Below are 72,089 nucleotides of genomic sequence, written 5' to 3'. Positions count from 1 at the left end.
TGTGACTCTTCCATTCTCTTCAGCACACAGTTACAACCACCAGCACGGTTGCAAGTCCAGGGATCTGCAAAAAGACAACAACAAAAACAAAAGGCAAAATAAAACTCCAGTTACAGTAAGGTGATTACACTGCTTGCGAAACATGGCACGTGTAATAGCTCCAGCAGTAAGGAAGGAAAAAGGTTAATAGACTCTGGTAATCAAAGACAATAATTGATAACAGAATATCCTTGAGCCTAGTTGGCAAAATCAAAGAAGTAATTTGAGGCAAAGTCTTAACCTTTCTCAAAACATTAGACATTTCACAGCGAGTACAAATCTTTGAAGGGCTTTCTTTGAATACTTATTGGAACAACGTGCAGAGATAACACTGCGATGATTGTTTCATAAGATACAACTTGGTATGTTTGGGGAAGGGAAAGTGTTAGTTGTTAATTCAATTGATGTATATTACTGGTAGATCTCATCCCTAGATTGGAGAACTAAGAACACAGCTGGAGAACCTGGAAAGTGACCACATTCATCATATCAGAATAGGGCATCTGTTATGGTATGGTGCACCTGTATGTGTAAAATGAACCTGAAGCAGTAAGATGAGGTACAGACACGCGTGGGGGTCTTACCAGATACAACTGCTTGATTAATAAGTTCCCTGGACTATTCTATTGAGTTTGGTTTGGGACGGCAAACACCTAGAAGACCTGCCATGGAAATCTAGGTGTATGAGAACTCCTAGCGAAGTAATTTGAAGAGTGGAGGATCAGAGAGAGAGGGTGAAAGTGAGAAAGAAAAGGAGAGGAGAAATAAAATAGAACAATTCAATAAGTGGAGTGGACTAAAATGTATAGTCGTTACCGGGTGGGTTGAACAGTCTCCATGTGAACCAAATAGTTGTTTTTTGCATAAAAGTTTCATTTGTTTATGAGACCTACTACCAGGGAATTTGAATGAGGAGAGTCTTTCTAGGATGCCATCCACTGGCGATGAAATCCCACCCTGCAATGATGCCTATGTTCTCCGGAATTTCTGAGATACGTATGTCTAATTCTTTCCAAAAGTCGACAGAATTATCAAGCATAGATATAATGGCAAGTTCTCCTTTTTTCCATGAGATCTAGAAAATTAGCCAATGTCCCTGGTGGTCCTGTGTGTGTGATAGGGCGTTCATTTTGGTGTTTCTGGAGAACAAAGTAATAACTGTTTTTTATCTACATCTGGGGAGAGTAAGGCATCAGCGACCAAAGGGCAATAGAATCTGGCATCTTTGGTGGACTCTATATCAGTCTCTTGAAGTAGTTTTATGCCCCCTTCAGTATATTACAGAAATCAGCAATTGTTTTTACATTTTACTGTGTCTGACAGTCCCTTAGTATTTAGTGAGATAGTTCTGAGGTCAGCCATCTGTTAGCAGTGTCGAGGCATGGTTATAGATGGCATGAGGTCTTCCCCATGAACATTCTCTGTACCCCCTTGATTCCGGGCAATTCTGACTTGAAATGGCAACCTGATGTACTGAATTACCTTGGCATCTGGTTCGTGAAAGGTCTACAATCCTCTCTCACGATTCACACATAGAGATTATATTGATGCCAATCGTCACGTCAGTCTCTTGATGGGCGCAGGTAAATTATGTGGGGGCCCGAAACACTAACAGCACAATTATATGTGAATTATCTACTGTATCCTGGCTTAATGAAGATGCCGATAGTTATCTAACTTTTTTGCATGTTATTTGCTTGGGGAAAATAGTGATCTTTTTCTAGCTCTGTTTATATTGGTGCTACTCTTATGTCTTTGAATACAAAAGTAAGACTGTTCTGCAGTACCGTTGTGTTCTATTGACATGTTCCCACATTGTCCACTTAGTTTTCTTAGAAGATTGGTACTTTTCTCACAATTAATTAGGTAGACAAAAATAATAAAACGTTTTGTAAAAAATTCTCATAAAAATCTGAGGTCCCCGAAAATATTGTGTAACTCTATTTGTTTTGTTCTAGCTTGTAGAGCTTAATGAGGCTCTTTGTCGTTCAGTGATCTATGTTTATGAGGTATGTAAATGTGTTCTCATTTTCAGATCCCCTCAGAACACTGAGTTGGTTTTGGGTGTCATCAGCATACACCTGGGTCTGAAAGTGGTGTGACTCAATAAGTTAGATGTTTAATGACAGTGGTGATAAGGATGAACCCTGCAGAACCTTCCATCCGCCAATGTGCTTCAACAGGGGCAGGCTATTTTAAAGTATAGATCTAGTTCAAAGGGACGATTCGATTGTTTTAAATGTTGTTCCAGTAATCCTTGCCCATACACACAAAGATATGAGAAGTGTGTGGTGATTTGCTGCATCATCTGCAAAAGTCAGATAAAGATAGTTTAGGGCTTATGTCTGGTCTTCCAGTATGGGAATAAAAAGGCCGTCGCATATATATGTTAGAATAGACACACACTTAATAAAGCCCAAATTAATGTCAAATAGTCTTATTTTAAACCTCCACTTACTCTTGAAGTTGGTTGACCAGCACCCGCTCTAGTGCTTATTTGCTCACTCCTTTAGATAGTGGTTGATTTTCTTCATGAGTGGGATGATAATAATGTCACAGCTGCCACAGTTTCAGTCTGAGTATGTGTGTTTGCCTGTTTTAGTGCACTTATGTGGGCACTTAATCTCCTTATGTGTGTAGCACATAGAATTTAATGTGAAGAAAGGGACCCCCTGTAACTAGTAAGCAGTTCCTAGGTCAGGGCAACAATATTTCAAAAATAACAGAATCCTAGGCAACTTAAGGGTCTTGTAGAATAACAGGTACGGTAAAACAGAAGATAACAAAAGCTACAGTGTACTGGGCTAATGATGACAAAATGAGTTAAAAGTCTCGAGACTACCATTTAACCCACTTTGATGTTTTTACAACCATATTCTGTATTAATTTTCATTGTATATGCATAATATTTGTATGATTATATGTCTTATATTATTTGAAATACTTTGTTATTTACTGCTTATGTGATATTCAACTGTGTTTTTATTTGTATTGTGTATTTATGTTTTTTATAATAAATGAAAAACATATATTTTAACTCATTTTGTCATCATTAGCCTAGTACACTGTAGCTTTTGTTATCTTCTGTTTTACCGTACCTGTTATTCTACAGGACCCTTAAGTTGCCTAGGATTCTGTTATTTTTTAAATATTGTGGCACATAGAATGACACTTTATAGAGGAAGGAACAACAGTTATGTTCATATAATGAGATAAATATAAAACAAATCCTCTTTTTGGGAGGCAGTAGTCTGGAAACTGTTTTAAAAACAGCTGCAGTGTGCATTAAGTGCTTCCGCAAGGTCAGTAACATACCTCTTTCTTAACATGAGCCCTGGCCATTGGCAAATATGCACCTAAATCAGTGCTTAATTTGAGCCGGTGGTTTCCGGTGCTCAGCGCCATCACATAATTATCAGCACAACAACAGTCTTTAATAAGTCGATATACATAAAAATTAATAATACCTAATGCTTACACTATTTTCATAGCTTTGGGTGTCCTGCAATAATCTGAATTGTCACACTCGTCAGAGTGGGATGGTTAATACTAGTTGTGTTGGTACTGTCATTGGAAGCACTGGTGGGAGCAAAGGGTGGTGCTCGCTGCAGTGGCCTCCTGAGAAGAGCCATAGTAATTTTTTACAAATTTAGTACTTACTAAATGTTCTTCCTGCTGTGTGCCTCTGGGTCTGTGTCAATAAATTATTTCAGACCAAGAGCAATGGTAAGTGACCATCTTGACCAGTCGTTTCAGTGATACTTAATTTCCAAACTTTGGAAGGGTAGAAAGCTAAGTCTTCCTTGCTGTCATTTGAGCTCACATGCGCAGCACTGCATTTGTCAGCAGTAAGTGTTCCACTCACTAAGAAATCTTGCTAGCGTTAATCACTGTCATCTATCACTTCAGTCAAATTGATATCATAAAAGTTTTCCATCACTACATTTCTATCAACACAATTTTTTGTTATATTGAATCCCAGGAAACATGATAAGCTATTGACAGAGCCCTCCTGCCACCCTACCTGATTACCTGGTAAAATCTGACTTGGATACCACGAGTGTATTTTCTGGTGTCACCCTGTCTGCAGTTCGCATCACATCTTTTCAAGATCCCATCCAGACACATGCTGGGCCACACCAATGGGCTAAATATATAAACCAAAACCAATCAACCTCTTTGCACTAGTTGTGAGGTGGGACCGCCTTTGGGCAGTGGCATAACAAAACTTGAGGGGGCACCCCTGCAAAGTACTGGTTGGGGCCTCGCATTCTTTGGGCCCAGTAAGGAGCTCTCAGGCCAGGCTCCCTCAGCTGGTGCACAGTGCCCGAGGGGGGTCCCAGGAGCTAGGGCCCTCCTACACTGCAGGGGCTGTGAGGTCTGCGGGGGCTATTGTTAAGCCAGTACCTTTGTGCTTCCAGTGATACGTCTACAGCTTGTGGCAGAGGTGAACTGCAGCAGTCGAAGGATGGTCGGGGACAGTCAAGTCTGCAGCACTAGACTCTCCTGTAACCATTACAGCACCTCCATAACTGCTGGTTTTTGTTGAGTGGGTTGATATCTAGTTCACACCCAGCACGAGGTTCCCCACTAGCACTTGTTTAATATGTAGAGGACCAAGTTAGATAACATTCAAGCAGCGCTACGTGAAATGCAGCAGCACCGCATTCCGTGAAAAGGATTGCGACATTAGATTCAGCAAAAGTCACTCACCAAAGATGATAACATGGCCATTTGAGTACAACTCTAGGCACTGTGCTACAAGTGAATGTGACCCAGTGGAGAGGTGTGGGAGGTCTGTACTCAAGGTACACCCTCCTGTCTAAATTTCGAAATGCAAAAAGTAATTTTGCACTAATCTACACATTATGTGTGGGAATATCACAAGATATACTGCTTGCCACTTTTTTACCTCTGCTTTCGTTTGGCATTTGGATTTCATATAAAGCCTAGTCATGCTATATTGGTAGATCTATCTTTATATGGAAGCCATTGCTCGTGCAAGGTATCACAAGGGCAATGAAATACAAAAATCAGATTTACCAAGCACCTTAAGGCTACTTTGCATGACCCTGCGTTGCTTGCTAATTCCGGATTAGTGCACGGTAGCGCAAGGCTCTGCCTTGTTTTGTTGGGCCCTGGGATGGTGTTCCATTGGTGGAGAGTGGGTGTTCAAACGCATCCAGCCATGGATTTTGGCGCATTAACAGATTTACTATGACTGGCAAACCTTGGAACGCATTAAAGTGTTACGCCTTCCCACGGGAGGTACAACAAAAATAAATATCTTTATTTCTCCTGGTTGTTCCCTCTTACTGTCCCCTCCTGAACAAAGCAAACACAAGGAGATGATGGACGGAGTGCCGAAATGTTTCAGACACTCACCCCCGGTCCCAGTCCCAGATCTCAGTTGAGTCCATCATTGTTCTTTAGCTCACTTTGCCACCTCAGTTAAGACCCAGCTATATGCAAATCAGTCTTGACCCTGTGCCTCTTGGGAACAGACCAGCCCTAACTGCCAAGCCCGGTCTTCCCTGAACCAGAAACAAGCATCCTGGGACCGCTTTCAGGGTTACACCCCTCATCAGCCAAGCTAGCTTGAATCCAGTGGAAAAGTGAGCAAGGGACCCACGTCTGGGCATACCCTGCCAACATAGGGCAAACAAAGCAAACACAAGGAGTTGATGGACAGAGCGCTGAATATTTTCTGACACTCACCCCCGATCACAGATCTGGGTTGAATCCATCATCGTCGTTTAGCTCACTTTGCCACCTCAGTTCGAGCTGGACTGTTCCCATGAGGCTCAGGGTCAAGACTGATTTGCATATGGTCGGGTTGAAACTGGGGTGGCATGATGAGTAACCCTGGGCGTAGTGGGGCTTTGCGGAGCTACGTGAAGTGGGCGAGAAACTACGCCCACCTCCGCACTCCACGTAGCCCCACTACGCACCGCAGGCCTCCCTCCCGCCCTCCCTAAATACTTTAAATTAAAAGTGGAAAAGAATTAAAACGCACTTACCTTGCCCGCCGCTGCCCGCCGCTGCCCGCCGCGTCCCCGGGGCTCGCTATCTTCATGGCTGCCGTCTTGTGTACTAATGCGCATGCGCGGGCGACCGCGCATGCGCATTTCTCGTGAGAAATGCGCGGCCGCTCGCGCATGCGCATTAGATACACAAGACGGAAGCAATGAAGATAGCGAGCCCCGGGGACGCGGCAGGCAGCGGCGGGCAAGGTAAGTGCCTTTTAATTCTTTTACACTATTAATTTAAAGTATTTAGGGAGGGCGGGAGGGAGGCGGGTGGCGGCCAGCTACGCTCCGTCTGCGGAGCGTGCATAGTGCCGGATTCTACGCCTGCTACGCAAAATGCGTAGAAGCCGGCACTACGCACACTCCGTGCACGGAACGTAGCCGCCCGCCCAGGGTTAATGATGAGCAAAAGAATGATGGATTTAACCCAGATCTATTGACTGGGGGTGAATGTTTGATTTGCTCTCCATGCTGTCCATCATATGTGTATATTTTGCTTTCTCGCCCTAAGTGCGCCGGGTATGCCCAGACGTGGGTCCCGGGCTCACTGTGCTACTGGATTCAAGATAGCCTGGCTGATGAGGGGTGATGCCCCATAACCGGTCCCAGGATGGTTGTTTCCAGTCCAGGGAGGACCTGGCTTGGCAGTTCAGGCTGGACTGTTCCATTGAGGCACAGGGTCAAGACTGATTTGCATATGGCTGGGTCCAAACTGGGGTGGCATGGTGAGCAAAAGAACAATGAATTTAGCCCAGATCAATTGACTGGGGGTGGATGTTTGATTTGCTCTACATTCTGTCCATCATCTGTGTGTCTTTTGCCTTCCTGAACAAAAACAATCCTGCCTGCAATGCAGGCACCCTTGCACAATGGCGCCAGGATGCCTGTGTTGTCAATAGACAGCAGATTGCGCACTATCACAGGCAGAGAGCAGGAATGCACCCTTTATTGAGTAAAACGCATTCTTGGCTTCTCCCTTTCACGCAGCACAGCAAGTTGTCTTGCTGCGTTGCGTTGCATATCAGATTGATAAATCCAATGGGAATAGGCCGTGGTATCTATCCTGTTACCACTAAATTACCCTATTTTTGCCAGAAAGTAGGGGTACTGACACTCATGCACAAAGAGATTTTGGCACAGCAGTCGGGTAAACTGTTGGTGCAGAATGTTTTTTGCGTACAAAAGTTGATTGTGACTCCATTGTCGCCATTTTGTACTGCTCAATGCTGTGTTGCTCAATCAAGCACCCTCACTCATATATAATGAATCTGGGCCATATTATTGGTGGACCCAGCAGAGCTCTTCCTAGGATGGCTCAGCGGCTAAAGGGTCAGTGCAAGGTCACTGTATAACAAAGACACTGATGACTATAAGCGAGTTGCTGATCAAGTATATCTGACTTTCACTCTTACGTTTTGGTTAAAAAGGATGTTTCCTGTTCGTGGTTGCTTTCACCTGTGACAACAGTATCAGAATACTGCTAGGAAAGAGAGGAAAGCATGCGTGAGGGAATTATGAATCACTCATTGATGTTGTGGCCATACAGAAATATTTTCCTTGCTGCTGGCACAGAAAATTCATCCCTTCGGGAAAAATGTGACGTTAACATTCTATTCCAAAGACACCACGTCTTGGAGCAGAGCTGTTAGTCACGGTCTGACTCAGCCTCCCAAATGTCAATTGAATAGCTAAATATTCTGTCACCAACAGTTCCTGCAATGTATATATAGAATGAATTCGTGCAACTAAGGCACCAGCGTTCAGTGGTTAGGAACATCTTTTTAGGCACTAAATCCCAAAGGATATGGAATATATGATTGTGCAGTGACGTATGCGTCTCTTAAACCTAATGCCATCTGAATACCATTTCTTTCCATTAATGGCACTGTGACTGCATTCCTCAAGCGCATGGAAGCCTCGACGCCGTCTTCTAAGATGTTTGACACCAGCTGTGATTAGCTATTTCATCCTCTCATGTTACTTGGCCCTTTTAAATCAGCCAACGACAACATGTAACACAGTCACTCCAAGGTCTCAGTGGATCACTCCACTTCCTGTCATGGACGACATTCGGGGGTCGCCAGGGGTCGCAACCCCTAGCACCTCCCTTGTGAGCACTAGCAACGCCCTTGCGACCCATGGCCCCTGAGGGGAAAACAGCACCAGGAACAGCGTCGTTTTACAGAGTAAAACAGGAGTTTCTCGTGGCCGCAGTTCAGTTGAGATTGTGTTGCAAATTGCAACTATTACAATTCAGCCTGAAAAGCAACATAGCCGCACTTGTCCTAAGGGGCATGGGTATTTCCCCGGTAGGCTAGGGGCTGGTTTTGCAGCAGTGGGGGCGGGTTTGTTACTGGGGGCTGGTTTTGCAGTAGTGCTGCAATATCGGCCCCAGTAACAAAAGCAGCAAGCGTTTCCGGACTCCAGTGCCAGGCAGTGGTTCCACAGGGGCTGGTGAGAGAAAATTACCAGGCTGCTTTGGGTTCCCTGTCCGGCCCTGCCTAGCAACACACTCCTAGGACCTCCCAGGTCACAGACTGCCCCAAGCATGGGAATACTTGCCCAGGTGGCTTTTACTATTGGTGTACAACTCCACTGCCCAGCACAAGGAGTTCAGTTTTCAGGTGTTTGGAATGGACCATTGAGGTCCATCAGGGGCGGCTCTGGGTCCAGGCGGGGTGGAGCCCCCCGGACCTCAGGAAGGGGTTTTAATAAAACGTCCAGAAAAGGCGTTAGATGACCAGTACCTGCGGCTGGTCCTACCCTTCCGAATTCGTCTCAGAATGAAAAAATTTAGGAGGAGGTGGGTATATTGTGACACATGACATGAGGGACTGGCACAGACGGCTGCAGTTCATGGGAAAAGTGGGTTACACCGGGCTCAGTGTTATGTAAACGATTGGTTCCTGAAAAACTCTAGATACAAGATTATATCACACACATAGGAGATCAGTCATTTAGAAAAATATTGTTATTTTATTATTCTCTTTATGATTTTTTTGATAGAAAAAGATTTTTTTTAAATATATTAATAAAAAACATAATTTCACATCTATTTACACAATCTATTTTCTCCAGTTCAGATACACATTTGTTGTTTATCATAGACATGCATTGTTCAAAACCACCACTATACTTCATATGGAGGTTATCCTGACTGATGTCAACATATCTGGCATAGGTTCTATACACTAGTTACAGCGGCTATTGCATAGAGACTGTAACACAAATCTTAAATTCATTGCTGTCATCACTGGTAATGATGTTGTTGACTACCACCAACGCGTTTCGGCAAGTTGCCTTCCTCAGGATTTTCTTTACAAGTGATTTATTCCTTTGTAGCTTTATCTCTGTATTAGTTCCTTTATGAGAGCATTTATGAGTTTATTGCTGTCTGGTAGGTGAAATGCGCCTCTTCTCTTTTTAGATGTGCTTGTTCTCAACTGGATAATGTACTGACTGGTTCTGTATATCTAAGGGTGACCAGTTGACCCGAGGTCTATGTTTCTCATAATCTTAACTTAACTAACTGATCTGCTCATGGTGACCGGTTACTGATTTCCTCGAATGGTTAAGGACTCTGTTTGATATGAAGTCTATATTTCCTCCTTTGACGTTGCTGACCCGTGGTCTCTCAACTCGCTCAGGCTCACCGGCAAAAAACGGCTGCAGTGCCAGGGCCATGACAGGAGCCCTGGACCCACAGACCCCCCCACAGAGAAAGAATTGGTGGCCTCTTTGCCCGGAAACATCCCTGCCAGGGGGCGCCACAAGCATCATTCTGCTTCTGGATATCATAATTTTTTTGTTCTTGTTTACGGTCGTCAGCTCCTGTTTTACCTAGTGCATCAACAGTACTCTGGCCGGAGAATTCTCCATCTTTAGGTTTCCCTTGGTTGATAAAGTTCAGTATTGCTTCTTCCTGTGACGCTACGAAGGTGAACAGCCATGACAACGCGGGGATTACCAAGCACTGCCATTACAATGCAGGGATTACAATGAAAGTCGTTACAACGACTTTCGCTGGAGGGCGCTGTTGGATAGGAAATGGTTTAATTTTCTATCCAACACCTTCCCTACTGTCAACGTGGGCTGGAGTTGGAATAGAAAATTAAACTATTCCACTATCCAGCGCCCTCCAGCGAAAGTTGTTGTAATGACTTTCGTTGTAATCACCGCGTTGTAATGGCATGCGAGGTAAAAGCCAGCAATGTAATGCCATACAACCCGCTACGAAAGCCTGCTGAGCCGCCTTTCTCTTTCGTTTCGAATAACCAGATTCGTGTACTCAAATTCTCTTAATTTTGCTCGCAATGTTATATACGCCTGTACCAGCGGGCCAGCAGTGGGTAGGGAAAAAAAGAAGCCAATCCGGAACCATGAGGATCGCAGGCGCGGAGGCCAGTGAAGAGAGGGGGGGGTCAGGGTGTTTGGAAGTGGAACAGAGCCGGAGGCCGCCAAATCCCTGCCCGGGGCCGCCACGCAAATATGTATCCATCCTCAGAGGATTATTATATTAAGGATATATATTGGCATGGTGGCCCCTGGGGTTTGGCAGCCGTGTGCTGGTGCAAAGCTTGCACATGCTTAGGGCCGCCCCTGGGTCCATGTACAAACATTCTGAAATGCCACAATTCCTGTTGACAGCCACAGTCAGCCTTAATTTGAGTAAGTGTTTCCAGGTGGGCCCACAGGCATTCATTTTGAGGATCAGAACTAATAGAGACTAATAGAGAGTACCAGAATAATAGAGAGTAGGGCAGAAAAGAGGGAAACGAAAGAAAAGACGGCTTAAATACAGTGAGGATTGGAGAAAGCAGGAAAAATACTGCGAGAGTTTGATAATGTGGCTGGGAGTGTCTCGTGGTGGATGAAAGAGGCACAGGTGAAATCAAGACTACACAGCCTTGGTATTCCGCAAAGCCAGGCATTTTGCAGTATTGACTGCATGCTACTGAGAAATACTGTGGGCACCAGCATTTATTATTTTATACATTAAGCACTGGCCACAGTCAGTGGTGCTTTCATTTTCTTTGTTTCTTGTTTTGATCAGTGCATGTTTAGTTTGCCCCCCGCTGTAGCATTACATTTTTTAAAACACTATAGTTCAGCAGTGGTGCAGCAATTGTGCAAAGGACCCTAGTGTAGGCAAGTAAAATGGGCCCTCGAACTGCTGGATGAGTGCTAAAGTACAGCGGTAATCAGGCTCATGAGGCCTTGTGCCACTGTCCCTGCTGCCCCATAGATGGGTATGCCCCTTTTCCATTCCCTTCTTTCCTCTCTCTCAGTCTTAGAGAATGGTTCAACAGACTCACACTATCACAGAGTTGTGATGCATTTTTAAAATGCAGATTCTGTTCATCCAACTTATAAGGCCTCTGCTAGTCACACTTCTATAGGGCGTCAGGCAAGTCTGGTTCTATGAAGTGAAAGTATAGCTTTCAAACAGACTTTTGTCATCCTGCACAGAGAATCATGTCCATGCAACTTTAGGAACAAAAGAGCATTAATTCATTGTGAGCCAGTGGTATGGCAGTATGCTAAGTAATACATGATATTGTTTTACTTTTGGCAAAAATTATTGCCTCATGCATTAGTGGTGAGGGTCAATGAATAGTCTGGAGAGGGGACAAACTGAGGCATTTAGAGGAATGTGGGACTCTGGCAACAAATGCTGCACAGGCTCAATGCAGCTGAGTTTAGTGCTAGGCCCTCATAAGAATGCACCACTCTCCCTTACCTGCCATCTCACTCTCAGTCCTGGATTGCAATACTCTCAACAACTTCATGTGTTTAACCTCATCACTGCGGCGCAAATTCCGACGCAGTGATGAACATTCCGATCACGGGCGTGGTCATGATGGCTCCCAGCCGTCATCAGCACACGCCCACCGTGACTCATGACGGCCGGGAGCCATCATCAGCGTCGAAGAGGTTAAAAACACAAGTTGTTTGCCTGTGCACAAATTACTACAAATGATTGAAAAAGTCACCAGTACACTTTTATTTGCATTGTTGATTGTTAACGTAGCCACCCTTAACAGCATCCTACCCGTACTCTTACCTTTATACGAAGTAACCTGATTATGCAAAGTACTGGTAGCTGTCATGTATGATACCTTCAGCCAGCTGAGGCATGTTAGCCAACCCACCATACTTGCAATGATGAAAAGAAAAACGACATCATCCTGAATGCAACAATATATTAGTTAAAAAGACAATACTGGTTGACAATGTCACATAATTAGGTCACTTGACAGCTATGACAAACAACAGCTTGTTCACCTTGTCAGGACTTAAAGATGCTATACTAACAGGCAGAATAATTTTTTGTATCAGGCAATACCAGCATTTAGCCAAATACATTGTCTTAATGATATAATTTTCTAGAAAATTGAGTGTATACTTTAGGTAGTGTTTGAAATTGTTACAGACATATACATTTCATCATTTTGGACAGGTATGTAATGTGTCTGATCATTTCTGAGTTAAAAATGTCCTCTACTGATGTCACAATAAAATCATTTTACTCACTACTAAAATACAAGCCACTAACCATGTATCTGTCAGTGAGTGGGAGACATGGTATTGATAATGAAGACTTGATGCCACAAAGTTTATAGGATTGTAGAGACTGCTCTATATTTGTTGTACGCTTGCACTAGACTTCAGAACCTTGTACACTTTCATTTTGTAGAATTTTATTTAGTGTTACATTTTGCACCATTTTATAAGTAATGCCTTGAGTAACTAAGTTGAACAACTTCTAGCAGAAACATAGGCATTCATATATGTAATGTGTTCTGATTTTTCTCATGCTAATTTTAGAACCTTTGACATAACATCCAACAGCCTGCAGCTCATATGTATGACACTTTCAGGCTGCCTGCCTTTTAGGTCAATAACACATTGAATTCTGGAGCTTGTGTTTTTACATTGGTATTAAACATAACACCCAACAATACTAAACTAAGGGACAGTCACCAGAAGACTTTGTATGCTGTTTATTGCAGCATCACAATCAGAGGTGGACTGGGGTAGAAAATAGGCTTGGGCACCAAAATAAAAGTGGCCCCATTGGTGAATTAGATAGCTCAAAGAAAGAGGCCCGCTTTAGCAAATTGGGGCAGTTTTGAACTATCCTGCATAGTTGTTCGCTAGGTATGAAAGACTACATGGATCTGAGCTTGCTGCAAGCCATGCTTGTTTATTGATATCAGATAAACTAGTAGTAAAAACCGGCCCAGGAGACGATAGAACAGGCCCACAAACAACCGGAAACAACCCACATACTGCCTAATTGCCCTACATGCCCATCCAACCCTGATCACAAATGTTTCTAGTACAATCATGCTCAAAAAACAAAATTAGTAAGAAATATTTTATAATCACTTCAGGAGAATCAGTCAATTTTTATGCCATTATGTTGTAAAAACTGCAGCAATATCAAATGTATCTGGTTATCTGGACATAACTGCTGTGTTCAATTCCCAATAGAGTGTCAAAGTGTCACACATAGGAAATTGAAAACTCACACACAATCAAACTGAAAACATGAAAATGTTGCACATAGACAAACTGCAATGTTAGCAGGTGTGTGGATTGGGACAACACATCACCCTTTTGTCCTGCAACTGGAAGAACAGTGTTGATTGCTGCATGTCAAAACTCAGAAGTACAATAAAGCTGCTTTTGGGTCAGAACACTAGCAGAGCAGTGGGTGCGGTGTGAGGTACATTGTGAAGCTAATGGGTGATCCTAGTATAGGTAGAAAAATTGATGATTGTTACGTACAAGTACTGAAGAATATGGCATACCTACATGAGCGTCCCATTTCTGAAAGAGCAGAGTTGGAAAGAAAAATTGCACGACTGAGATGTATGGATGCATGTGGATTCCTGTACTCAAAGAACACTGTGTGAGTTTGTAAGATATGACTGAGGTGTATGACAGCATGACCAAATACAGAAGTGCAGAAGTATTAGCGTTGAGTGCTGCAGACCAGATTTCAGGTGCCAGTACTGGAAGACTTGGACTGGGTTCTTCGCATGAGGCTTAAGCTTCAACAGCAGAGCTGCATGTTGGTACATGTATTGTTATGGAATTAGGTGAATATAGGGCTGCCTGTGAGTCACATTACTAAAAGATAAGTGGTTGTTGCCGCAGATCATGAAACACATGGAAGAGCTGCATATAGGTCCCAAAACTGAAATAGCAGTAGGTGGAGCTTGAAGTCAGGAGGTGCTTGTCAGAGCTGCATGGGTTAGAGAGTTGTTGGCAGGAAGGAGAAATTCAATTGAATGTATTCTCCTTCATTGAAATGACTCAGGAGGAGGTTGTTCAACCTTTATGTCAAATTCCGATTGAAATGTTGGGAGATAGTCTAGGTAGGCATGATGACTAAAAGTTAACCTAATATTGCTGAACTGTGCAAAATATAATCTAGATGTTTGACCTTCACTGCGTACGCAATGAACTATGCTAAAAAGAAGAAACATTATCTTTGCACATATACTGTTCAGTAATGCTTTTCATTAATATGAGCGAGAAATATCGTTTTGAATGTGCAACTGCTCTATTCAGGCATAGGTGAAATAGGGAGAGAACAATATGTTCAATAGTAAAATAATACAGCTGGTGAAAACCGGTATATTCTGCAGTTATGATGCACAATTCTAAGCATGTCACATTAAGATCAGACTTCTAAATTATATTTTGCGCAGATCAGTAATATTAGGTTCACTTCTAGTTAATGGAAGCTTACTTCTTAATGTTTCTATGGCCTATACACATAACTATGATTGCCTATTACCATTTGCACATTCAAAATGCCTGTCATTGCTTTGAATTTTATGTTAATCATTACACATTTTTAGTTATTAATCTAAATAATTTGCATTTTAATTTATCAAGCTTATCAGTCTCGCTTCCGATGGTTATTTTAACCATCACACTAATTTGATTTCACTTGTGAGTTTCGCTCAGAGGGCACTTTCATCATCTGTTAAGTCCTGTAAGTTTCATTTTAAACTTTGGAATTTTAATGACTTTCGGTAGTCATCATTCATAAGGTCATTTAAATCTAAATACTTTCAAATCTTTGGTTCCTTTCTCTGCTCTTTCTTTTGTGTAAGTAAAATTTCAAGCCTTTCAATAAAGCAAATAGGCATAATAAACATAGCCCTATTATTAGTATTGGCATAAGTATAGCTTTCAAAATACCTCCTCCTGCTGTGGTAATCCAACTCCCAATTGTATGAGTCCCTTTTCCAAAATGTTCAAAAAGACTGGGTTTTTCCAATCCCTTTAATTCAGGTTTTAGATCTGAAATGTTCTATGAAAAATCCTCTATTTCCTTACTGTTGTCATGTCTGTGTGAACAACAATGAGTTAATTTAAGCATCTGGCAGATTCTGCCTTTCTCTGCAAGTAAAATGTCTAATGCCAGACGATATTGCATAACCATTGATCCTATGAGTACAAGCTCCATGTTAACTTCTAATAAAGCTCCAGAAGTACTGGTTGCCAGCTTGTCGACAACAGTTGACAGTGTTCTAATCTTCTTGTCATTTAGTATAACTCCTACAAGTGGAATGATTGCACCAAATATGTCTCCCACTAATTCACCTCCTCTTACTGTACTGCGAGTGTGTCTATGTGCTGGTGTCATTCATCTATACTATTTACATGATACAGTTTTAAGAAATAGCACAGCTAAACAGCATGTATCCACTCAGTCGGCAGGCAGCAAAAAGTAATCATTCTGTTCACACACAAAATAAACTCCTGGTATTGCAGATTCCTCTCCCAGTAAAATTGTACTTATTCCTACACAATGTTATTTTGGGTGTCCTTCTGTAAATGCAGATTTTCCCTTTATGTTGAATGTCTAATCTTAATTTTGGGTAACCCATTTACTTTCTAAATTTGTCTTCATACTTCTTCCAAACACTTCTAGTGGTCTCATCAAGCAGGTTAAATTGTTTTGGTAAGCCTTAACATTGTATATAGGTCTGTTTGGCATAAATTAGTGCCAAGCAGTGTCCATGCATTTTCTTTGCAAATGTAAAATCTTTTGCTTTCCATTAAAGGCACTTTAGAAGATGATAAGTCAAAGTTAGAATAGAAATATTCAAAAAGGTTGTGTCTATATAGAAGTGAAAGCAGTTTACTACATATAATTCCATAAGATAATGGCATATGATAATATGTGACTTCTTCTAAAGCAGATGACGGTAAATGAGCACAGACATAACAGCCTTTTGCTCCCATGGCATGCGTCTATTCCTGTCCTAATCTAGAATAAACGCTAGTTGAGTAATCCTCTCTATTGTATGCAACAAATGAAGTTTTCATTTGCTCTTCATCACTCAGGTATGTATGTGTTCTTGTTGTGTTTGCAGTTCTGAAGCTTTTCTCTGGTGCTAAAAAAATCCTACTATCAATATCATAATCATTATTACTGTTATTAAGAAGACTGAAGACATCATGTATTTACACTTATTTCTAAGGGAACACATGTTTCTTCAAAAGTAGATTAGATGCAGCCAAGTCCAAAGTTTAATACAACATTTTGTAAGTAGCATTGGTAAGATGGGTAACCTCCAGCAAAACAATCTTATTATAGACAGCCCTTAACCCTACTCCGTTTTCTTCTGAATTGTTATCCCAATTCTTCTACCACAGTAACCTGCACACGTCACTTTTTCCTCCTGTAATGCAGTATTATACCTCTATGTTTACTTTGTACGCTTTTGTAACCTGCACACGTAACTTTTTCCTCCTGTAATGCACCGTTTGGCTCACATTTGTAATGCTCCATTTGCTTCCTCTTCCTCACGATGTATGCTTTTGTAACCTGCACACGTAACTTTTTCCTCCTGTAATGCACCGTTTGGCTCACTTTTGTAATGCTCCATTTGCTTCCTCTTGCTCACGATTGTCATTTTTGCTTCATTTGTCCGCCGCTCCTCACCGCCTGTCCGCCGCTCCTCCCCACGCCATGTCCGCCGGTCCTCCTTGCGCTCCTGGACGCCGGTCCTCCCCGTGCTCCTCACGTCGCGGCCGGCGCTTCTTCCAATGAACTACTTTTTTTTTTGGTCCATTTTTTAAATAAAGTATATTTATTACGTTTATATAGCCTATGTCCATCTGCACACCCTGACGATTACAACGATGTATCGGGTGTGTGGATCGGCACTGTGGTTCCCGAGTTTACCCGCCTCAAAGGTTCAAAGTTCTTCCTTTATAATAGTAGTATAGATTTAGGAGCGGTGAGCAGCGGAAAAATGAAGCAAAAATGACAATCGGGAGCAAGAGGAAGCAAACGGAGCATTACAAAAGTGAGCCAAACGGTGCATTACAGGAGGAAAAAGTTACGTGTGCAGGTTACAAAAGCGTACATCGTGAGCAAGAGGAAGCAAACGGAGCATTGCAAAAGTGAGCCAAACGGTGCATTACAGGAGGAAAAAGTTAAGTGTGCAGGTTAAAAAAGCATACAAAGTAAACATAGAGGCATAATACTGCATTACAGGAGGAAAAAGTGACGTGTGCAGGTTACAAAAGCGTACAAAGTAAACATAGAGGTATAATATGGAGGAAGGCTCCGAGGGACCCACTGACAACGTCGGGGCGGGCGGGGGCCCTGAAGCCTAATTGCTCCCGGACAACGTCGGGACGGGCTGCTAGTAGTTTCTAAATGATATTCTTAGGCAGGCGTGTATTTCGTCCTTGGGACCCAAAGAAACACTGTGGGTCTGATTCGCAAAGCTATTTAGAAACTATGAGTTAATAGTAAGGTTCTGACTGTGGAGCGTCTGCAGTTGGGGAGAGAACTTCACAAATAAAAAGACAGGACAGGCCTATCTTTTTATGTGTGGAGTTCAACTGCCCCGACTGCGGAGACTCTGCAGCCGTAAACGTACTATTAACTCATAGTTGATGAATAGCAAACAAATTGTAAACTTACACAAAAATGTAAGGTTACCTTTGTGAATCAGGTCCTGTGACTGTATCTATTTTACACTGGGGAAGCTAGTGCCACACAAAGATTTGGGACATTCCTAGGCCATAAGTGGACCATACCATTGATAGACATCCTGGAGGTAAGCCTTCCCTAGCTGCACACGTAAGGCCTTATTTAGAGTTTGGCGAAAGGGATATTCTGCCAAAATGAGGTGGATATCCTCTCTGCCATCCATATTACAAGTGCTATAGGCTACAATGTTTGTGACAAAGTATCCCATCTACCAAACTCTAAAAAAAAAAAACTTTTAATGTGAAACAACAACTGAACATCAGTCATCCACCTCTGCTCTACTATTCAGAGAATAAATGAAGGCACCTCTCTTCGGAGACCACCCTGCTCATTATTAACAGGTGCCTTCCAGCTCTCTCCAGACAACTGTGGCCTACTCAAAAGACACTCTCGCACTGCTATAAAGCATTTATGCAAAATCGCATATTGTTTCCACACTAGGACAGGGTGAAATTTTTTTTGTATTCTGCAGTGTGTGGAATCAAATTCCTACACAATTCAAACTAATTTCCTTCCAAAACAAGGTCCACAAACTAAAAACGGATGAGTTTGTGTGTTTCACACTACAGAAAAGTCCACTCAGAACCACATAAACCACACAAACTGCCCAGTTTGGGGGCAGTTCCATAAGTTCATGTAGGTGTCCTTCGACCTCATTTGGATATGGAGATAGACACAAAGGGGCAGATTTAAAAGCCCGCTGCAACACTTTTGCGCGCAGTTGCGTCACTTTTGTGACAAAGCAATGACATAAAAAATGCGTCCAATTTACAGTGTAACGCATCTAGGGAGATGCATCACGTTGTAAAGCCCTGCGTCATATTAATACCTGCGTCAGGCATAATGTATGCAGGGTGGGCGTTCCCACGCAGGAAAGCCTCGTAAAAGTTACACAAACAAATCTACAAGATTTAACTGCGCTACTTCTAGGACGCCACTGCGTCAAAACCTTATGCCAAGGAGTGGCGCAGTACAATAAGTATAGGGTGAACAACTTTTACAACGACATTTTTACAACGCACTACCATTACAACGCAGGCATTACCACGCATACCATTACAACGCATTGCGCTGGGGGGCGCTCTAGGATAGGGAATAAGTTTAATTTTCTATCCAACACCTTCCCTAGTGTCCACGGGGACTGGAGTTGGAATAGAAAATTATACTTACCACTATCCAGCACCTCTAAGCGCTATGCGTTGTAAAGGTTTGCGATGTAAAAACCACGTTGTAAAGGTATGCGTGGTAAAAGTATGCGTTGTAACGTCATACATCCTAAGTATAGGCCTCAACTAGCATTGCTGGAGTTGCGTTGTGCATGCAGCACGACTCCAGCAATGGATGACTTTTAGGCCAACAGATGCATCAGAATTTCTAATGCATCTGTTAATCCTTGCGCCATGGTGCGCGCTATTGTACATACGGCACATGCATGGTGGCGCAAGGGTATCGCAGGCTGGCGCAGGGAACTGGCGCACCACTACAGATGCTTCAATTTCGTGTAAATCTGCCCCTAAGTGCACAAATCATAAAATACATCTGACCCTCTAGTTAGCCAGCAAAATAATCTGGGAGTTTTTTGTAGCCCAATTTTGCACCGCAGGCAAATGAAAAGGAGATATTAACAAAGTAGTTTTGCCCAACCTTACCCATTCCTATCTCACCATGCTGTAGAGTTTTATAGTGCTGTCTAAAAAGTTTTATATACAATATTAAAGCACTGGCACATACGAGAACTAGGGTAATGCATTTTCCAGGGCCTGCCAACGTTTTTGGGTCTCCCATCTACAGCATGTGACTTGGCTGTTCTTAAGTACAAACTGTGAGCAACATATGTCTACTCTTTCGCTCGTCTCCTTTGGCTGATGCAGAGATATAGGCCCTGATATATGTAGCAGTCACGCAATGGAGGGCAACATGTAAAGTTGTTTTGCTGCGTTGCATGAAGAGAGAGCTGCAGAATAGCACCATACCTACTCAGCTATGGTGTTTTGTTGTCTCCCTGCGCCAGTGCACTGTTGGCTGCCATGCGCCAACTCAGATACCCACCCATGCGCCATAGTGCAAGGGTGTCAGCGTTGCAGGAGGCATATGTTTTGTGGTGCAAGGGGTCCCTTCCAGTTCAAAAATGTAATTAAGCTTAAAGGTGTTTCTCACTTTGTATGTAAGCTCTACAATGCAGCACAAATGCAAAGTGGGAGAAAACAAGGAAAAATGTAAACCTTTTTCCTCATTGCGCCTGCCTGGAGGAATTTTAGGATTTTGGCACAAATCACTGTCTACAAATCTTTGTGGATAGGGATTTGCGCCAAAACCCATAGGTGGTGGCATGGGAACGTCCTTGGTGGTGCAACTGCTTCAGAAACATCAATAAAACAAAACTTTTTGAACTGGATATTAACAGCACATATCCCGATTACATCTGACCCTAAATCATCTAATCTCTGAATAATATTTACAGTGACTGTTTCCTTTTGTACAGCCCATGGTGTGCACGTCTTGTTGCTGATCCTGTCTGCTAAGCCGCGGCATCCACTGTTGCTTGTTTTTGTGAACGACTATTTTGTGAAATATGTTAAACATCTGGAAAATGCTGCCATCTGCTGGCAAAAGAAAATATTTGAGGCGGGCTGAAGTGTTGAAATAAAATTATGCATTTAACAAGCATAAAATATTTCAAAATGCGTTGAAACTTCTTTCTGGTGCCGAAAATGCGATACTCGCTCGAAGACCAGGAAAAAGAGGGGGACTAAGCAGAATTAATATGATTTCTAGTTTCGTGAAGCGGTGTTTTCCGCAGCCTCTAATTGTATCCTACTACTGCAGTCAAAAGATTAGGGCTTATGGGGGGTAATACAGAACGGGTACAAGTGCATACCCTCTGATAGAAAGTATATTAGGGAGCAGGGTTCATAGATGGCTGTTATTTAGGGTGCAAATCCTTCTAAACTAGGCTGTATCACAAGCCCAGTACAATCTAGTGACATCTGAGACCCTGTGTGAGTGCTCCATAACCGGCTTCGCATAGTTCGCGTAGGGCCCCTTTCCAACAGCATCAGTATGACATGGAGTGTGTCTGGAGACTAGGCCTAGGGCCATAGTTATTAGCGATTTGCGTCATGCTTGCTCCACGCAACATGGTACATGGATGCCGCAAACCTCTCAGTCATATTTTTGAAGCCTCGCAAGGCCATTTTGTGTGGCTTTGAATGGCGTCACAAATATGGAGTAATGCAACGCAGCGCATATCGGTGTGTTGCCTTACTCTGCGCATAGGGGGCATTCCATGGGCGTTGCGGTGGGTGTTCTCACACAACTCCCGTGGTTTTTGACACATTCTCAGATTTACAAGGACTTTTCAACCTACGAATGCGTCTACAGCACACATACAGTGGAATAGCAAGGAGGGGGGGCAATCTGCCCTGAGTGGCATGAGTTCAGGAATCGCCAGCATCCCCGGTCTTACATGCGTTTGCGGCCGCGAGCAACCCTCCTCCGTCATTACGGAAGAGCTGTTGCTGCTAGCAAAATACCTTTAATAAATAGCAACCAATCGTAGACACACAAAAGTGTAAGTTTAGCTTTGTGAATCAAGCCCTCCTTTTTTAAATATCTATTTGCTGACGATATGTTGCAGCCTGAGGGACTGGGTGCAAATCCTTGTTTGGGAGCGACATTACTTTGTGTTGTCACTAATTTAAGTGCTACGGCCCCACCAAGATGCAGAAAGCGCTTTATAATAACAATGCAACATGGGAGGAGCTACGCGACGACCTATGACGGCCAAACTACTGTCCCCGAGCTCTGATGACTACACCGGAGGCTGTGTAGAGCAGGTGGGGCCAACTCCGGGAGACGGGGGCCGCTAAATGCCGCAGCAGTGCCCGAATTGATTCTGGGCCTCCGGAGGACGGAGACCGGGTTCCGATTGCCTTCACCGCCCGCTCTCGAGTATCACAACACCGGCGGCCCGTACCGGAAGTCGCCGGTCGGGTCTGCCGGAGATATTTGACTTTAAAGTGCGGTGTCAGCGCAAGCAGATAGCGCGACCGCGGGACCGTTTCTGCTCCCCCCCCTTCCCGGCGGTTCATTGCTAACACCCCACTGAGGTTGGGGGCCCTGAGCACGGTGAAAATCGGAGCGCCGACGGAGGTCTGCTGTTCGGCACCTGGGCGCATTGGGGGGTGAGTGCGGGTCGGGGGCTTCACTGTGGTGCCCCCCTCCCCTTTTTGCTTTGCTGCAGCCCCGTTGAGCAATGGGGGCCTGGACGCTGCAGGACTCTATATACCGATGGAAGCCACCGGAGCGGATCCGGAGTATGGTGGGGGCGAGTGGTATAGGGCTTCGTTGAGGGCCCCCCCCCTCCCTGGACTTCTTCATAACGGCGTTAGTGGGACTGGCAGGGGGAAGCAGACACGTTCATGAGCCAGACCCTGTGGGGGTGGACTGGTATGCTCAGCATCAGCACATGAGGGCAAACTAATTGGCCATTGTGAACTTAAGCGGCTTGCCCGAAGTGTTGGTGGCAGGGCAAGAGCCGAACTGACTTTGCCTGGTGCAGGGACCCCGGGGAGGAGACGCTGGAGGAGCGGAATATTGGGGGCAAACAGCACCTGGCCTGAGTGGCTGGGAAGGTGGCGGCCCTACCGCCCCTCCCCCCGGTGAGTGATCAAACCTGGGAGCCGGCCTGAAAGTAGAAGAGCCCGAATTCTGGAGAGCGGAGACGTCCGGTGGGGTGTGCCGGTGAGGTGACCTTTACCTGGTAACCATAAGACGTTTGGGATGGCGTCCAAACCGGATGGTGAGAAGCAGTCCTCCAGGGGACAAAGAGTCCTGAAACCAGTGCAATCCAACAAGTTGGACAGGTATACCTTGCCTAAGGGCTCTCCAACCGGAGCCGGATCTCCTGCCATAGGTACTGGTGCGCTCCCGGACCGGAGGGGGTGAAATCACACTACATGATGTTATGGGAGCCATAGACTAATCAAATCCTCCCTGGGGCAGCAAATGGTGAAGCTGGATACCAAATTGGACACCGTATCTATTGAAGTGAACCTCTAGCCTGGTTTATGACGGGCCCAGCTGCAGCAGGACATGCGGGCGCTTATATCCTCTCACGAATTGGCAGAGCGCAAGCAGGATGATTATGAAAGCAGGGCCCGGCGAAACAACATCCACATTCAGGGAGTACCTGAGAGGTCAGAGAGTCCTGCCCCCAATTTATTTGTGGAGGATCTCATCCTCAAACATTTCCAGCCTAAAGGCCTCAGTAATTTTTTTACTGTCAAGCGTGCACACAGGTGCCCGGGGGAGGCCAAAACCTGGGGCCCACCCCGCCCGATGATCACTAGAATATTACATTTTAGAGACAGGGACCTTATCCTGCAAACTGCGAGAGTTGGCGGCACCGTCCAGTTTGAGAACATTGCACTTTCCTTTTTCCCGGATTTCACGCAGGTAGTGCAGAAACAGCGTCGGAATTTTCTGGCTGTTAAAAAGAAACTAAGGGACAGGGGGTTGAAATATGACATGATGTTTCCCACACGATTGAGAGTGGAGGTACGTGGGAAGGTTTGGTGCTTTGACAATCTGGATGTTTTAGCTGATTGGCTTGACACTCTCCCTCGGGATGGAAAGGATTCGCCGGGTCGATCGGGGGAGGAGGTGGCGTTGGAACAGGAATGAGACCGCCTATTATCCATTTTGTATAACCTTAACGTTGTGATGTGATGGAGATTGTGCGCAAATCGAACTGCAGAGTGGCCTTCCAGAACTTTGGCTATTGACATGACTATGGGCTCCGGGGGGGGACTTTTGTTGTATTTTGGGGTTTTGGGGCAGGGGTGGTGTAGCGGGATCCTCTTCCAGTTTTTCTTTCATGGAAGTGTTAGGGGCGACAGGCACTCTGCAGTTTTCAGAGGGCAGTTTTGAGCCCAACGGGCAGGGCAGCGGGGTGGGGGGGAATTGGGGGGGAATGTCAGTTTTTTGTGTTCATAGGTTTGTAAGATTCGTCAGCAATATATATTGGTGTAATAGACAGCATGTAGCGGGCTGTGGGCGGTGCTGGGTATTTGATGGGGGTAGTGACATAAAAGTTCTGAGTTGGAACGTTAACGGGTTGGGGGATAAAATCAAACGGAGTGTTGTTCTTCAATTTCTCAAACGGCAGGCGCCAGACGTGGTCCAGCTTCAGGAAACTCACTTAGTTGCAGGGCCGGACTGGCCATAGCGGGCACCGTGCAATCCCCCGGTGCGCCGCGTGGGTGGGGGCCGGGTTTGGGCCCCTGGGGGCCGTTTTTGTTACAGGGCCGTTTTTGCAGCCGGCCCCAGCAAAGAGCTCGGCGGCACCTCCAACCCCCCCCGAGTAGGGAGGGGGGGCCGGCCGAGCACTTTGCCAGGGCCGGTTGTGGTTCCCAGTCCGGCCCTGCTTAATTGGTAATTTATGTAATGCTATGCACAGAATGGGATATACATTGATTGCACATTCGGGGTTTACATCGGGTTCTAGAGGGGTAGGAATACTGATCCACAAGGCATTTCCATTGGCAGTGGCTACTACTTGGGAGGATGGGAGGGGCAGGTATGTCGGAGTCACGGGCATGTGGGAGGGTCGTCGCATAACCTTCCTCTCCATCTATGTCCAGCCAGGACTTCAGGACTCCACCTTTGCAGACTTGGGGTTAGTCCTGCTCTCGCTCCCGGACGGTCTTGTAATTTTGGGAGGCGACTTTAACTCGGTCGTCTCTGGCATGATGGACAGGCATCCCCCTCGTGAACTGAGGCGGACGGTGCGGTGGCTACCTGATTTTATGGACGCAATGGGTCTGGTCAACTGTTGGAGACTTTTCCATTCTGATAGGAAGCAATACACTTTCCATTCTGGAGCACATAATAGTCTATCGCGACTGGACTACTGTCTAGTCCCAGCTGCACAGGCTTGATATGTAATAAGGGTCGACCATTTGGCCAGAGGGATTTCGGCCCATTCTCCACTGTGGATCCACATAGTTGTAAAGCGTGGCCCGGCAGGGAGATTTGCCCCTATAAACCCATGGTATTTATGTAATCCTAAGATTCGAAAGTTTATCCTTGTCAAATTGGAAGAATACTTTGTCATTAATCAGGGTTCTATCTCCTCTTCTGTATCCTTATGGGAGGCTTTTAAGACTGTCATCAGGGGTCAGGCTTTATCGCTGAAGGCGGGCACTAAAAAGTTGCGGCAGAGGGAGGTTGTGGAGCATTGCCACTGGAATCAGTGCCAGGGAAGATACCGTGAGGTCGACCGGCACCGATCCAGATCCAGGCCTGGATCCATGGGGGCCCTGCGGTGCCAAGGCCGGAGCCAACGCCATCGAAGGCTTAGAGCCCCCAGCCGAATCTGCAGGGTCCAAAGCCATGCCGGTGGAGTCGGGCTGCCCAAATATGGAGTGGAGGGCTTCGTATAAAGCATGAAGTTGGGCAGGGGAAGCTCCGACTCCCGGAAAGGGAGGGAAGCGCAGAGCCTTCCCAGCGGCGGCGCTTTGGGTCTCGTGTCACGTTGGCCGACGGACGGGGAGAAGGCGAAGATTGATGAGGCTTTTTCACCTTCTTTTTGGGCTTCAACTTACCTGATGAATGCGAAGGCTTCGATAATGGATGTGATGGCTGCGCAACTGGTTCTGCGGCCTGCTCCTCGACTGGGACCTCGAACGATGTGGAGCAGACTGCCAGGCCTCCAAAAGCTTTCAGGATCGCTCCCACAAACACTTCGGGTTCAGGTCCTGGCAGTTGGAACACAACTTTGGGTGTTGGTCGCGCTCCAGGCACCAAAGGCATATGAGGTGCGGATTGGTGACCGACATTAACTTGTGACGGGAGTTACAGGGCTTGAAACTGACTGGACATCCCTCATGCACCAGGAATCGTAAGACTCGAAAAAGATGTTGACAAAAGTCAAACAAGCATTTGCAATGCAATAGATCTCGCATTAGGAAAGTGTGAGCTATTGGTATTGTAAATGACACTTTTTTAAATATGTGTTGGCTTTGAAAATATATAAATTAATAGCATTGTTATTCACAAAGCCAATAGCTTACACTTTCCTAATGCGAGTCCTATTGGCTATGGCAATGCTTGTTGGTAGCAAGCAAGGACAGTGCTGTTGTGGTGCTGAGTGATGCTGTTGTGGTGCTGAGTGAGGATGTGGTTGGGCTGAGTGATGTGGTGGTGTATTAGTGTGATGTGGTGGTGTCCCAGAGTGATGTGGTGGTGTCCCAGAGTGATGTGGTGGTGTCCCAGAGTGATGTGGTGGTGTTCCAGAGTGATGTGGTGGTGTCCCTGAGTGATGTGGTGGTGTTCCTGAGTGATGTGGTGGTGTCTGTGAGTGATATGGTGGTGTCCCTGAGTGATGTGGTGGTGTCCCTGAGTGATGTGGTGGTGTTCCTGAGTGATGTGGTGGTGTCTGTGAGTGATGTGGTGGTGTCCCTGAGTGATGTGGTGGTGCCCCTGAGTGATGCGGCGGTGCCCCTGAGTGGTGCCCCTGAGTGATGTGGTGGTGCCCCTAAATGATGTGGTGGTGTCCCTGAGTGATGTGGTGGTGTCCCTGAGTGATGTGGTGGTGTCCCTGAGTGATGTGGTGGGGTCCTAGAGTGATGTGGTGGTGTCCTAGAGTGCTATGGCGGTGTCCCTGAGTGATGTGGTGGTGTTGTGTGGCGTTCAGCAGTGTGAGGCGTGCAGCAGTGTGAGGCGTGCAGCAGCGTGAGGCGTGCAGCATTGTGAGGCATGCAGCAGTGTTTGGCTTGCAGCAGTGTGTGGCATGCAGCAGTGTGAGTAATGCAGCAGTGTGCAGCGTGCAGCAGTGTGAGGCATGCAGCAATATGAGTCGTGCAGCAGTGTGCAGCATGAAGCAGTGTGAGTAATGCAGCAGTGTGCAGCATGCAGCAATGTGAGTAACGCAGCAGTGTGCAGCTTGCAGCAGTGTGAGGTGTGCAGCAGTGTGTGGCGTGCAGTAGTGTGTGGCGTGCAGCAGTGTGCGGCGTACAACAGTGTGTTGTGCAGCAGAGTGCAGCATGCAGCAGTGTGAGGCATGTAGCAGTGTGAGGCATGCAGCAGTGTGTGGCGTGTAGCAGTGTGAGGCGTGCAGCAGTGTGAGGAGTGCAGCAGTGTGAGGAGTGCAGCAGTGTGTGGTGTGCAGCAGTGTGTGGCGTGCAGCAGTGTGAGGTGTGCAGCAGTGTGAGGCATGCGGCGGTGTGTGGCGTGCAGCAGTGTGTGGCGTGCAGCAGTGTGTGGCGTGCAGCAGTGTGAGGCGTGCAGCAGTGTGAGGCGTGGGGGAATAATGCACTGAGAAAGAGTGGGGGGAGCACAAGCCGACAAAAGAGTGGGGGGAAAAAGCTTGAGCCGACAAAAGAGTGGGGGGAAAAACCTAGAGCCGACGAGAGTGGGGAAAAAAGCACTAGCAGACGAAAGAGTGGGGAAAGAAATGCATGATCCGACGAAAAAAGCATGAGTCAGAGAAGAAAGTAAAATGTGAGCCAGAGATATACAGGAAATAAGTAACGAGCCATGTAGAAAAAAAAAGAAGCTCTCCGCATTGCTGTGGTAGGGGCAGGGGAGTGCATTCCTTTCAAGTCTGATGCGGGGGGTGAGTGAGCGGCAGCCTTTGAAGTTCGATGCTGAGGCACAGACAAATGGTGGTGTGTGGTGTGTGATGTGGCTGGCGATGATGTGCAGTGCATAGCTCACATGAACTGTACGCGATCCGCAGCTAGGTAGACTTTTGTTTTCCGCTTACTATAATCTCGCCTATTTATCCCTGCGGGATAGAATAGGCGAGACCTAAAAAGAGTTAGTCAAAAAGAGACTAAGGAGCATGCTTTCTCCAGTTCTGCCCTGGCTGGCGCAGAGAAGGAAGAACTGACTGATGTAGAAACTGCTATGTCATCCTGGCGACCACGACGCCAACGACGGATGTGAAGTCTGCAAAGAAAAAATTTCTTCGGATCCAGTCTGACTCCTGGGGGTAATTCTGAGGTAAGGAATCTATAACTTATAGTCTATTTCAGATATAAAAATCTGTCATCTGCATGTTACATGATGTGCTTTGCAGGAGACACATTAACCATCTATGCTACTTTGATTAAAAACTGGGACTAGACAAAACACAGAGCTCTCTAGCAGATAGCTATCTTACCATTATTATTGTTCCCCGAAATTTACCGAGCACACAAAGATCTCTGCAGCCGGTGTCTTAACCCCATAAGATATTTTAAAATACAGACTTTGCAACCAGTTAAGCAGAATAGGTTTACTGCCATGTTTCTCCTTGTTGCCAGTTTCTTTGAGGCAGGTTTTAGAAAATAAATATATAAGTTGAGGCTGAGATTTTGCATCGGGTTGGCGTCACTTTTTTGGCACAACCCAAAGCAAAATATCATTTGTTAAATATTGTAATGTGCTTTAATGTACTCATGATTGACCTGCTAAACATATGTGTAACATCTTAAGATCTGATGTCACTTCCTGTGATTTTCTGGGTTGTGGTGCTACTTCCTGTCATGCACCGTGATGTCACACACTGTGATGTTGCGTGCCATGATGTCACTTGTATACAGCCTAACTTGGATAGTCCCCCTACTTCTTTTTTAGGACTTGTGCCCTGGGGTTGGGCGAGCAGGGTGAACCCAACAGCATCGCCCAGCTGTCCTTCTCGCCACTCAGTAAGGGACTCGAGATGGCGGCAACAGCATGCAACCAAGGCCCACCCACTGTGATAGGTGGGGTGCTGGCTGAGGTGGCCATGGGAAAACCTTTGAGTTTCATTCAGCAGTCCCAATCAGGACAAAACCACAAGTTTGATCCACATTGCCTATGGTAGATTGTGCCTTGCAAGTCCGTGTCGCAATATGTATCAAGTAAAACACACGACAATTTTTGTGTTGGACAACATACATACAACATACATACAAACTTGTGCAAGGGTGGCCCATTTATTTTTTTCTACTTGAACTGTCGTCATTGGGACGAGGTAACTCCTCCCGCACACTTGTTTGCATTATTTTATTGACGCCATTGGACACGGGGAATTGGCTAAGGAAGCACATTCGTATGAAAATTTCGATTGAACTATAGTCCTCAAAAAATTGTGAAAGTTGAGTGCACATTGGCAACATTATTTGTTCTATTACACACTTTGTCCACAGATCTTCCAACTGTGCACCACTAAACATGTCATTTGAAGAAATAGCATTACTGACCACCAATAAAGCAGACACTTTAGCGTTTTCCACTGAAGCCACTACAGAAATCTATGGTTTGGTACAGGAGTCCAGACTCTACAGTCCGCATGTATCATCAACAACTCAACTACTCAAACAATTGGAATACCTCAGCAGAAAAGAAATCAATCAGCGACTCCACGCAACTACTCTCATTCGAAAAAAATACCAAGAGGTTTAAGGATTGCGCTAAAATCTATGTTGTGTAAAACTAAAAAGGCCTTCATGGAAAGATGGTATCAGATTTTTAATAAATGTTCTTTAGATTTGAATTTATTGATCATGGAGGAATTATCTAACATATTAAAGTCTCTGGCAGAAGAAACTCAAACCATAAAGAATGATTTATTTCTTAAAACTCCAGAAAATTGGGATGTTCTACTGCTTGATCATACCAAACTTGACAAATACACAAAAGAAATTCATGAGGGAAAAATAAAAAAATTCAGCAGAGACACCATTGACTATAAACTCGATGCAGTGTACTTGTGGGCTGAGGTATACAACCAACGTAAATGGCAAAAACAGAAGACGACTGGTTCTTCACAGGAGAGCGTAGCTTCTGAATCAGTTATAGCGCAGAATCAACCACCACTCAGTAAAAATGGCACAATATCAACACAAATTGACATTACTTCAGGAGGACCGCACACATCAAAGCCAACTTTTTTATCCATCAGTCCAGCGGCAAACCATCAACTGGTCAAAACTGCACAAAAACAAGGAGGGGGAAAGAACCAGATGCAGAGTCAGACAAGAGATATCTGCAAAGCAAAACGAAGACAACCTAGTGATGAACATCTCTAAAGTTCAATTATCTTGTGCCCAAATTGCAGTTTTGAACAAATCAGCATATCACAGCAATGCAGACTGAGATCACTTTTTTCAAGTTTGTTAGAACTTTAAGACTCAAATACTTTTTTAGCACCATTGAGCCTACTGTTGATCCCTCACAAGAACTGGATTTCAAAGAATTTAAGCCTAAGAGCACATTTTTGTTCACCGATTTTTCACAAATCAATAGATACATTTGAGAGACTTGTGAAGGCAGAGATTAACCGAATCAACTTTCGCAGGAACAAACGTGTACATTTTACATCCAAAGAATAGAGTACTTTAAAGCAGTTAGCAAATGACCAACAACTTACCTTCCAAAACGCAGACAAAGGGAGCGCGCTGTTAGTTTAAGATACTGAGTTCTCTGAGCAGAGTGTGTTGACAATTATTCAAGATACTTACATCTTCATGAAACTTGACCATGACCCCAATTTGGCTTATCAAAAGATTCTACAACAAATTTTGACTCAAGCATTAGAAATGGGATGGAGCAGCACCAACACTAAAAACTATTTATACACAGTATACCCAAGATGCCCTACACTCTATATGCTCCCAAAAATTCACAAGAACATTAAAAAGCCCCCTTTCCGCCCAATAGTGTCAGCATGCTGGTCATTATCTGAACCCATTGGAAGGTACTTAGACAGTTTTCTACAGCCCATAGTCCAACAATGGGAGACATATATAAAAGATACTACATCATTGCTGAATGTACTACGTGAACTCAATATTGATGGCATTGAACATTGGAATTTATTTACCATTGATGTAACCACCCTTTACACTTCCATACCGCATCTTGAAGGCCTAGAAGCCCCAGAATGGGCTCTACTAAAACAAGTATATCAAATGCACACAAGACCTGTCACCCCGAGCTCTTAAATTAATAAATGTAGACGTGGAATTTTTTCCATCTTTCAACGCCAATCACTCCTCAATTTCTTACGAGGTAGTGTCCTTCCACTTTATTTGCCCTGTTTTGTAAAATAGTGTTTTTTATCAAGTGACAGTTATATATCCCATCACTATTCAAAATTGGAAACAATGGTGTATCTACCAAAGAAACCACACCTGTAGATGTGTTTATATTACAAAAAATTGTGAAAAAAGCAAAATGGCACCTCAGGTGCGCACCACCAGTCGAGCTTGCTGATTGGTACTCACCAGCTATGCTCACTTTTATCATCATCAGTAACCATTTTGCTTGAAAAAAAAAAAAAAAATATATATATATATATATATATAGTGTCCCAAAAAAATAGTGCTCAAACAATTCAAAAACACCATATGTGCTTTGCGACAACCACACAGACAAGACCCCGTGAAATATAAAACTGAAATAAGATGCACAGTTTACCAATTTTATTCTTTTCTTGTGCGCTTATTCAGAAATATTAAAACCGGCTGCATGTAAGCAGACCACTTCCTTTCTCAGCTGACAAGTTTCATTGCCATTCAATCTTTCAGGCAATCACGTCAGGGCAGGGTCATTCATCGCTAATATTGGACACTGGTGCAATTTTATAAAAATGACACGTGGGAGCCAAAGTCAGTCGTACCAGCTCTCCACATATTGTCATAGAAGAACTCCAGCCATAAGTTCCTCTTCTCATAGGCGTACCCTAAATTTGGTTTAGCCCGCCTTGACTCCGGGTGCATCTCCTCATCCCTCAGTCCAGCTGCGGGATGAGTAGATACAGATATGTTTTTTTAGGAGATACACCATTGTTTCCCATTTTGAATAGTAGTGGGATATATGACTGCGCCTTGATAAAAAACACTATTTTACAAAACAGGGCAAATAAAGTGGAAGGACACTACCTCGTAAGAAAGTGAGGAGTGATTGGCGTAGAAAAATGGAAAAAATTCCACGTCCACATTTATGAATTTAAGAGCCCGGGGTGACAGGTCTTGTGTGTATTTGATATAAATTGAGAGGAGGGCGACCTGTTCACTTTGTTCCCTCTGCAGCTCCGTATTGGTAGAGACTCTACTAAAACAAGATCAGATTGGAGTGGAAAAAGTGCTGTTACTAGAGCTTCTTCAATTTGCTTTGTACCATAGCTACTTCGAATGGAAAGGAGAATTCTATGCTCAAATCAATGGAACTTTGATGGGCTTTGCATGAGATCCTTTGTATGCCAATATTTTCATGGCCAAACTGGAATATGAACACATTCTTCATAATCAAAATTGGCTACATCATCTTGTGCTATTTAAATGATACATAGATGATATTTTGATTTAGAAAGGTGACATGATGAGTCTAAAAACAACATAACCATATCAAATTCACCGATCAAATTGAGAAACAACGCATAGCCTTCTTGGATGTATTGATTCAAATTGATTCCGGTTCCATTCAAACAAGTGTGTTCACAAAAGAAACAGGAATAATTCCTTGCATTATCGCAGTTTTCACCAAAGCTCATTAAAGTGACATTTGCCTTTCTCCCCAATTATCAGACTGAAAAGAATCACATCAGATCCGGATGAAGCTAATGCCACTATTGAAAGATTTGCTATGAAATACCAAAAACATGGTTATCCTAAAACGTTTCCTGTTGATGCTATTGATAGAGTATCGACCCTAACTAGAGAGACTTTGATGCAACGCACTACACGTAAGCAATCCAATGCTACCATTTGCATCTTGAAACAATCTATACAATCTAATTTGATCAAATCTATTGTTAGGAAGCACTGGAGAATCATCGAGACAGAACCTGATTTGAAACTGTTATTTCCGCAACAACCAACTTTTGTGATGCAGCGATCAAATAATTTGAAGGTGCTCTTGTCTTAAAAGGCAAGTGCCTGTGATGCAAAAATGCATGAATGCAAAAATGCAAAAGGTATGCAAAAATGCATGAATTGCGTCCATTGCAATAATGTTATGGTAGGAGACCTGTTTGTACACCCTACAAAGGGCAACATGATTAAACTAAATCATTCTAGCACATGAGACACATCTAATGTTGTTTATGCACTGAAATTCCCCTGCGGAAATATGTATGTGGGGAAGACAGAAAAGAAAGTGAGAGTACGTGTAGGGGAACATAAAAGTAATATCAGGAACCATATGTGAAATATAACGTAGCAACACATTGGATGGAAGCAAGACATAATATTGCACAACTGCGATTCACCATATTGGTGGCGCTTAAACCTCTTCAAGGCACAGGTCTCCAGAAGCACTACCCAGCTCTGAATTTTACTGGACTAAGAAATTACACACCTTGCAACCTCAAGGGTTGAATGATAGGATTGAATATCATTGTTTTTATAACTGATATGTCAGTTTGTGTGTTTTCTCTGAGATGATGATCTTTGTTTTCTTCTCATGTATCTTCTTTTTCTGTTCTCATTTGTATTTTTCCTATGCGCTTGACTGGATTCTCTCTTAGCTATAATGTCCTCTTGATGCTGTGATCTCCCCTGATAAAGAATTGTTTCTTTTTTATATTACACCCTGTTGGATTCTCTGGGGTTCTGCTAATTCTTTTACCACCGCGTCTTAACAAAAAAACTTTATTCACACCCTTCTGGCACAAATTATCACTGTCTCTTTAATACGTTTTTAATGAGCTACGTCGTTATAGCATTCACGTGAACTCTCCTCAAGTATTCACTGCAGCTGCAATGCAGTTAGACTGCCAATGTAAAGAACGTAGTGGTTTAACTTTGGTAGTGGTTTAGCCTTCGTGGTTAAGGCATTTGTTGTAAAAGTGGTAGTGGCTTAGTCATACATCCACGATTGAGATATGCTGCTTTAACTTTTGTTTTATGGACTGCACTATTAATAGGTGATTGAATAACCTGCATGAATTTGGGTGAGCTTGTATATTTCCTGGGGCCTTTATATGATACTGAATTCATGTTTGTGCACAATAAAAGTTCACATTTGAATCATGCACTCCGGAGGGTGATCACTGAGTAATCGTCAGCGATGCAAGCTTCTTAGTCGGGAACTGGAAGGCTTCTTTTTATATGGTTGACACTGCAGCCGCAGCTCTAATAACTGCAGTCACAACGCATCACCAGTATTTTAACAACTAAGCATTAGTTGTATTATGTTTTGTAGCCACCCAGCGTAACAATCTTTTCACACTATCAATTCCTCTGTATACATAGTTTTGAATTGCAATTTAGTGGACTGTATGACGAAAAGTCTCTTGTTTTCATTTCATTTTGTAGAGTTTTGTATAATGACCCCAGACTAAAGGTCTTGTTCCAACCCAAAATGCATTGGGTTTCTGAACACGCCATGGATTTAAATGGATTGATTAGCATGGATTTTATTATATGTTCATAATGATTGGAGTGAACATTAAATATCCCAAAGTGAAAGCATGAACTTGATTTAAGAGTGTGAATTTTCATGAAAACCGAGTTAGATACTATAGATAAAAAAAATTATTATTTGAACCATGCTCCAGCCAGCAGGAAGGTTTACTCCTCCTGCACACTTGTTTGCATTATTTCATTGACGCCATTGGACACGGCAAATTGGCTGAGGAAGCACATTTGTGTGAAAATTTCGATTGAACTATAGTCCTTAAAAAATGGTGAAAGTTGAGTGCACGTTGGCATAATTATTTGTGATTGGGATGAAACCAGTACACTCGTGTCTTGTGTGGATTTATGTCTACATACTTCTTACTCGGCCTCTTGATGGATAAAGGTGGGAAGACTGTGGTGGTTCTTTTAGATCTATCTGCAGCCATTGACATGGTCAGTCATCCAGTTTTTAAAAAAGCGATTGGCAGAAGTAGGTATTGGAAGGTCAGCGGTTGGTCTGCTCTGCTCCTTCCTAGATGAGAGAGAACAATCAGTTGCTCTGGGTTTATTTATGTCCAAATCCCTCATCTTGCTGTGTGGTGTCCCACAGGGGTCATTGATAAGCCCCACATTATTCGACTTGTATGTGGCTCCGCCTTGCTAAATTGGTAAGAACTTTTGGCTTCTCTGCCATATCTTATGCAGATGACACCCAAATAGTGGTATCATTACCAATGACATAGAGGAAGTGGACGAGCGATTTAACAACTGTATGAGAGCCGCATTGAACTAGATGAGCAGACATTATCTCAAGTTAAATTCTAACAATACGGAGGTACTTATCTTTGGTAATGTTATTTTTCTTGGGACAACACGTGGTGGCCTTAAGATTTGGGTGATCTGCCTACTCCTGTCAAAAAGGTAAGAAATTTGGGAATCATGCTTGATCCCGAACTCACGTTTTTGGATCATATTAACCAGCTTACGTCATCATGCTTCTTTGTGCTAAAAACCTTAAGGAAGATTCTACCCTATTTACCACTCGATCTCAGGAAGGCAGTTATCATCACTCTGGTCTTTTCGAGATTTGATTACTGCAATGCCCTTTATTTGTGCATGCAACAAGGTCTTTAAAAAAAGGTGCAGTGGATCCAGAATGCAGCATCTCGGCTGCTTTGTAATATCAGAAAGCGTGATTTTGTTTCAGCAGCGCTGGTAGACTTGCACTGGCTACCCGTTAACAAAAGGGTAGCTTTTAAAGTACTTTTACTTCCCACAAAGCTCTCCATCAGACTTGCCCCGAATTTTTCAAGAAAAGATTTTTCTGGTATCCACCTAAGAGGAACCTGAGATCTATAGCAAATAAAAACAAGCATTGCCATAGCCAATAGGTCTCGCCTTTGGGACCTTATAAGAGCTTAGCCATGCAACAGTTAATGTTGTTGCACCAAGGATATTGTGCTGCATAACTAAACACTTATAAGGTCCCAAAGGCGAGACCTATTGGCTATGCCAATGCTTGTTTATGTTTACTTTAGTGTGAAACCCTAAGTACAACAGGAATGCCCAGGCGAGGATCTGATGCACGCTGTGCCACTGGAACCAAGCTGCACATGACTGAAGAGGCCAGACTAAGACACAAACAATCTTGGGTTGCTTGTATTCTAGTGAAGAGAGGACCTGGTTTGCAATGCAGGCAGGACTGTTCCTTTCGAAGCAGGAACAAGATTGATTTGCATATTGCTTGGTCTAATCTGAGGTGCATAGTGGACAAAAAAAATATGGACTGAGATGCCGCCCAAGTAATTACCTGTGTCTGAAAATAATTCAAGCATTCAACCCATCACTTTTTGTTTGCTTCAGTGTGACACTCTAAGTGCGACAGCTATGCCCAGACATGGGTTTCAGGCTCAAAGTGCTAAGGGAGCCAACCTGCACTTGACTGAAGAGCCCCAAAACTAGGCGCAACCAGTTGTGGTTTGCTTGTGTTCCGGTTCGGAGAGGACCTGGCTTGGCACTGTGGACTGGACTGTTCCTATTTGCATATGGCTGAACCTAATCTGAGGTGGCATAGTGGGCAAAAAACAATGGACTGAGGTGTGGACCAAGTAATGACCATTGGGTAAATAAAATTAGAGCATTCCATCCATCACTTTTTATTTTTTATTTATTTATTTATTTATTTTTTAAGGGTTTTATTGAAGAAAACAAGAGAAATTTACATATATCGGGTGTCATACATAGAATACAATATTGCGATAGGTGAGCGAATAAATCAATGTGGAAAATTCAATTCAAAAGAGTATGCAATGTCAACTTAGTTCAGTACATCAATAAGGAGAAGTACGATCAACAATCCAGCGAGGTAGCAGCCAGCAGGGCTCACCCACCCATAGTTCAGGATAATAAAGGCAAATCGGACACCCCGATACCTAAGAAAATCAATACAGGATAAACAACCCGTCGCTCGTAAAAGAAAGAAGGAAAGAAAAAAAGGCCATAGAACTAAACTAAGGCAAAATAACAAACCCCTCCCCTATCCCCCCACCCTGCACCCCTGCAATGGCTACGGCCCATCCCCACTAGCAGTGTGCCTGTCGCCCCGGAACTAGACCAAAAAGAAGGAAAAAGAAAGAGTGGAGGAGGAAATATCAAACAGGCCCCCGGTCTCCCTTACCCCCCGCCAGTAGCAACCCGCCCCTACACGTATCCAGAATAATAAAATGCAACGATTAAAATCAGACGGGTGGAGCTTGTAAGAACCACCCAACTCCCGCGCTAGTATAGGTTACAAATCCCGTATCAAATGAGTCATTGTTCAAACCCATCCAGTCAAAGTCAACCCTGGCCACTGCGATTTTTCATGCAAGCCCTGTCCGCTCGATCCGCCATCCCATTGAGAGTATCAAAACGTTGAGAAAGTTCAAAGTCAATACGGAAGGATTGAGGCCAGGATAATAGTACACAAAGTCTAAGAGTCAAACGATGTCCGCTGTCCACCAAAGATAAATTGCTAGTGCGTATTTGAACCATCCAGGAGAAAAAGGGTGAGGTAACAATCCTACAGTCACTGGAAAACTCGCTCTGAGATATAAGATCATCCATGTCCAACTGGGGCGGTATCGACAAAGGGCATGATGTAGATTCGATAGTCCGGGGCTTGCTAGCAGTCGTTCGGGGGTCGACAAAAGATACCAAGTCTGGCTTCAGCGCGGGGCCCTCCGTCTCAGACGCTTCTTGCTCCTCGGGTAAAACAGCTTGTTCCAGAACCGACAAAGGGTCGGAGTACGGTCTCCGGCAGATGATATCGACCGTTACGACCATCCTCTGGATGACGGCGGTGACCTGTGAATGGAGCTCCCCAATGGCGGCCATTACAGTATGCAGCGACGGTATACAGTCCACCCGCTCCATCGCCCCTCACGAAGCGACCAAGCAGGTCCCTGAACCCCGGAGGTCGACTACCCCGGGGCACCAGGCACAGCATCGTGATGGATCTGAGTGCCGTGGTTTGGCTCTCAGATGGGGACTATCAGCCAGTGCATACTCTCCACCAGGCTGTAATACCGCCTGGTGGAGAACATGCTAATTGCGCATGACAGTTTGGTAGGCCCAAGATGGCCGGCCAAACCGTCATGCACACATACAGAGTACCCATCACTCCTCCCACTGCGCTGAGAGCAGAGCAGCCCAGCCTCACCCGCAAAACTTCCGCAGCAGGAAAAAATATTATAATAGTATTATTTTATTTTTCCTTTTTTTTACACTGCTAATAAGCAGTGGGGCGACGCTCCTTCGCCATAGTGGAAGAGCAGCCACTGTATTTTACCTCATTGAAAGTACACCATCCGATTTCTCCACACTGATGGCACGATTTGAAAGACCACCACTGTGACACTGGTACCACTTGTCTATGAGAAACGATGGAGTTTATTAAAAAAACTAATACACAACTCTATGCACCGTAGGCTTCCTCTCCTGACGTCAATACATTTCTGCATTCTTCTGGATGGTCAGAACATCAAACATATTTGGAAGATGGAGAAATCTATGCGTGCGCCTACTCTCTTACTTTTTCCTCTATAAACTGCCAGCGCTGCAGACAATCCGCGGAGGTATTGGAAATGTGCATTTTCATGATTACAGTTTTTTATCTTTTTTCTACCCCACATGGAAAACTCTATTCCATGTTGAAAAAAACCCTCCCTTGGCCCTACACACCCTGAAAATTATGGGGCAGATTTACAAGGCCCTTGTGCCTCTTTTACGCCGCCGTTGCGTCACTTCTGTGACGCAGCGGCGGCGCAAAAGATGCGCCATGGTGCGGGGTATTTACAACGTGATGCATCTGGGAGATGCGTCACATTGTAAAGCCCTGCGCCAGAAGTAGGCATTTCTGCGCAGGGGGCGTTCCGGCGCAGGAACGCCTCCTAAAAGTGGCTGAGTGAAATCTACAAGATTTCACTAAGTCACTTTGGGCCCCATGCTGCATCAAAACCCTGCGCCTGCTTGAAGCAGGCGTAAGGATTGACACAGCATTCACAAGATAGGGCCCACTGGAGCTGTGTCGCGCTTGCGACGCAACTCCAGCAATGCGCTGCTTTTACGGCACAGATGCTTGACGCATATGTGCCGTTTTGCCCCATGGTGCGCCGCATTGTAAATGCGGCGCATCCAGGGTGGCGTAGCTGCGCCACACAACTACTGGCGCATCCCTGCTGATATGCAGGGATGCGCCAGTAATTGTAAATCTGCCCCATGGTGTATTTCGGGGGTTTACACACACAGTGACATACTTAAGCAAAGCATTTTTATCACTAAAGTAAAACGTACAAATTGGGTTTAAAAAGCCATTGGTAGTATTCGTGCATCCACACAAATGTTAACCTTTGCTGGTGCTCACCCCAATCTCAGTGGTATTCACCTGGCCCTCCCTACTTATGAAAGGTTACAGCTACAAGTTTTATTACTACAAGTCTAAAAAAAGCCCCATACTTGCAACAGCGGCAGTCTGTGATGAAGACTGCATTTCTAACAGAATAAGTGGAATTTGGATGAAGGCAATTCCTCAAACTTTTCTATGAAACAGCATTTGTGGAATCAAAGTTTTCCAGATCTGAGGTAACTAACAACCATTAGAGGTTTAGGAATGACGTTCGGTATCCTTAATTTGGAGACGTCTTTTCGTTCTAGATATGAAACATATTCCACTTTTGCTTCGTTTTGCATTGCGGACTATTGAAAAATATGTTGATGGTCCCCAAAGCTTAACAGGAACAGACAGCAGGCTTATACACACAAAAAGCACATTGATAATGTATATATGCAACCAGCATAAAAAGTATGGCTACTTTATAACAAAAAAATACATAAGCATGAAAATTGAAAGTTTCGCAGAGGGGCCATAAATTAAATGTGTCATTGTACAGCGTCCTGCCTAGCTTTCATTTAGGTCGAGGCAGAAGTATGACAGAGCTCACAGAAGACTACCCTCCGTGTGTTTGTGTGCTTTGAATCTGTCATATCTCAGAACCCGTAGACACAGCCATGCAAGTAATATTGAAACTCTAATCCCACAAGGTTAATTCCAAGGCTGGATGGATTTCCGCCATCCGTGGTATTCACAAACATTTCCAGCCATACTTCTGGAAATTCCCTCGATTTAGCAAAATTTACCCGATGTAGAACTTGTGTGGCTAAATCAAACTGAGTGCTGAATTGTGCTTTTGAACAATCAGGATTTCCTTCTCCACACTGAAAATGTTTCCCCCACTGCACAGTCACCTTGCACCCCTCCTCCCCACCCCCCATATAATACAGGAATGTTTCCTGGCATTGGCGAGTTTGAAAAGGCACTCGCTCCAGCATTTTGCAGGAGCAAATCGCTCCAGCATTTTGCAGGAGTAAATTTCTGTTCAAATTCAGGGTGGAAACTTACCTGAAGAAGACGTAAATTTTCCTCACGATAAACGTGATTGTTCACCTACATTTGCAGAGCTGCCCATCCTAGGTTTACCACAGTTGAACTTAAGTTCCACTACACTGGCAGTTTTTTTGAAGTCATGCGTGCACAATAATCATAAAATTCCACAAATTCTGTATGTACAATTTACCACAGTAAATAGTTTTTTGTGTGCAATGAAGTACCACTTAGGTGGGTGTGTAAAAAAGTGTGTGTATCGGGTCAACAGAGGACAGGAAGCTGTTAGGAGTTCACCTTGGTGCTGTTGTTTAGACAGCACACCCCGACCAGCAGCTCTCCTCCGGCAGACTGCACAGGAATTAAACAGGCAGACAGGCTTCCTTGACCACTCCTTGGCCTTTTCAGGAAAGGTAACCTGATAAAACTCAGTAAATATATCAACATTCCTTTGCTCTCAGTTCAGTGAAACAAAACGTTTAGGAAGATGCTGTGGCTAAAATTGTTAAAAACGAAGATGAACTGAATGTTTGTTAAAAAAAAAGTGTCGGCAAAAGTGAAAGCATTTCACTTGCGAGAGTGAGCAGCGCCAGGAGCGATAATTGCTACCATATGGCACCGCGCGCTCCTGCAATTGAATCGCCAAACGTGCACGCGCTGCCATTGAAGGCAATGGAACGTGTTCACGTTTGTGGCTGAAAAGCGATTGCTAAAGGTTTTTTGGCCTATGCAGCCCATGCGTGCTGTATAGGCGAGACACATTGTGCCAAAATGCCTTTGGGTATACATTGCGCTTTATACATTTTTCAAAATCAAATTAAATTCAAATTCTTGATATGACAAGCTGTCAGCTAGCTCTGCAGAGTGTTTGATAAAGACGGTCAGAGAAGAGTTGCAGAAGAGCAGCAGGAAACCCGTGATACAAAGGTAGGGTTCAAGTGGAGCCTAGGGTGTCCACAGCGTTTTCATCTATCCAGAACTGACCGATTACATACGTTTGCTAAGCAACTCACACACCCTTGCATAACATCCATTCGTTGTTTTCCATTTTGCCTGTCTGGTCTGCTGCTTAGGAAATCTCTAAAGATGTATAATACGTTTGGGCTCATTTAAAATCAGATTAGTGACATTTGCTCCCCGTCGCAGCACATCTGGTGTGTGTTGCTGTAGTAGTTTGCAGCACTTCAAAGATGTTGTTCAATATTTCCCGTCTCTAAACCAAGTTTATTAATTTATGAATAAGGGATTTAAATTGTAAATATCTACTGCAAGATCCTGGTCTTAGGTGCAACTGTTCAGAATGATACATTATTATTTAACAGTATATAGTTGACAAAACTAGAAAGTTATGAGATTGACCCCACCTCATACACATCAGTTGCTTACGACCTCGCTTTTCCATGAAGTAATACTCTTTGGCCAGCAGATGGCAGACTAGGATAAAATAATAATGCACAATAAGGATTTTACATTCAATACCGTTATGACATTTTTACCTTCGACACCAAATTAAGGATGCTTCCTATTGTACTAATGATTTAACTGGATTTAGGATTTGCTAGGTAAACTAAAATGAATTATTGCAAAACAAGTTACGCTAATATTTACCTACCATCTATGTTAAAAGTCTTTTGTCTAGATTAAAAGCTAACGCACTTTTAGAGTTCTAAAAACACATTTCTTTCGGGCAGTTGGATCACATTAGTATGCAAGAATTGAGGACAGAAATCAGGTATTTGCTCTCGTACGCATGGAACGTGCCTTGTAGCATAATCTTCCAGGATAGAAAGAGACATCGACATTCAAAGTGAGTGGGCGCAGCGTTTGGTTTCTGGGCCCGTTGGCTTGCGGCCTAGGCATTGGCCTTGCGTTATGGCGTATCCCGGACCCACCCTAATAACAGCCAAGGCACAGGTGTGGTGCTTAAATAAACCACGAGGTAAGGGCCCCGTGCCTTTTATTAGCGCACGCGACTGCCGAGACCATCGTGCCCATCCCAAGCGTTATCCTAAAACACCCCTGACTTCTCCCCTTACTTAAAATGTTGGGACCGCCCATACCTCACCATAACAGAGGCAGGACTGGACTGGGAACCAAAGTCAGCCCTGGCAAAAATGCTCAAACCAGCCTCCCCCCTTTCGTCTCCTCTCGCAAACTATCTCTTTCCTTTCATGTACTCCCTCTCTCCTCTCTCTGTGGATGCTTTCTCGCTACCTTCACCTTCACTTCTTATTTATTTCTGTCTCTTGAAACCTCCCAATGCCTGTTCCCAGGGCTCAAAGGGCTTCTCCCCAGTCGTGTGGGAAACGGCCATTACAACGAAGCCTTTACAACGAAATCGTTAACCACGCATGCAGTACAACGCATGCATGGTTAACACGAAAGCCTTTACCACGCATACTTTTACTACGAGGTTTGTAGTAAAGGTATATGTGGTAAAGGTAAAAAGAATAAAAAGGGAGGCTTGAGGGGGTCTCCCCCCCAAAAAAGAAACTCACCTGAAGTCACGTCGGGTATCAGCGTCTTTTAAGAGAAAACGGAAAATAAACTTCCGCTTTCTCTTAACGACGTATGACGTCACCACGTCATATATTCCAGTCGTGTGTGTCAACCCGGGCTGAGACAGTTTCCCAGGCACACACACAGTTATTGAGCTGCTGTAGGCTGGCTGGTCTGGCGTCCGTCTTATTGCAGGAGCACCCGAGTACTTCACAGGTCTTTAAGACACCATTTACTTGTTAACAGGGCTTTGTTGTTTTTCACCCCTTCTAGAGCCCCTGCATCTCCATTCTGCATATTGCTGGAGGAATTAGTCCCCCAGAAATTTTTATTAGCCCCTCGAAAGTTGACTGTAGTCACGCCTCTGCCTGCTACAATGAACTTTTGGAAGATGGGGAATGTGACAGGGGCGGTGGGTGACATTTGAAAGTGGTGGGGCGCAAAGTAATTTGCATACAGCACCGTAGCGAGCGAGCGCAGCGAGCGAGCCCGAACCCTTTAAGGGGGGTTTGGGGGGATAACCCCCCCCCAAGAAAATTTTGAAAAAAAAGAAGAAAAATCTCAGCTCTAAGAGTAGAAGAAGTTGCACAGCAGTTGGGAGACAGCCTTTACAAAACCCTCTGTCCCACTCGTTTTTTGTACCTTTCTGCCCCCTGTTCCACTAGTTATTGTGCCCTTCTGCCCTCTGTCCCATTCGTTTTTGTGCCTTTCTGCCCTCTGTCCCACTCGTTTTTTTGTGCCTTTCTGCCCATAAGGGGGGTTCGGAAATTTTTGAAAAAAGAGAAGACAAATCGTGCATTTTCAAGCAAATTTGAGAAAGCAGGAAGGTTAATAAAGCAATTGTGAAAGTGCAGTTATTACATTACAAACACACGCCCACACACAGAGACACGCTTTCACATACAGACTCACACACACACCCACACATCAATCCACACACACACTCACACAGACACCCCCCCACACACACACACACACGCTCACACACACATATCTAGATAGATTCCACTCTCCACAGTCACTACATGAGGTGCCAGTTCGCTACCACACATGCCTATTCTTTCGAAAAGGCAAATAAAGGATCTAGCATACACACACAGACACACACACTCACACACACACAGACACCCACACACACACACTCATGCAGATTGTGTTCCTGCAGGGAGCTTGCTCTCAGGCTGTTTGAGGCCTAAGTACTTGCAGCCAGTTTTTACAGTCCGTCTTTGTTTACATCTTAGATGTACCCCAAAAGTGAGCACATCCCACCAGCAAAACCGCAAATCCATAAATATTGTAGCAAGGCCAACTTTGAAGCAGTGTAGTCTTACAGGCTAAGGGGAAGATGGAAGCAGCGGGCCCACAAAAATATGGTGGCACTGTGGCAGTCATTGTGTGCTCTTTAGTCACATTAAATTGAAGATGACCTGATTTTACTGCTTTGGCATCAGTTCTGTTTTTCTAACAACTTTCCACCTATTAACTTTTAATAAGCAGTCTCTTTCACTCACACCCAAAGCACTGCCTATTCATAGCACATTCACTGCAGAGTGTGTACAGGTGACGTTTATCAATAATCTGAGCAGCCCAATAAAACAGGAGGAGCGTGAGCATTGCTCTCACTTACAAGCTGAGTATAGCATCCTCTGGCCCAACACAGTTGAAAGCTATAAAGAACGCTTGTGTTTGAAAGAAATGTGCAGCCCCTTTGCACACCAGATGAGTCCTGATCCAGCTAAGCTTAGCATATAAATGACCCAAGAGAAGCACACTTCCTGTTGGAAGAGAGCATGAACCCACTCATCCAAAATGATGGGGGCTCCCTGCAGTGTGTCATGAGGGGCCTCGAGTCTCCCAAATCTGGCTTTCGGCCAGGGCTGGAGTGTACGAGTGCAGTTGTGTATCTACAATGGGTTCAGGGGCCTGCTCTACCCCCCCCCTGCACTCCTGCACTCTTTCTGTAAGTCTGCACAAGTTTATCCGACATAGTAACCAGAGTACAAAACTGTGAAAGCAGCGACAAGCCCCCTAGCAATGAGCAAATAAAAATAAGGCAAACCACGCCCCAATTTGCATGACCTAAATATTTTCTACCTATATTGCTTCAAATGAGGCACACATAACAGAAACCAAAACTCTCATTAGCAGTTGCACAGCCTTCTCCTGAAAGGAACAACAAATAACTTTGAAAAAGATACAACGAATATAAAGTCTCAGATGCTGACCTAGTCATTTGTGAAACTTCACTCAGAGAGGCCAAACATGAGAAGGAGGCAGTAAACATCAGAAACAAGAAAGCTGAGCAGGCCTGTGTACAACATGGACACAATACAAGACAAGATGACAACGAATGATGAGGCATTTTGGAATTGGAGAGAAAGTTGTACATGTTATTAGGCACCAAGAATCAAACTAAATTCAAAAGCCAATACACAAGAGTGGCCATGGGCACAAACAGGTTATATACCATTGCCATTTACATTTTCCACTGTTCTTTCGAAAAGGCAAATAAAGGATCTAGCATACACACACTCACACACACACACACACACACACACACACTCATGCAGATTGTGTTCCTGCAGGGAGCTTGCTGTCAGGCTGTTTGAGGCCTAAGTACTTGCAGGATGTTTTTACAGTCCGTCTTTGTTTACATCTTAGATGTACTCCAAAAGTGAGCACAAATTAAATAACGCGGACGCCCATTGCCAGGACAAGTTTACGTACTCAGTGCGGCCCTGCTTTCCTTCCTGCCCCTTCTTAGTACTTTGCACAACTTACATTTGAATCCATTGTTACATTACTGTAAATGAACAGATAAACAATTTAAAACAAGAAAGAAAGCCCAGTGCTCTCATTTCGAGTCGTCTTCCTGCCTGGCGCACTTTGCAGCTGATCGTGTGGGAAGAGGAGAAGTGAAACGCGGAAACCCCCTGGTTCAGCAGCCAGGTCCTGAGAGGCAGATCTTGCCTTTCCCTTCCTCTTATCCAATATTTATTTCTCGTATTCACTTGGGCCCTGTTCCACTTTCCTTCACTGTCACAAGCAGCTTTTAAAAAATGCATATATCGGAGAAATGTTTTTTTCCCTTTCCTGAACGGCATTCCTCGGATCGTAAAGAGTCCAGAAACCCAGGTGTCGGTGCATTTCCCCCAGTAATATATCACAGTGAATTACATCACCCCTCGCTGCTCAGAGCGGGGATCAAATCAAGCAGGGGATTCCAGCTGGTGAGAAATATTATGGTTCAGTGCTTAACAACCGGGCTGGGGGCCTAGGGCTGTCTGACCTCCGTGAGAGAGCTGCATTCTGGAAGCCATGGCAAACTCCTGAAGACTTTCCCAGGCTGGCGTACACTACTGTGGTAGAGATAAGCAAACACCAGTAATCAAACCGGGCCCAGCCTTAATGAATCAGTGTATTACTATAAGGTTACCAATTTTGGAGCCGGTGTACCCACAAAGAATACAACTCCACAGGGAGGCCACCCGGGGCCGGAGTCTTACCTCTGGCCATGTCCTTCAGGGCCTCTTGCACTTCCAGAGCTTTTACTGGCCCCCCAATACCTCCTGTGCTACACATGACATCACCACTATTGCAATCCGGCTCCGTGGGAAAACAGGCGTGGACTACCTTGGAGCATCTGATTACTAGTAGTAGACCAAAAGATCGAAAATTGGAATGTAAAAAGCAAATTTGAACAGTTGAAATTGTAATATATGCATCCTGTATAGTGTGTAGAATAACTTTGGAAATGGCAATAAACAAAGTTTTTACCTGTTTACTGATTCACATCTTACTATTGGCTGTATGTCTAACTGATACAAGTCTGCCTTCTAGCATTGTCCCAGTCAAAGCGTTTAATGCATTGAAATGGGTATGGCCAATCCAGCCTCTTTATGACAAGATGCAGCCGTCCCACCACAAGATGTAACTGCGCAGTCATATAAGCAACTGCCTTGTCACAAATGCAACTTTTCCACCACAAGCTGTTTCTACTACAACTACAATAGCCACATCACCTCTGCAAACATTATACGAGAAGATATAAGTGAAGATACAACCATATCATCACAAACTGAAACATCTCACTACACTAGACCCCTTACCACAATATACACCAGATTATGCAACTGTCCCGCCACGAGATGCAACTTTTACAACACATGATACAAGTACCTCCTCGCATGCTGCAGCTATCTCTCATCTGCCTCATTACAAGCTGGAAATACTTCATTCTATGTTTGATGACCGAACCACAAGATGTGATATACCCCACGAGGTATACACACCACCAATGTAGCCACCTTACTACAGCTATAATATGTTCTGAAGGGACCACTGCCTCACCAAAAGATGTAAAGTCTCATTACAAGATGGATCCACGTTTCCACTTAATTCACCTTTGCAGGAGGTTCACTCAAATAATGTTCCAGTTTCCACAAGACCTTTCTCTGTAGCTCTTGCTAATTTGTTCCAGTCGCATTACAGCACCACTACTATACTTCTGCTGCATATACTCACTCAGGAGGCAGTGCAGTCAGACAATTCTCCAGCAGTATCTGCCTTCTTGCATTTCCATAGGTACACAGACCTGCACACCTGGCACACACCTTCGCCAGTCATTACCTTACCAGCTGTGCACTTCTAATGATCCCTGTCTATGGTGAAATAAAATGGTGAACTCTGTATCTATTTATTAAAACTATATGTCTTATAGAAAGCACTGAGTACAAAAATCAGTACAAAATTACGAAAATGTCAAATAAAATTATGAAATATGAGCACGGTACCGTAAGGAAATAACACATTGAAGTACAATAACACAGAATGAGCCTGGAGAATGGTGAATTTAGAAGATGATTTTAAGACGTCTCTTGAAAACACAATGGATGAAGATAGTGGTATGCCATGGGTAACTAATTCCACATTTTAGGGGCTAAAAGTGAAAGGACATGGAACAAGTGGGACCACAGACAATTCGTAAGTTCTTTACTGTGGATTGGTAGCCACAGACCAAGCTAATAAATAAGATCATAAGAATAAAAACTTTGCTACATTTAAAAATAATGCAGAAATAGTGATACAGCATACTTACAAGGGGAGATGAGAGATAAACAAGGGAGGGGAAAAAATAAAGAATTAGAAAAAAAGATTCAATGCTTTAAAGAATTAGAAAAGGTTTGCATCTTTGAATGATTTAAATAGAGAAAGTGGAAACCCATTCAAGCTTCAATAGCATATACACAAGCAAAAACATGAGCATGAAAAGTACTGGCTACAACTGGAAATTAAAAATGTATTCAACGTATATCCCACCTGCTTAAGCACTGCATTTGTTGAGCAACCATATAATAATCTCAGGGCTACATGAACGCACCCCTTTAAAAGGGCTACAGTAGTTTTAAAACTAACTTTAGAGTCCAAGACCTCGAAGGTGTGGGCTTCAAATATTACTCACTCGAAAGTGTGTCTGTAGACGAAATGTGGTCCATAGGTTGAGGTAGCCAAGCGTGACGGGGTCATACAAAGGGACTGCACTACTACAGGCAGGTGCAAAGCCAAGAACTCTGGTTGAAGGACCTGTCAGATAAATAAAAGGGGTGCAAGACCGATTGGTGGGGGACTGGGAGCATGAATACACTCATGCATATTGCTAGGATGGTCCTCTGAGTGATGTGTATGTCACGGGTGCAGTCTCAACAAGGCTATCTCATACGTGCATGCTTGCAATGTCGATCCAGCTAGTACCCTTAAAATGTGTAATAATAAGTGGTTAACAACAGGGAGTAACCGAGCGCTTGACCAATCAGGTAGTGTGTTGTTACCTTGATCCTTTGTAAGCTTACAATTGGTAGCCCTGTGGTAACAAGCGTTTAAATCTAAACCGGAAGTGGCACAACCTCGCAGGAGTTGAGCTGCTCTATGTGACATAAGGTTGTAGTATTTAATTTCGGGAGGATCTGTGAAGCAACGAAAAGCAATTAGAGGCCTTGCCAAATACATCTATATATTCTATGTAATGTAAAGAGTGAGCGGAGTTCATTGATCAATAAATGGTCTTCTTCATCCGTTTAAGGAAGGAGTACAATGATTTTTCTAGTACTTGTGTTAAATATGAGACTAACGGGTCGAGCACCATTTCATGTCTTTTTATCAAGCCCGGGTACTTATTGGAAAGTAGTACTTTGAAAGGCAGATGTATAAAATAAAAACAATATAACGTGATATTAGACTACAAGCGCATCTCCACAAGCACAGGAACAAACTTGAAACACGCACTCGTTGTGTCTTCTCTGTAAGGCTCTGAATGCCCAGTTGTGGGCTTTCTGTCAGCACAAGACAGCTCTGTGCGCTACATGATTTGTGAAGATTAGGTCAGTGTAATCCAAGGGGTGGGTCTCTGGACGACCCATTCTCGCACACTCAGACGAGTACACTAAAAATAACTTTCTCACATGCATTATCTCGGGTACACCCAAGCCCACGTCCACCCACTGGGGATGCCAGAGCTGACGAATGTGGAATGGCAGGTTCCGGTCTCGGCGTCGGCTCAACTTCCGGTGATTCTGTCTGGACAAATCATTTAATCTCCCCGTCCCTACAAAAAAACGAATGTGTACCTGTTTAATGAACTGGTGCTCCTGTAAAGCACTCCAAAATACCTACGGGTCGAGTTCGCGAAATGTAAAACTGCAAAATAAATAAATAAATATCCAGGGTTGGATTTAGGACAGTAAATAGGCCCAGGCCTCAAAATAAAAGCGGCCTCCAATAGCGAATCCGAAAGCTAAAAAGTGGTGGTTCACATGTGCAAATCGGGAAAGTTTGGAACTTGTACAGATGCCATAGCTGTCAGATGTTTTATAAGGTAGGAGAGACTTGGGTATTTGTACCTCGAACAGGCAATGTTTGTACTAATATCAGGGAAACACAACAGTAAAACGTGGCTCACCAACCGGCCCAGAAATTGCCCAAACGCGGCCTATACAGTTACACTTCATTTTTCAGATCAGCCCTCCCTTCTGGCACTGCCGGATAGCCCCGTAGGCCAGTTCCAATAGTAGTTAAATGAAAATACGTACCTTAAGTAAGTAGTAAGCAGGGCGTTTAGTCGAGAGAAAGGGCACACAGGCTGGCTCTCATACACTCGGTCCACACGAGGCGAGACTGGTGGCGATGGCGAGTAGAGGATCTGACGTCAGCTCCGCAGTGCTGCAAAATGGCCAATCACTGCATGACTACATGAAGTCACACACAGTGATTGGCCATTATGCAGTGTGTGTATCACCACCCAGGCGCGGCATCCAATAATGGATTGCCCTGCCCTGCTGCGCAGTGACCAGCCAATCCTGGCACTGCAGGCAGTGCCAGGATTGGCTAGGGGGGCCCACTAACTGCTCGCCCTGTGTCGCCTTTGAAAAGCCGGCCAGCTTAAAGAAACACCCCCCTGGTTGCTCTCTATGGGGGAACACTAATGCGCATGCTTGAAGAAGTTTCTGCCCCCCTGTCACTTGCGCACCTGAAGATACCTTGGCTGGCTGGCTGTCTGCTGCTGCAGCTGAGTGATTGCGTCACCTGGACTGTCACTTGAGCTGCGCAGCAGTCCAGACCAGCCCCTCTCCCACATTACTCGGGCGCTTCCCGGATTCCCGGCGGCGCACGCACGACTTCTACAAAATTTTTCATCAGTCTCTTGCAGCAGCCGAGCAGCGTCGTCCATGGGCTTGTGGGGCTACGCCCCTACGCCCCTATGGACGCACCGCTGCTGGAATGTGACAGAGGCACCAGGGGCGGCCCTGTGATAGAGAGACAAGATAAGGATCAGAACAATTTTGGAACTCGAATATCTCCACCCTGTGGTTGTTGGTCTCCATCTGAAGTTAAAATCACAAATCTGTTAGCATTTCATTGACAGTGAAGCAGATTTTTCCCCATAGTAATGACAGAGAGGAGTAAATTGCACCATTAAGGTTTATTACGAGATTAGTAAATTTACATTTCCAATCAATTCAATTAATTAAAAGAGATATTCTCCTCGATACAGCATGCATGAATATGTCAATCAGTTAGCAATGCCGAGATTCATTATATTAAAGGCAACATGTGAAAATTGAAGCAAAGACTTGTTTACATAAACAAAACATTCTAATTCTAAGCTCAAGCTGTAAGTAGGTCGGTAAATTTAAAAAGCAAATGGGGTCAGTAAATATGGAATTGAAAGTGGAACCAGATAAAAGTTCCAATTAGAATCAGTAGAAAGGTACTTGCTCTAAAGAATATCTCTGCGAGCATTGGTCTCAGTAGATGAGAGCATACTCCCGCCTACAAAGGTGGACAGAGACAAGTGTTCTCACTAACTAACAAGCTTTTCACAATTAAAACACAACATTCCATCCAAACAATATAATCTTCAGGTTTCCCATAAGGTGATGACCAATCAAAGCCAAATGTTTGCTGTGCCTAGTGTCAGACTCCTTCTCAATGAATAATAAAATGTCAACTCTTTCTTCCACTGCAATTTATCACACTGAGTATCGCTTCTCAGTATGTCATCCACTACAAGTGTTGAAGTTTCAGTCTAAAACAACTATTTACTATGTTATACGGTTCCGATAGATTAAGAAGGACTGTGTACATATCATCAGGAAATATTTGCCCAATTCCTAGCTAGCTCACAGTGCCACATCTGCACCCCTAACCATACCAGGGTACCAGATGGTATCTGTAACCTCGAACATGACCACTCTTATTCCCCAAGGAAATCATGGAAACAGATCTATTCTTTTGTTTCTTTTGCATGCCCAAGGTAAACATAAGAAAGATACGAAACTTGCTTTTCAAACATTTATTGAAACAACTTTATCCTTGCATAGAAAGCGTAAGCTGCAATTATTAGGTAAATAAAGCACAACATTGTGACCAGCATTACAAGAAAGGTGAAAAAGATTAACAGTTCAATCATGATAACATTACTACGTGATTATATTCCTATCTAACACTACCTATACTATCGAGAGCATAGTGAGAATACCGTCTGCCAGATCCATTGGGACAGCCTAACCTCCCCACACCTGAGTATGATGTGCCAGGAAGCCAGTATGGGTAGATCAGGCTATGAAAGGTGCAGAGCTGATGTAATGGTTTGTCTGGAGCCTTAGAGCTGTCTCCAACCGGATAACCATATACAAGGGCATTGCGTTCTTTGTACCTGGCCTTGGACAGAGTGTACAGACAACAAGGCAGCAATGCCTACTAGGAATAATCTGCACATACAAAAGTTACGTAGTACCCTATCGTGTTAATGTAAAAACATGTAAAGAAAAGGATGTCAAGCTAAAACATGAAACTAAAGTGAATACTTGTTGTGGGCCCTAATGTACCTCCCTAGGACTATACTACAACATTCATACATGTATGTTAGCAAAGAATACCATTTTAAATGAGCACACAGTGATGTTGGTGTCTGAAACAGAAAAACATTGTGCACATCAAGCAGAAATACAACGTTTATATCAAACTATAGCTGAGCACCCAAGCCCACTCTTGATAACTTTGAAGGCACATTGGCTAACTAAAGTTAATCAAATATATGTATATGATTCACCCTGCTAAATATAAAAATGAACAGCGTGCAACATAATAAGTGACATTATTTGAGTACAGAATGATTAATTCATGTAAATCATGTAAGCTGGAAGTAATGCAAGTTACAGATTAACCTGGTTGGCACAAAGTCATGTAAAGTTGTGTATTCTTTTGGAAGGGTATTTACTATACAGCACACTTCCAATGTGTGGAATATTTAAGGATTTGTCAAGGCATACTAGGCAGCCTGTTTGTGCACCAGCTGAGAATGAGAGCAGCAGCAGTCAATGTTTTCATAAATATGTCTCTTCATTTTTATTTGTTTTATTTTACAGAGTTTTACATAGCGCGAACTTGACCCGAATCGGGTATCAGAGTGCTTTACATAGCACCAGTTGCATTACATGAGGACACATTCATTTTTGTTTGGCATGGGGAGATTAAGTGATTTGCCCAGGATCACAGGATGTTCAGCATCCTTGCTGAGACTCAAACCCAGTTCCCCAGATTCGAGGTCGACCGGCCTAGCCGTTAGGCCAACTCCTCTCCTTTTCCCCCGTTGAGCAACATAGCACAGCAACTTTGGTTACAGCACTGCATTGTGCTGAAAATAATAAATCTGTCTCTGTGTGTTAGAATGTGAAAGTGAAAGGAAGAGCAGACACAAAATTAGTTCAAGTTAAGTTCATTGCATAGTTATTCAAAACCAGTGCATAAAATCAAACATGTTTAAAACCGCAAGGATACATAAAAAGTTAAATATATATATAAAACGTTAAACAGTTTATCTTAAAACTTTTCTAAGTACTAAGTTTTGTGCAATAAAGGTTGTTTGTGCAAGCTGGTAATACTCTTGGCCCTGTGCTTTGACAGGTGCAGTTTATTATCAGTGTCCACTCGATCCTCTGTGTACTCGTTCCTAGTACGAGGTTCCAGTCTGCAGTTCAGCTGTGGGTCCTCCAGTCTAAAGCAGGCCAACACTGCTTGCCTCTGCGAACAAATTCCCCTTTGATTAAAGGGAGTCTTTAGCAGCTGCCACCTCTCCTTCAGCAGCTCCTTGCAGGTACAGAGTAGGTGCAAAATATCTTCTATTCCATTTTTTCACAGGCAGCTGGAGGTTTAAGTCGGGTCCCTCAGCTAAGGTGGAAAATTCAAGGCACACAGGAGTAGGTCCGGGTGGTGCCTCAAGAACTTTTTTTGATAGATCTTTGAAAGCCCTGGTTAAAATATTTTTGAGGTGTGAGCGACCTATAGTTGTTTAAGATCATAATAATAATAATAATAATAATAATAATAATAATAATAATAATAATAATAATAATAATAATGACATTTATAAAGCGCTTGGTTACACTAAACTAGTGTGTCCCCGCGCTACGGTACAGTCGAGAAAAACATCCCTACCCAGCCACCCCCCAACCAGGGTACAGCGCCACAAATCTACTCAGTGGGAATAAGAAAAGTTTTCAGCTTTTTACGGAAGGTCAACTCAGAGGCCTCCATCCGAAGACCCCCCGGGAGTTTATTCCATTGCTGAGCTGCCACGAAGCTAAAGAAGCGCCCACCCATCCTTACCATCCTGACTCTGGGAACAGTAACCTGTCCCAACCCGCTAGATCTTAATTGGCGGGAGGGGGCATACAGAGTCAGAAGGTTATGTAGGTATGTGGGCCCCTTCCTTTGTGGAATCCGATGCCTCACACAAAGAGCTTTAAACAGGATTCACTCCTTAATCAAGAGCCAATGAAGGGTGACCAAAGCCTTCCTGGAAGAGGCTCTCCTGGACAGCATCAGAACCAGGCGGGCTGCTGCCTTCTGAATGCATTAAAGCCTCTGTAAACAAATGACATTGGCCCCCAGGTAAAGCACATTTCCATAGTCCAGCCTCAAAGTTACGAAGGCATGAACCACGGTCTTCCTGGCTACGGTAGGCAGGAGGTCCAGGGTCTTGCGTAGTCACGCAGGATTCCAAAACACGTTCCTGCCACTCGCCTTGTCTGATGCTCAAATGAGAGCTTGGGGTCAAGCCACAACCCTAGGTTCTTAACCTGTTCACTAGGAACAGGGATAGGGCCCAGGGTCTGTGGCCACCATGCCGATGTCCACACAGAAGGTGCCTTACCATTACCCATCACTTCTGTCTTGCTCCCGTTCAGTTTAAGGCAGTTGTTAGCCATCCATACTGCTAGTTCTTGCAGGCAGGAATTAAAATTAATGGCCGCCTTCTCATCCGACTGTGTTAAGGACGCCACCAGCTGCATGTCATCAGCGTAGGACGCGACTTTGACCCCATGCTTTCCAGTGATGTCTACCACTGGGGCAACATAAAGATTAAACAGGGTCGGGCTAAGGGTGGCCCCTGTGGCACCCCCTGATTAAACCTGATGCTCTTAGATAGATAAGGTTCCTGTGCTACATGAAAGCTGCGGTCCTGCAGAAAGGATTCTATCCATGCCAATGCCTTCCCACCCACCCCTCCATTCCTGAGACACTGAAGCAACGTGTGATGAGCAACAGTGTCAAAGGCGGCACTCAAGTCTAATAAAATTAAGGCCACCGTCTGACCCTCATCAACGTACTTCCGAATGGTCTCAGTGGAGAGACCAAGCGTCCATCCAAGTGTGAGCTCTAGCTGAAAAGGTAGTCTTATTCTCCACACGTGAGAGCTGTTTTATTGATTTCCATGCCAATTTCTTAAAAGATGATTGATGGATGTGTACGGTCCTAAGATGGGAGCGCCCAGTAATCTCCATAGCTTCTTGTGGTGATGTGTCTCTCTGCAGGAGTTCTTGCCAAGGTGTTTGAGGTGGCATTCCTTGTCTTATTCCAGCAGATAATGTATGTTCCGTGCCTGCCAGAGATTTTTAGTAGGCCGTACTCCAGCCTTATCTGGGCTGGTGAGGTATAATTTGGGAGGCTGAACATGATTCTATATGGCTTGACTATGGTGTTTTCCAGTGGCTTAGTGTCTCTGCCTCGCATTGATTCACTGCCATAGGTGAGTGTTGGAAGAATTTTGGTGTGTGCGACCCTTAGGAGGGGGCTTAACGTTGACCCCATCAGTTTTGATTTTAGGTTTTTTAGTGTTATTGCTTGCGCCAGCCCTTTCCTTTTGATTTCTTCTTTCGGACGAGCAAAGAAGCCTTCTTTGTCTATGATGACGCCTAGGAACTTGTAATCATCTGACAACTGTATTCGTGTGTTGCCCAGGTGCAAGGTCTGTGAACTTTTCATCTTGTTGATGGTCACTGTTCTTGTTTTCCCATAGTTAACCTTCAGGTTCTTCTCCATGGCATAGTCCTACATTTTGTTAGGAGATGTTGCAGGCCCACATGGGTGTGGCTAACAAGGACTACATCGTCAGCGTACAGGTAGCTTGTTACGGTTTTTCTTCCCAGCCGAGGGGCATGGGAGTTGCTGATGTTGAGTTCCTGCTGCAAGCTAGACAACAATAAATTAAATAAGATGGGAGTGAGCACGCACCTCTGCTTCAGGCCCCTGGTTTTTGGTACCTGTTTGGAGAGATGTATGCCTCCACCTAGTTTCACCTGTACACATGTGTCGGTGTGGAGAAGTATTAGCATATTTAATTGAGCATGAGGAATTTCCCAATGGGCCATCTTCCCCCACAGTCTTGCCCTGTCTACGTTGTCATAGGCTGTTCTAAAGTCAATAAAACAGAGGTGTAATGGAAGGTTAGAGGCCTTTGGCGGATCTATGAGTAGTGAAATTGCCAAGATGTTTGTTGTCATACCTGACATTTTACAGGATTCCATCTGATTTAGTGGTATTATTGCGTTTTCCGCTGCCCGAGATGTGAGCTCCGCTAGCACAATACCTGCAAAACATTATGCCTCATTGTCAATCAACACCACCAAGCGGTAGTTTCCTAGTAGAGTCTTGTCTTCGTTTTTGTGGATCAGTGATATCGGTGAGCCTTTCCATGAAGCTTGAATTATGCCAAGGGTTCTAATTTCCCAAAAATGGGGATCCAGGATTCCTGCCCAATCTTCCGCCCTTTGTTTGAACAGTACTGGTGGGATGCAGTTGGGGCTCGGGCCCCTTCCTTTCTTCATTTTGCAATTTGTTGCTTTATTAGGTGTATATTTGAGGCCCTGGATTCATACTTAAGTATGTCAGCGTGATTGTGGCATTGTCCCCCTCTAGTAGATTTTCTGTAATGGGGTGCTCTGTCATTTTCCTGTTTGTCTGGTTTGTGCCTTTTTCCATGGTTTGGTGGTTGAAAAATTAGCCAGGCCTCCTCTGAAATATGAGATGCAACTCCTCCCTTCTGTGGACGCATTATCTTGTTAACCATTCCTCGGAAGCATACACTGTTGGTGCGGTTTATGTCATGTAGTAGCTTTGCCCAAGGCTCGTCCTGCTGCTCTCTGTTGAGTTCCCACTTCAGTATTTTGAGTGAGGTTCTTTGTTGTTGACGGATTGTATGAAGAGTTATTCCCGCCGGGTGGTGTTGCAGAGAACTTCAAGTGCTGTTTATGGCTCTTTTGATTTGTGTTACTTGTTCCCTTTGGGCTTTCGTAATCCTACTTCCCAGGCTGGGGTCCTGACGGAAGTTTGTTTTGGGTGACGTGGCGTGAAGATCTGCTAGTTTAGCAGTGAAGCTTTCCCATTCTGTGGCTGTTTGGTGCTTCTGTTTGACCTTGTAGGAGGTCCTATGCTGATGCTGATAGGGACTCTATGTTTGCTCCCTCAAATTTGATTCTCTTAAAGTTAATCTTATAAATGACGTTGGGCCACCTAGGGCAGTTGCATTAGGGTGCAGCTGCTGAGAGGAGTATTTCTTGAGGTCGATGGTCACTGCCCCCCATGTCCCCTTCAGTGTTGAACAAGCTGAGGAAAATTAGTATGTGGCCACTGGTGGAAAGTTCTCAGGGAATCTTCAATTGAGTGCCCTGAAGTTGAGGTGCTCTAGATCGTCTAGTAAGCGTCTACTTTTGTTGTTGTTCGTCTTCCTGTGGGAGTTCTCACTTTGAGCCGGTATGTTCAGTGTGGGGGTTCATTGCGCACTTCATCCCCAGTGACGTACCTAGGAGATGATGGTTCAGGTCCCCCAAGAGAATAACATTTTATGTGTCTGACTTGTTTATGTACCTTAGTAGTTGGTCGATTAGGTGTTTCGGGTCTTTTGCTGTACGTTTTTGGTGGATTCATGCATTGACTATTACTGCCTTATCTTGACCACAATGGTGGCCTTTGAGGCAGGAGGGACTAGCTCTGCTAAGGCTGTACAGGTTGTGGATGCATAAGTTGCCAGTCCTCCTGATGAGTGACCGAATCTCCCTCCCTTTACTGCTGGTGTCGCGAAGCACATAAATGCTTGCAAATGGAATGGATCTGCCTGTCCCGTTTTCTGCAGCTTTATTATATCAAACGATTTGAGGTACTGCAGGAACTCAGGATCAGATGTTTGCTTGCCAGTCCGTTACCGTTCCATGAGCAAAGGGTGAAAGTGGTTTTACTGTCTGTGATGTTTGCATCTTTCAGTGGATATTACCTTTGGATGCCAGGGAGGGCGTTTATAGTTCTTGTGATCTGCCCGAGGACTGCATGTGTGCTTCGTGGACCTGGTCCTGCCAGGGGCCTGCTTTGTTGTAGGTTGGTTGGTGCTGGACAAAAAATTAGACTAAGAATAGATAAGAGAGATAACAAGATAACCACATCCTGGGTATCAACAGTCCATACTTAACACTGAAAACTAGGGCTGTCACAAGATGAAGAGCAGTTTTCTCCAGACCCTATTCATCAGAGCTTGGTGCTGCCATTACTAAATGTGTTTATATATCTCCAGACAAGGCAATTATGAATGCAAACTCTAATATGTTATGTTATGTTAGTTGAATTTATAAGAAGCTCACGATTACCCTTAGGTGTCCTGGGGCTGCGCTCTGCCTAAACGTTAGTCGGTGAGGTTCAATGAGAAAACAGCCAGGTCTTCAGACCCTTTCTGAAGGAAAGGAGATCTGCAGCATTCCTCAGATGGAACGGCAACTCGTTCCAAGCTTTGGATGTGCAGGTAATGAAGTTTTTTGAAGGTGGGCATTTGGACATTTTTGGCTCCTGTGGATGGCAGGGTCCTAACGGGGGCATACCATTTGAACCTTTGCCTCAGATGGACGGGGCCAATACCATTAAGAGCCTTAAAGGCTATACAAAGGGTCTTAACACAAACCCTTTGTTTTACCAGGAGCCAGTGTAACCGAGTTAATTCTCTTCGAACAGAAACAAATTTAGGTTGCCAGACAATAGCCTGGGAGCTGCGTTTTGGTCTATCTGAAGCCTATTGATGTGCTGATTTTGGGCATTCAGATAGATGCTATTACAGTAGTCCAGATGTGCCATTACAAGGACTGTAACTACCGTTCTGAAGTTTACATCAAATGGTTTACAGTTATTATTAAATTTGTTTTATGAATTTATGGAGGATTTAGTCCTAAAAATTAATTATCTTAAATCTTATACTATGACAGTAGGTCCAAAAAAGTGAAATCGAAAACTCACTATATAAAGGATCATTGTCTAGGGAAAGAGGACAGCTTTTGTTATTTAGGTATTCTGCTGGATAATCAACTAAATTAGGGACCTCTGGCAAGAGCACATATACAATCTTTTAACAGGGTCGCTCATGGCATAGATTCCTTTGCTAAGCGCCTAGGACATAGCTGCATCAAATCTATTTTACTCTCTAACGCAAAGTACATCCCTACTGTGGCGTTTGATGTAGAAAGCTGGGGATATAAACCCTGTCACCCAAAACAAACTGCTGAAAATAAATTTTTTAGGAGGTTATTACAAATTCCTCAGAGTGTCCCAGAGGAAAGTGTGCACAAACAGATGGGAGCAGATTTTATTTCTGATTTCATTCAATTCCGCCCAATACTTGTTTGGTTCTCTATATCGCTTAAGAGGGCGCTAAAATAAAAAAAAAGATTGTGATTGACTGCATGAATATGGATCTGAGTCACCGTACACTATGGCTAAGCTATGTCAAAAGAACTCTAGGGGCATTGGCCAAACCTTGGTTGTTCAGCACCCCAGAGTTGATCTGTAAATCAGACATATCTTGGGCCAAAGAGACCTTTGGGCTAACCACAAGCGAGGCAAGGTTCCAAGCAGCTCTCATAATAAAGACCGTTACAAGCACTTTATGATGGTGAAATCCACTAATAAAATGGAAATGTTTTTAACTCTGGATATATCAGCACAGAAGACTGTTAGCATAGTTCTGATGAAACCTGTTCCCACCGTTGTTGATGGGTTGGCATAGACCATCAGATCGCCCTTCTTGCACATGTGATATGACTATCGCACTAGACACTTTACATTTTTGTCCTAACTTGTCAGGCTTAAGGCAAAAGTATGTTTTTTAGTTGACCTCCATTAATTCCTCCAACATTGCGGACCATAATATTGAGGCTTTTGTTTATCAATGTTTATTAGGATGAACCTCCACACTCTTCACACACATCCATTTCTCTCTTATTATTAGATGTCTCACATTTTGCAATTTTCCGATAATTGTAAAGTATATTGCTATTCATCTAGATTTTTACAATGGGTGTTTTACATTTACATATGACTTCTTAATCTCTGGATAGCTCATGTATTTACTAAAGATTTTTAACTGTTTTAATTGCTTGTACTGTGCTTTTATGATTGCTATTGCAATTCGAATGAAGAAAATTTGATTGATGCACAGCAACTTTGGTAACAGCACTGCATTGTCCTGAAAAATAATAAATCTGCCCCTGTGTAGGGAGAATGTGAAAGTGAAAGAAAGATCAGACAAAAAATTAGACTAACGGTAGATGAGAGAGATAACAAGATAACAACATCCTGCGTATCAACAGTCTATACTTAATACTGAAAACAAGGGCTGTCACAAGGAGGGGAGCTGTTTGGTCTAGGCCCTATTCTTATTAGAACCAGCTGCTGCCATTGCTAAATGGGTTTATATATCACTAAATAAGGCATATTGAAGTATTAACATCAGTCATTTCTAGATGGCACCATATACTGTTTAGTTACAGAAGACCTGCAAACTCTTCTGACAGGCCTGCTGCTTATAAACAAATATAAATGCAGCTCAAACCACAAAACAGACAGCCATGGAAGAATCTGCATACTTCTATGTAAGGTCCTTTAGCTCCTGTTTCTTAACAGTAGAACAAGAGACAATTCACTTGGTCAATTGACAAACAACTTCCAACTTAGCAGTAGTTGGATGTGGTATGAAATCACTAACAAACTCTCCACTTTTTGCCTTCCTTCTGTATTTTTTTCTGACCTGTTGTTAGCTGTTTTATGACTCTGGGCACTTTACCACTGTTCATCAGTGCTAAAGTGCATATGCTCTCCCTATGGTAAAATTGATGTATGGATTAGTGATTCCATGATTGGCTGGTTTGGTTTACCTGTCAGCCCCTAGTACAGTGCACCAGGAGTGCCCAGGGCTGGTAATCCAAGTGCTGCTGGTGGGCTTGCAGCACTTGTTGTCCCACCCACAGAAGCAGCCTGTAAAAGTGTGTCTAAGGCTTGCCATTGGAAAGCCTGTGTGCAGTCTGGTACTGCCATGCTGATAGGAAAAGTGCACCCACTTGTCAGTCTCTAAACCTTCCCTTTTCTTCATATCAGACACCTCTATGGTAGGACCAAGGACAGGGTGCATTGTAAGTATAAGGTAGGACAAGCCCTGGTGCCTGTGGCATGTCCTAATAGTGAATTACAGACATTTTTGTTTTTCACTTTGCAAGGCTACCTATTCCCCATAGGTCCGATTGGGCAGTTTGATTATTACATCCTATAATCCTAACTGACTCAGGGAACTAGGTAGAAATTCGAGTTTAGTATGCCTGAACTCAGAATGATAAAATACATCTTTTAGTGAAGTTGGTTTTAACATTCTGTGTTTGAAAATACCACTTTTAGAAAGTAGGTATTTTCTTGTCTAACTATCCAAGCCTGCCTCTGCTAGGTTGTGTATTCCTGGTCTGGAGTTTGAATGACAGGGGCTGAGGAATTCCAGGAGACAGGGTGAGTGAGCCCAGTGCTGAATAGAGAGATATGTATGTAGATGGGTGGGAGGAGTTGCACCTGGGACCTGAATAGGGCTGTGCCTGCCTTCCACAATGCCGACCCCACCCCCTGTGGTGCATCTGATGTCTCTGCCCTGCACTGTGAAAGGAAAGAAGGAGTCATGTAAACAGAGTGCTCCAGGACTGACCAGAACTGTTTGGGCTAAGCAAAGGCCTCTCTGCCTTCAGAGAACAAAGAGAAACTGTATATAAAAGAGGGGACCCAAACCCCAGAGAATTAGATAACTTTTGGGAAACAAGAAGAAACCTTTGCTGAGGAGCGGACCCAGAGAGACTGAGGAGAGACTATCCCTAAGTTGAAGTGCTGCTTAGGGTATTGGCCTCCAGTGGTTGCCTGACTGCCAAAGAAAGGAGAAAAGAACTTTGTGTGTGCTTTATTCAACTTGTGAAGGATCTCCAAGGGATTGAGAGAAGAGCTTGCCTCCTGCTGAAGTCTCATGGACAACAGACTTCAACCACCAGCTCCCCAAGAGTTCTTTGGAAGTGCCTGCAGCTGTTTTGGGCCTTCTGAGAGACTGCGTATCGCAAGGAGCTGGAAGCCCGACTTACGAAGAAGAAGCGTGTTGCCATCGCAGCCGCTGCTGTCGCATCACTGAACAAGGGTGTTGCCGCTGTCGCATTGCACAGCATCACAAGAAAGAATCTCGCAACATCGAGAAGCGTGTCACTGCCGCAGCCACTGCCGTCACATCACTGAACAAGGGTGTCGTCGCTGTAGCTGTCGCATCGCATCACAGAAGCACCTCGCATCCTTGGAGAAGTGTGCCGCCGCCGCAGCCGCTGTCGTCGCATCACTGAACAAGGGTGTCACCGCTGCAGTTGTCGCATTGAGCCGAAGCGTCTCGCATCGTCGGAGAAGAGTGTCGCCTCCAAAGCTGCTGTCGTCGCATCACTGAACAAGGGTGTCGCCGCTGCAGCTGTCGCATCGAGTCGAGACATCTCGTAACCTCAGAGGAGCATGTCGCATCAAGGAGAAGACGCCATCTTTGTTTCTTTGCACCGGATCTTCAACGCATCACCGTCTTTGCGTGTAAGGAACTACTGCATCACCATCCCTGCAACACTTTTATTGTAGAAGCATTACACATCTTAAGGTACATTGACTCAAAGTGTCACATTTTAAGATCTAAAGAGAACTAAGCTAATTCTACCATTTTAAGTACAGTATTGTGGATTTTTGTCGTTTGTGGTCTTGTGTTAAATCTATATAAAAGAATACTTATTTTTAATATACAACTTATGTGGTGTCCATCTGTAGTGTTTTTACTGGGTTACTGTATGTGTTCACAAATGCTTTACACACTACCTCTGAGATAAGCCTGTCTGCTCGTGCCAAGCTACCAAGGGGGTGAGCAGGGGTTATTTTAGGAGTGTACCCCCTTACCCTGACTAGAAGCAAGGGTCCCTATTTGTCACAGGTACCTACCTATGCTAACTAGAGACCCCCAAATCGAACAATAACAGTCTGTAAGATGACACAAGAACTGGACTACACGTCCTGGCTACAGCAGCAAAGTGTCTTGAATGCCAAGCAAAGACACCATGATCCTCGCGGAAACATATGCCCAAATGCCTTAAAAGTGGCTGCCACTATAAAATGTGAGACTCAAGGGAAATGTAGGTTGCAATTGGACACCTACACGAACTGCCATACCAGGAGATTAAAACATTTGACCAAGACATCTGTGACATTTTGTGACCACATCCAGTCTTTGATCTCTTTGAATGTACTAAAAATAAGGGAGATTAGAGTAGGATGCTTGTACACCCTCTGAGCAGTGAAAAGTGAACCACAAATCATGACAATTATCCACAGTTCTTTTATTTACTTTATAGAAACATATTTCACTACATCATAAACAATAATTTGTGCATATGCATAAAAATTACATCATTCCATTGTAAAGAGTCTCCCCGCTCCCTACCTGCTCTCACACCAGTCATAGTCATCTGTTCCCAAAATCCATATTGAAGCCAATTATTTTATGACACGCTTGGACAATATGTTAAACACTTCATGCACTCGGTACACTTTATTAAGAACATCTTCTGTATATGCACCTGAAACCTATCGTATGGTCATACATCCAGAGTTGATGAAACCTTTTTATGAAGGTTTAACATTGTATTTATTGGGCTGTCACTTATTCGTATTTTAGAGAGTGAGTCGCCTTGTACCACTCTATAGGTCTAGCATGAGAGTGCAGCTGTGCCTATGCTTTAAGTGATCAACAGAGAATATGCTTCAAGGAGCACTAGAGAGAGGGATGTTCATTCCCTTAACTAGAGCTGTTGATTTAGACAGAAGCTGTGTTCCTCCCCGTGAAAGAGAGCATTTTTATTGCACGTTATGCCTTTTTAGGTCGAGGGACCGTTAAGCTGCGAAGCAGCTTCCGGTCCGGAGAATTAATGTCCTCTAGTGGGGCTTTAGAACCCGCCTCCCTGCTCTGTCTCTCCACCATTGGCTGGCTTCCTAAAAGGAGGCCAGCCATTGGAGGAGAGAGCCGTCCCTCCAAAGAAGCTCCGTCTTTTTCGGATTCGGGGGCGTGTTTTTTTGCATTCTTTAGCCCTGTGACGTTGTCTGTCACTCAGGGTGCAAAAAACACGCCCCCGAATCTGAAAATGGCGGCGCTTTTCTTTCGGCCATTTCACAACAACAGCCGCCCCAAGAAGTCGCAGCCTCCTCCACCTGGCAGTCTCTGTGTGTACACATCGGGCCGTCTCGTTTTCTGTGGGCAGACAGGCATTGGGGTCACCACAGGGAGCCGCGGAGCACACTCTGCAAAGCCGCTATGCCGCTCTTATCTTTCGCAGGTCCGGGTCCCCGCTGCGCGTTGCACAAGCCGTGTGATCTGGTAAAGCACCGTGCGGGCAGTAATGACAGTAACGTTCACCTGACATCTAGCCGAGCAGTTTGCATCCATGCCAAATAAAGCGTGCGCTCCCACAAAGCCATGTATATTTCTTTCCCCCCCCCTCCCTCCGCCCGCCCGCAGCTTTCCTTAGTCCCGCTCCCCTCCCCCCCCCCCCTCCCTCCGCCCGCAGCTCTCCGGTAGTCTGCTCTTGCTTTGGGTATGACACCCGTATCATGGTGTCAAGGATCGGGCTGGAGTTTCGCACTTGCCTCGGTACACCCTACGAGACGTGCCGCCTTTACTCACGGAAACTTTGTTAATTAAAAAAAGACATTAACGCACCACTAAAATAACCCACGGCCCCAAACTCTACCCGCTTTTCTGGGTCTTGGAGGCAGGCTGGAGTCTGTTTCAGTTGCACTTTCCTTTGAACCACTGATTTCATCAGGAGAAGCCGGCTGACAGGGACGGTGCCCCACACAGGCCGCCGGTGTGTCTCTTCCCCTCTCTGTGTGAGGGTCCAGGAGGCCTCAGATAGGCACAGCCAGGGCAACGGGTGCGCCACCCAGACATCTGCGGGCCTGGGAAGAGTCCATGAGTGCGCGTGGCTCCAGAAAGGAGGGGAGTGGGAGTTAAAGCAATGTGCTCATAACGTGTCATGCGTTTGACGTGAGTGAAGCTCGTACTCTAGGAGGATTCAGGAGTGGTTGTATACACGTCCATAAGAAACTGGAGTTTGTGTTTCTTCCGGTCTGTTTCCAGGCTGGATACCTGACAATCATTCCACCCATCGCCCTCTAAAAGAAGCCCCCTGGTCCAGGGAGCAAACTCAAGCCCTGCAGCGCAAAGGGGCCCCACCCTTCGGGGGCCCAGTTCAGCCTTTTTCGTAATAATAATATCTGTGAGGTGTGGACGCCTCGGGGGTCCCTCGCCACATTCTGCTTGGAGGACCCCATCGTTTTGCGTTACACTTCTTGACTGCCCTAGTCCTCCGGTTCCTGTGGGGAGGAGGCATCCGTGTGGTAAAGTCTGAGGAAGCAACGCTTGTCATTAGATACCAGACAGACCTGTGCCCCCTAGGAATCCTAGCAACAGCCCCTGCGGACACTGGGAAGGTGCTTTTCCTGCTGCGCCTTCCGATGGCGGTGAGGTCATGATTATAGCAAAACTGAGACCACACAGCCTCCCCTCTGCCCGGGGGAAGACTGTGCCCTGTCAAATGCATGCATCTATTTTCCAAGGACAAGCAATCTTTCGGACAGGGCTATGAAAAGAGCAGCAGGGGTTATGCCTCCTAATAGGCAGTGGGGGATCACGCTCCCTAGGGCATAGAGGAGCCCGGGCTTAATTAGCTAAAAAAAGTTACACAATCATGGCTTGCACTTACGCAATTGTGATTCAAATAATATTCTTATTATGTACATTCTGCCATGTGTATGGCACTGTAGTACGTTCGCAAGTCCGAAGCTGACAGCAGACTTCAGGGCGATTCTGAAAGCATACTTGCCGAAATACTTTCCTGGAGACACTAGCACAAATGTGCAATTAAGCCTCCATGGACTAAAAAAGATGATGATTGCGCGCTGCAGGAGACGCTGAGATTCCTTGCACGGTTCAACAAGCAGGCTCGGATTTAGGAGTACTAACCCACACACAACCTCCACAGCAGCATTTTTCCTAGACCTGGCGCTCAGGAACACACCTCTGTTTACAAACGTTTTTCAAAGTTTGCTTCATTAACCGAGAAGGGATCCACCACTCTGCCTATTCTTCCTCTGGTGGACTCTGTGGTCAAATCGAGGGCAAATCACATCACACGGAATCGAGCAAAGGGGTGCTCGGCTGCATCTCCCAACGGAATATACCATTCTGGGGACGGGGGAGTTGCAGGACGCTGATCGGGGGATGTTCTGTGCAGCGGTGGGTGTCAGCCTCAGCTGCATCAGACGAGAGGCGAGCACGGAGGGACACAGTGTGACTCTAAAACGTCACTGTCCCATGTCAGAAGATAAGGTGCACCCTGATACCTTCAACTAGAACTTCAACAGCGACCCGACTGCGCAGAGCCGAGAGCTGCGCTCTCTGCCGCATTTTCCGTCGAATTGAGAGGATTTTGTTTATGCCCAAGTGCACATTAGCATGAGGACAACACGCCTTGTAATTCGAGACCTCGAAAGCTTAATTGTGCAAAGTATGCGCATATTAAAAAAAAAATTCGGGGGTAGCATACTTTTTTTTCTCAGAATGAATGAAAATGCACTAATGTATTCAGTGACGCCTGTTTCCTATTGTTTGCCTGTGCAGGCTCTCGATGGCTCGAAACCCAAGTCTCTCATAGAGTCCAACAGGTTTTTTATTGAGTGATTGCCCGCGTCCTACTCACCTCCCAAGGCTTCTAGCAAGCAGTGCAGGAGCCAAGACTACTTTCACTTTATAAGCCATTCACACCAGGTTCAACTCAAACAGCGCCCAACACATTCTCACACACGCCTTACAAAATATGACATATTTCTCACCATTCTTTGATTTGATGGCTTTATAGCATGGATACTTAACGTGAACACCCTGCCTGTTTTCACTTAAGCCTTTTCAAGAACAAGCTGGAAAGTGATACCCTGCGAGGTCAGAGCAAGTCGATGGAACAATGGAGATGCAGGTTTAATGCATTAGGCACGGATTGTGAGAATGTTTCGCTGCGATTCCCCCTCAGGAACCATTGAAGGTCCGCAGGGGCGAGTGCCGGGGGCACAGAGACGGTAGCGTGGGGCTGTGCCAGCGCAACAGTGCGGCATGGTGAGGGGCTTCTAAGCGCAGGCATCCGCCAGCATCTTCTGCCGGATCCACCTCGCTGGTGTTCGGAAATCGAACTTCATTCAACTCCAGCAAAGACAGGCATATCATTGAATATTGGGAAGGTTGTCGGGGTTCTTCGACCAAGACTGCTTTCAAGGGTGCCAGGAACACGTTTGGTTTGCAACAGCACCACACTGCGGCAGAAACACGAAGTGGACGATAGCCCGCAGTGTGATTGTATGAACATGCATTTTTCTAAGCCATCGTTTTCACTATATTTTATGCCCTCTACAAGTCCCCAAGACAAACCCGTTGGATAATCGAAAGGTTCTTCCGCACGAGCACGCTTCTCGTCTGATGGGTTCTGCGAATTTGACGTGTGCCTAGGTGCCTGGCATCCCGGTGAAGGCCGGCAGGGGCATAATGTAAGTCCCACACCTCCTGCGGAGCAGTGTCCCCCAACGTTTCAGGGGCTCCCAACTTTTACGGGGTGGGGGGCGCATTCAGCCTAGGGAAAATACATATCTGTGAGATGTGGGAGACTACAGAGCCCCTCTTTACATTCTATAGATGACCCTTTCAGTTAGCGTAACGCCACTGAGGCTGACCTCGAACACTATGCGCCTAGAATGGAGCACGAACACACGCACTTCCTGGGTCTGAGTATAATTATTTCTTTTTAAGCTAAGTTGTCCTGATCTTGCATGCGTGCAGTGTGCACTCTATTCTCCTGCGTATTGTGATCAAGTTTGTCTTGTGCATGCATCTTCCTGTTGTGTATAAGTTGCATGGAAAAGTAAGTCTGTGCTCTCGTTCTAGCATGCTCAGTAGTATGCCTCAATATCTGGGAGGCTGTCCCCCTGGCTGTGCTTGCTCTCCTGCCCCCTGGCTGTGCTTGCTCTCCTGCCCCCTGGCTGAGCTTGCTTCCCTGCCCCCTGGCTGAGCTTGCTCCCCTGCCCCCTGGCTGTGCTTGCTCCCCTGCCCCCTGGCTGTCCTTGCTCCCCTGCCCCCTGGCTGTGCGTGCTTGCTCCCCTGCCCCCTGGCTCCCCTGCACCCTCGCTGTGCTTGCTCCCCTGCACCCTCGCCGTGCTTGCTCCCCTGCACCCTCGCCGTGCTTGCTCCCCTGCACCCTCGCCGTGCTTGCTCCCCTGCCCCCTGGCTGTGCTTGCTCCCCTGCCCCCTGGCTGTGCTTGCTCCCCTGCCCCCTCGCTGTGCTTGCTTCCCTGCCCCCTCGCTGTGCTTGCTCTCCTGTGTGTGTGTGTGGCTCTGTGTGGGTGTAAATGCAATAGGTCATGCATTTGCGAGCGATTAAGCTATTGGCATTGTAAATGACAATGCCATTTATTTAACGATTAAGCTATTGGCAATGTAAATGACAATGCCATTTATTTACAATTTAAAAAAAAAAAAGTCATGAGCAATGCCATTAGCTCTACCTTTATTAATGCCGAGACCATTGCATTGTAAATGCTTGTTTAAAGTATATGCTCAAGACCACAGAACTGAATTAGTTATGATGACAAAGGTATGATGGCATTCATCAGATGCCATAGTTATGATCTGTTTCGTATGAAATGTTACAACAACAGAAGGCCTGGCTTATTTGTTGTAAAAAGCATATACTAAATCCAATAGGTCTTTAAGGGCGGACTTTTATTATACTGTGGTAAGGCTTGTACACGGGGATTTTGGTACATGGAATGTGACAGATGATCATAGTAGGAAAGGGGTTTGGTGTTCATTACCCTGTGTGACAAGGCCCACAGGTAGAGATTTGCACTGTAACTTTGTACAGATGTTTAATTTAATTTAATTGCTGTGTGTCTGCTGGTTGCCTCTTAATAAAGTAGGTTTGTTTTGAGTATGATGACAAACCAACAATAAAGGTTATAGGATTGATTGAACATTTAGAAAAGTTTTGTCCGATACCATAAGTCTGGTGTGTTTATTAGAACGGTTAGAACAAAGGCAATAGACCTGACTTATTTATTCGTGGAAGTTTATTTTAAAGCCAATAGGGCCTTAAGGGTGGATTATAAGTATTCGTTGTAAAAACCTGTAGGCAGGTATGTTGTTACATAAAATGTCACAGATATTCCTTGTTAGCAGCCCAAAGATCAGTCATGGCTGAGTGGGTATAGCTAGACGACAAAGGACGCCTATGGATGTAGATGTGCTCCAAATTGACTCCACCACCAACAACTCTTCCATCATTAGTTCTCCTGTTTTTCTGGTTAGTGATCACTGCTGAGACCATCCCCAGGGGTACAATAATTTGCCTGGATTGCTAATGTTTACAACGTCAATGGACATGGCCAAGAGGCCAGCAATAATGAACTGTATTTGAGCCACAAACAGGCTGGCCTCGATGTGGGCCCCTACTGGGGTCACATATATTGCACTGCTCAGGGGTATGAGAATGAGGCATGGGCTCAAGGAGCTGCTTAGTCTAGCAGTGGAAGTAACCAGAGAGCTTTCAAGGTTTGATGACACCAGAGTGCTTCAGTGCTGCAAGGCCTTGCAAGCAGCCATTGGGTCTGTGCAGTAGTATTGAGTGGCTGCACAGCTGGGTACAGAACATGACAAGCAGCACCCTTACCCCCTTCCCACTCAGATTTGTAACAATAAAACTGGGCCTGATAGGTTACATTTTTAATTGAAATTTTGACATACCCTCCTTTCTGACATTGGAAATTGCATACATGCCTGGATAATACTGATTCAGATCAGAAAATGTTGCTGTTGAAACATCCCTTAAGTCCACACCAGTGCTTTAAAGACTGATAATAGAAAAATCTATACAAACAAAGAGACAATTCATATCATGCAGCTTGAAATTCCACCCCACACCACAAACTCCACTCCACTCCACGCCACACATTTCCACTCTACTCCCCACAATTCTACTCCACTCCAGGCTGCACAATTCTACTCCTCGCCACACAATTCCATTTCAATCCTTGCCACACAATTCCACTCTGTGCAACACAATTCCACACCACACAATTACACTCCAATCCGTGTACCACAATTCCACTCTATCTTACTTTACACAATTCCACTCTACTCCATTCCACACAATTCCATGCCACACAATTCCACGCCACTCCACTCCACCTTATGATGCACAATTCCACTCCACACAATTCCACTACATGTTACACAGTTCAACTCCATGTCATAAAATGTTATTGAAATTTTATTTCATTCCACTCCACTCCAGGCCACACAATTCAACTCCATGCAACACAATTCCACACAATCCCACTCCACGTCCTACAATTCCACTCCACTGCACTTCAAACAATTCCACTCTACTCCACACCATTCCACGCCACACCATTCCAAGTCACTTCACTTCATAATGCACAATTCCTTTCCACTCCACACAGCCCCACTCTACACCATACAATTCCAATCCACTCCATGCCACACAGTTCACACAATTCCACTCTGCTCTGCACAATTCCACGTCAAACAATTCTACATCACTCCACTCCACTCCACCCCACACAAGTACACAACACTCAATTCCCCTCCACACCTCACAATTCCACTTCATGCCACACAATTCTACTCCACTGCACTCCATGACACACAATTCCACTCCATGCCACACAATTCCACTCCATACAATTCCATTTCACAGTAATCCATTCCACGGCACACTGTTCCGCTCCACTCTACACAATTCCAGGCCACACAATTCAACTCCACTCCACAAAATTCAACTCGACTCCATGCCACACAATTCAACTCCACGCCACACAATTCCATACTACACACTTCCAACCCACCCCACTCCACATAGTTCCACTCTACTCTACCCCACACAATTTCACACCACAGAATTCCACACCACTCAGCTTTATGCCACACAATTATGAACCACTACAGACAATTACACTTCATGCAATACAATTCCACTCCACTGCACGCCACACAATTCCACTCTACTCCATGCCATACAGTTCCACTTCACACCGCACAATTCCAGTCCACTCCACACAATTCTCCTCTACTCCAGCGCACACCACAGAATTCCACTCAACTCCATACAATTCCACGTCATAGTATTCCACTCCATGCCACACAATTAAACTCCACGCCTCCAAATTCCACTCCACTCCATGTCGCACATCTCTACTCCATATGACTCAATTCAACTCCCCTCCATGCTATGCTAGTCCATACTGCACAATTCCACTCGACTGAACAACACAAATTTCCACTGCATTCTTCGCCACACAAATCCACTCCATGCCACACAATTTCACGCTCGACAGTTACACTGCTGCCTGGATATGCTGATTTTCTTGAAATGATGCATGTTTGATAGCTTCATCCTGGATGGGCCTTTATTATAGGTTTAGTTTACTTCTTTACATCTGGCACCAAAGGCTGGGCCTTCAGGCAATATTTTCTTGACAAAAACAGCTTATACTTTCAAAGGCACTTTATATATTTCTAATGTTTCACAAGAAAATCAAATCTTAGCTTTATGCATGTTTTTTAATGTGCATGCTCTAATGGGAATGTGCACCCCATATATTAAGCCTATTGCTTTGTTACACACCCAAGGCAGTATAGTGTGAATGACAAAACTGTGATGCGCACACCACTGGCCAAATTTGCCAACATGTTATGATGTGTTTTGCATCAAAAAAGTGATGCAAACCAGCACAAAATATGTTTTTTGTTATTTACTTTTCAGCTCACAACTTGTTTTGTGCTGGAAAGTTGCCTAAAAGAAATGTAAAATCTAAGACAGGGTTTTGTATCAACAATTAACATCACTTGAAAGCAGACATTAAAAGAAGACAGCACAAGTACAAAGTAG

This window comes from Lissotriton helveticus, chromosome 4_1, assembly GCF_964261635.1.
Source record: "Lissotriton helveticus chromosome 4_1, aLisHel1.1, whole genome shotgun sequence".
NCBI lineage: Eukaryota > Metazoa > Chordata > Amphibia > Caudata > Salamandridae > Lissotriton > Lissotriton helveticus.
This window is presented reverse-complemented; position numbering follows the sequence as displayed.